This window comes from Ostrinia furnacalis, unplaced genomic scaffold, assembly GCF_004193835.3.
Source record: "Ostrinia furnacalis isolate ACB-3 unplaced genomic scaffold, ASM419383v2 OfSCF2306, whole genome shotgun sequence".
Taxonomy (NCBI): Eukaryota; Metazoa; Arthropoda; class Insecta; order Lepidoptera; family Crambidae; genus Ostrinia; species Ostrinia furnacalis.
In genome coordinates this window covers 1-72,089 of record NW_021132545.1, presented here as the reverse complement: position 1 = coordinate 72,089, position 72,089 = coordinate 1, and the positions used below count along the sequence as shown (strand labels likewise).

Sequence of the window (72,089 nt, the reverse complement as noted above, 5' to 3'; positions counted from 1 at the left end):
ATAGACAGATACAGCTGGGAATCTTAGTTCCAGCCAAATGACGTCCTCTGCTGGACAAAGGCCTGAATTTGCACAACGACCGGTCCTGTGACACACGCATCCAGGTACCTCCCGCGACCTTTACCAGATCGTCAGTCCATCAGGTGGGGGCCCTGCCCATATTACATCTTCCGGCCCGTGGTCGCCGCTCGAGAACTTTTCTGCCCCAGCAGCCATCAGCTCTGCAAATTATGTGCCACTTGATTTTAACAATTCTGCGAGCTATGTCGGTCACTTTGGTTCTCCTGTGGATGTCTTTATTTCCGATTCAATCACGCAGGGAAACTCACACGCAACAAAAATGCACGCTCCATAGCCGTTTGGGGTTTGTATCTGCCCGAAAAAAAAGGTCGTTCTAAAACGGTAGTACTATACAGATAGATGCAGCTAGGAATCCTAGCTCCTCTTCATCAGCTATGTCCGTTTTGTATCAGGTCCGGGAGGACTAATTGGTTTAGTAGCTCGCGCTTAATCCCGGCCGGCGTGGACACATCCTAATAGCGTCAGATTAAGCACGAGGGATGGGAAAAATTCCGGGGCTCGCCTCTATAATGGAAATAATCCAATATTCATGATAAGCTTCTTTGTTCGGGGATGTGTCACCTTTGCTTTACTAGTATATTTTTTAACTACACTGGTCATCACAAAAATCGGCCCACCTACGTTTTACAGGAAAACTCGTTTCTACTGACACAATCATGGTGCCCCAACAATATTTGTGTCATTTGAAAACCCAATAAATATCCTTAAAGAAAATCACATTTAATTTCCTAATAAACGATTAACATATAGTTACAATAAATGTGACTTGAAAAACTTGAAAGAAGACCTCACTTTGGGCTCACCTCTGGGATCAATTAGACCAATTATTATGTTTATAATACCAAATAATGATCTCACGTGTCCTCTTTAACAGATGGATAGCGATTAATCCCAACTTAACAGTTTTATAGCCATAAAAGTTGCGTAAGCGTAACTACCTATTTTTTGAAGAAGTGACTCTGGATTCTTCTACAGACACATTTTCGGGGTAAAAACCTTTCCTTTAATGAAATGAAGTTTAGAACTAGGCTTTTAAATGGTAATAATTTCATTCAAGTAGCAATTAAACTTAACATAAGAATTTTATAATGGTTATATTTTACAATTCACTCGTTGACCTGTGAATGTAAAATTAATTTTAAATAGCTTCGGAGAATGAAATACACTGTAAAAATATACAATGTTCTTCCATGTAATTGAATCGCTCTGATAATTTTAATTAACTTTTAGCCAAAATACCACAATTCCGAGAAAACTTAATCATCTTTACACAGATTGAGGTAAAATGAGTTTATTCGCAAAAACGCAATTTGTATCTCGTAACCTAATACTCAGTATAATTTCATCTTATATTTATCTTAAATGTGTGTATACTGTGTATAACAAACACGACACAGACGTCGATAGAAAATAAATTTGAAACTGTGCAGCGCCTTATGAAATGCGTTCACGTGAAATCCATTGCTTTTAAGAAGATTGCAGTGTAAGCTTCCACGACCCGACACTAAACGAATTCGCAAAGACAATAGCGGGACAAACGGGATTGCGGACGGGAGTTTATTATAATGATAATATCTTTAGCTTTTATACTCGCCCATAAAGGTCAGGATTGGGATTAGACTGAAGTTTATAGGGGGTCTCTCAGACCTGCCCGTGATACCTATAGTCGTACATTGTCAGCGTCTTGAGTTAATTTAGTGTGGCGAGAAACGGATGCTACGTTGTAGGTAATAGCGCGGACGTAACGAAGCTTGATTAAAGGTCGGTGTTATTTGGAAGTGGTACTGATATTGATTATATTTATCAATCCAGAGTCAGTTAAAGTGCTTTTCCTCACTATTTTGGTTTCTTACCACAGTTTTTACAAATGAATTCCCTACTTAATAAAAAAAATTATTGGATTATATGCATGAAAATATCATAATTTATAAGGAACTTTTTACGGTTACATCCATTTACGGCTGTTAACAAAATTAATGAATCAGTTTCGTTTTGACTTAGACACAAGTTTATTACGAAAATGTCAGCCTAATTCATAAGCCTTAATTTGTTACTGCCCCATTAATAACATTAAAAAGTTTTTAAATTAACATTTCCAGCTAAAACACCGGTAATCTTACTTCCAGGATGTCGTGATCCGGCGCGTGCGGCGAGTAATCGGCCTGTAAGGCTCCCGCGAGTGTCACTCGACTCGAGCCAGCGGCCGTGACTGCCTTGTCTGTTGAGTAATGGAGCAGCCGTGAATCTTCATATCATTCCCCTGTATAATGTGGATGTAATACAGGATTAGTCATTAAATGAGAACAGATTAGGTAAGACTTTATCTATTGTACCTACTTATCCATAACGACTTTTGGTAGAATAAAAGCAGTGTTAAATAACAAGAACTTGATAAATTGTGATTTAGATACGAGCATTTGCAGTCTTAACTTGGAGTGTTACACTGTCCTATTAAAAGTTAAAACACCGGTAATCTTACTTCCAGGATGTTCAATGTTCATGCTCCACCGCGCGTGTGGCGAGTAATCGGCCTGTAAGGCTCCCGCGAGTGTCGCTCGACTCGAGCCAGCGGCCGTGACTGCTGTCTGTTGAGTTATGGAGCAGCCGTGAATCTTCATTATCATTCCCCTGTATAATGTGGATGTAATACAGGATTAGTCATTAAATGAGAACAGATTAGGTAAGACTTTATCTATTGTACCTACTTATCCATAACGACTTTTGGTAGAATAAAAGCAGTGTTAAATAACAAGAACTTGATAAATTGTGATTTAGATACGAGCATTTGCAGTCTTAACTTGGAGTGTTACACTGTCCTATTAAAAGTTAAAACACCGGTAATCTTACTTCCAGGATGTTCAATGTTCATGCTCCACCGCGCGTGCGGCGAGTAATCGGCCTGTAAGGCTCCCGCGAGTGTCGCTCGACTCGAGCCAGCGGCCGTGACTGCTTCGCCTGTTGAGTTATGGAGCAGCCGTGAATCTTCATTATCATTCCCCTGTTTAATGTGGATGTAATACAGGATTAGACATTAAACGAGAACAGATTAAGAAATCTTAATTTTTAGTACTTAATATAAGATGTTATACAAACCAGTGAATGCTTATCAAATAAACTGAACATTTTATTTTCAAGTTAATGTTTTCTGGCTACAATTGATCAACATGGAAAGCACTGGAGGAGGAATATGTTCAGCAGTGGACATCCTATGGCTGAAATGATGATGATGATGAATGTTTTCTGGCCAGTCAAATATAAGACTCGGAATGAGAGATAATAAGTTGTCGGAGTATTCTTTGGAAAGATGAACGCGTATATTTCTAAAAGATGTCACAAAAGGTATGTGACCGCATCTATGATAAATTATCTTTATCTCTATCTCATCTAATACGAGTATATTCAAAGTCGAAGTTCACAAAAAATGTCCTTTGAAAATATGTCAAAGGAAGTGCCTTTGATTTTATGCTATCTACATCCATGATCCAACTATTATAAAATATCTGGAGCATAAAATTCTACAAATGCTGTCTAAAAACGTTTTTTTTGTGCTATAAGCTGTAGACAGCGCAGAGAGCGCGCATCAAGTAGAATCAGTCAAAGCTATCCGAGATTCGGCTTCAAGACGTTTTATCTTCATTAAACCGTTTTTACAAGGACNTATTTTAAAGTTAAGTTATACATAGATCGAAATGTATTTATTAGGTGATCAATATTAAAAGGCAAACTTGATATAAAAATCATCAAATTAACAAAATTAAAGATCAATAACTAAAAAAGAGGATCAAATATTATTTTTGTTTACCAAATATTAAAAGAGTATGTTAAACATAAATATTATGTTACCTTAAATGAAGATCATTCATAATTTATCCGTAGATCAACTAATATAGACCCAATAATTAATATAAAGATAAAATATAATAAAATACATCATTTATATTTAAAAGCGCACATACAAAAAAGATCAATTAGTTTTTAGAGGATCGAATAATATTGTCCCTTAATATAAGATGTTATACAAACCAGTGAATGCTTATCAAATAAACTAAACATTTTATTTTCAAGTTAATGTGTTGCATTGTTTTTTGGCCAGTCAAATATAAGACTCGGAGTGAAAGATAATAAGTTGTCGGAGTATTCTTTGGAAATTGGAGGTATGTATCCGCATCTATGATAATAATAATTATCTTTATCTCTATCCCATCTAATACGAGTATATTTAAAGTCGAAGTTCACAAAAAATGTCCTTTGAAAATATGTCAAAGGAAGTGCCTTTGATTTTATGCTATTTACATCCATGATCCAACTAGGTATTATAAAAAATCTGGAGCATAAAATTCTACAAATGCTGTCTAAAACCTTTTTTTGTGCTATTAACTCTGGAGAGCGCAGAGAGCGCGCATCAAGTAGAATCAGTCAAAGCTATCCGAGATTCGGCTTCGAGACGTTTTATCTTCATTAAACCGTTTTTACAAGGGTGAAACGTTCTGGGCTAGTAACCGTAAGTAAACCGTAGTTTTTTGTGCTTCGTGCCATGATCATCTCCATTTAACTTACTATCTCTAGCGCTAAGACAGCTTCGTTAGTGCAAATTAAAACAGATTTTTCCGTAGAAACTTTTAATTCTTTCATTTAATTCCATCAAAAAAACTCGAACGAGTCCCCACATTTTGTCCCGGGAATTTCGACTCTACATAAAGCTTGTAGTTCTATCAAAGATATGCTATAACCACAGAATAAGTAATAGTACCAAGGCTATAACTTAATAGCGAACGTCTATTATTATTAGTACGCGTATCTGTCTAACTAAAGTGTGAAACATAGTAGGACCCAGAGCTGAGTAGATGATGACTAGTACATACCTACACAAAGTGACATCACATTTAGTCTGCTACATTTCCCAACTTGATATAAAATTCAGGATGTTATTTTTATACTTGATCAAAATTGATTGTACTGCTGAAATGCAAAGAATCTTTCCATACAAATTATCATCAGCAATCAGTCAGTTAGTATGGGGACGTATTTTTTTTTTAGAATTTGACATTGGTCCTGTAGGAAAAGTAGTTGTATTTGAGTAGTAGAACCCTTTTTGTTTGATCAACTATAAACATATTTTGTAGATAGCTTTGCATCACTTACCTCTCGCACACCGGACCGGCAGCTTTATCGTCGCCTTCCGACGGAGCTTTACCCGCTTCAAACTGCCGTCATGAAGCGGATATTATAACTGAACTTCCAAACTGACTGCGACCCAAAACGAAATTTAATTTATGCATTGTGCTGTAGGGCTTCGGGAAATCTATTTCCGGTTTACTATTTCGCTATGATTCAATGAAATGCTGGTTTACCTTCGCTCTGCGTTTAATCGGCTTTGAAAAATGATTTTATATCCAGTTTGTAGTTCAATATTCTAAGCTTTATTGGTGAAGCCACTCTCATAATAAAAACAAGATTGTTTTATGAACTGAATGACCTGCATGGCGTGTTGGTTGAATACTTACCTACCTTACCTACTGTAAACGTTTTTCTTTGGGGTGGCAAAGATAAAAAGGATAATCAAATTTTACCGCGCGTTAATTTGTTCAGCTGCCCCGTTGTAAATAAACAGCATCCTCATTCCGTCGGACTTGTTAACTGTCAGGGTTCCCTTAATTAGAAGGTTTTTGCTGCATCCAGTGCAGAGCGAATTACAAGCGGCTGCGCGCGTGAGATAAGGCGAGTGATCACGTGTTGTAATTGAAACCGGCCTAGAAGGTCGGCGGCACAGATTTTTTGTGTTGATGGCTCAACTTCAGCCGTAATTCCGAATGAAACCTCATTCCTTTAAGCTTCTTGGGAATGTGTTTCTGTTGCCAGAAAACTTTGTTTGTTTGACTGTGGATGAATTAACAACTAAAATACGGTAGTTTTCTTTAAGAAATTAAGCTTCGTAAACTTGATTGTTGAAAAATATTTTTTCTATTTTCATTTGTCGGTTTACATGGTCAACAATATTATTATAGTCTATACTAATATTATAAATGCGAAAGTAACTCTGTCTGTCTGTCTCTCTTTCACGCCTAAACCACTGAACCGATTTTGATGAAAGGCATAGAGATAGTTTGAATCCCGGGAAAGGATAGGATAGTTTTTATCCCGGTTTTTGAAACAGGAACGCGCGTGTTACAGTTTTTCTGTGACAGACAAAATTCCGCGGGCGGAAAGCTAGTAAGTTCATAAATGCTTATAAACTAACTTTACTGACATTGTTTAGCTTGAGACTATACCGACACGTGCGTGAATTGTGCCATTTGATAACTTTTAGTGGAGGCCGAGAACATTTGATTAACGAGCATACAGTTGGCTGTATTTAAAGGATCAAGACCGTAAGCGTTACTACGTATCATATTCGTACGTCATGACTGGAATATCTTAGCTGGAATAGTATTAATAAAGGAGGGTTTAGCTTCACCAGTGAAAAGCCAATTACAGGCGTCTGCGGGCTTGAGATATGGTTGTCGGCTGTAATATCAACTGCCCCACCCACACACAAGGTATGTTTTCCTGGAACGTCTTAATTATGGACAATAATAGGTCACTTGGTACAAAAGTAATGGGAAAATCATTTGTGCGTTGTGCCTTAAAGCCTCAGGGTATTTTCATTAGAATAAACTACGAGTAATTTTGATTGTAACGTACAATCTGAATCTTAAGGTTGTAAAAAGATACAATTACTCGCAGATGTAGATTGTTTTAAATATTTTTATCGCTAAAGAACGCTGGTTCTAAAAATTATAAGCATAACGTAAGTTTGGTTAACAAAAAAAATATCATGTATATTAAGGCTGGATTGCACCATCATACTTTAACTTTAGCAAACGTCAAAAATCTGTCAAACTCCATATAAAAACACCGGTTATCGTTATAGTTACCGTCAAAGTTAGGTGGTACAACTCAGCCTAAGTAAATAAAGTCGATTATGACCGACTGTCTGAATAAGGGTATAAAATAAATAATTTTGTTTACATACTTCACAAAGTAAACAGCTGCACAAAAAACAGGTTGCGATTACTAAGAATAATACTATTGTGTACTTTATCTTGCAAACACAGAGCATTGTTTAAGTTGCCTGAAAATTACGACTCTATTTATTTCTCTACTTTTATTTGTGATTGTGCCACTCTGTTACGCAACACGTAATGTTCAACAGTGTAGGCACGCTAACTATACCGGGTGACTTTAATGAATTCAATATTACTAAGTTGATGGAAGGTAAGTAATAACTCGTGTACCTACACTGTGTTATTACATTTAGTGTGATGTTTCTTAAGAGTGTTTACCTACATTAAAACACGATTAAAGTTAATATAACTCCTAACACGTGTCTAACGTATTTGCAAAGAACAGGAACAAGTGATTTACTAAATATTATTTTCTGATTGAATGCGTTGCCAAAATTTTTTTCTTCAACTTATTTTTGTAGTTACAGTTGAATGGTCATATTGGTCATATTAGGCTCATAATTATGCTGATAAAATTTTAAGTAGGTACTTGTATGAACCTCGAAATAAAATAAAAAATATGCTGACTTGCGCAGGTCACCCTGTATTTCTAGTTGAAAACTGCAGCAGACAAGGTATCAAAACTGGGGGTAATTGGCGAACAATGCAAATGAGGCGACGTTGCATGGCCCGCCGCACACGAGCGCACTAAATTGTGGCATTATGTGCACTTTGCATGGACACGACCTTTTAGCTGGGTCACCGAAACTGTTTAGATCAGTGGTTCCCAAAGTTGTCTGGGCTACGACTCATCTAATACAAGTTCCCAAACTCGGGACCCACCTATAGGAAATTTCGCCCGCTGCCCCCCAGCGGTTAGATCGGTAGAGTGGTGTGTCGTTCTACAGGCAGGGCCCACTCAATGTTCGCTCGCGACCCACCACTGGGTCGCGACCCATAGTTTGGGAAACTCTGGTTTAGACAATAAACTTCAGAACTTTAAATCCTTATGATAATCATTCCAAGTAGGTATACTTTTGTATTTTATACATTTGGTATCTTTTGAGCTTTGGAGACGGGTAAAAGTAGTATTACAATAAAATATTATAAAGAACTTACAGTTTGATGTAAAACATTGAAGCTAAAATTACAATTTAACAAGTTATTAATTTAGGAACATTTTAGTTAATTATTTCGTTGCTAATTATTGAGGAATCTTGTATTAATCTAGGATGCTTTTATGAAGATCTAAATATTTAGTTATTAATTTTAATGAGTTACATTACGAGTATGTACTCACGGCTTAAGTCGCGTCAAGACCCGTGTCTTACTATTTTAATTAAAAAAAAAATGGATTCATTTGTAATGTCCTGAAAAAGAGAAGGGACTTTCTAATCATAGGTAGTAATCATACATGAAAATTATTAAGGCGCTGGTTTTTATTTGCACAATGTAATTAAACACACATTCATATTAACGCTATCTTGATAGAACAGATACAATAGAGAGGGTTGCTAAGAATATAGACTAGTATTATGTGTGGTATAGGTAATATGTATAACATTTTACAAATATTACAGTATATTCTCGTATGGAAGAGTAACTTTAAAATCTTACAATATTTTGGCTTCATACCATTTTACATAAGCGTAGTTACAAAAACAGGATATAGATTGTTCTTGTTTACCAGAAAGTTCTGAAACAAATAGGTTCAATTTCAGGAAAATGATGCCTGAAAACCAATAGACATCAAAAAGAAAAGTTGCGCATTGGCAAGGGTGTCGTTTATCAAGACGGTGAAGCGCGAGGTGGCTTCACATCCAAATAAATTACTTCCAAACTCTTCAGAGAAGTATTGCTTAAGTCATGCCACTCAAATTCAGCTTTACTCCAAGTAATTAAAAGTAAGTTGATGACAAACACAGATTGGAGATGGTTCAACTCAGTGAAAGCATGATACGAAATTTTTCGACTTGATGTTTCGGTACTTTAGTACTTAAACGAAACTCTCAATGTCTCCTCTGTGTAGGGTATCTCAAAGATTTTAAATTCGAAGCAAACAAAAGTTAATTAAAGCTTTGGGGAAGTTAAGCTGATTTTTATCAAATAATTAAATACAACCAGTGATATCATAGATAAATGTAGTTACGTGTAATAGGTTCCTTAGCGAATCGGAGCTTGATTGATTTGGAGCGAATCGATGGGTAGACGCATTTATTGCGTTAAGCTACGAGTAAATTACAAAAGTAAATTTTTAGTAGGAAATTCCAGTAGTTACGAAGTCTCACTCTGTTTGAACGAACGTCTGAATTCACTGTTGCCAATAACGCACGCTAACGAAATGGGCCTCACTCAATCGGCTAATCCCCAAACATCACATGACAAGACAATACAAATCGAGGATCTAAACAAAAGGACATCAATCGGCCGATCACAAGATCTCGTCGATTGCCATCTATCCCCGACAATACAATTTGGAGCTGCGACTACCGCTATCGCACGAAATCAACCGGTCGTAAAAGGCGATACAGGACAAACGGATTTGCACGGTCAAATTGATAACAACGACAAAGGCTGTATTAAGGAGCAGTAATAGCCCAGGGCTGCCCGCCCTTCGGGGCTTACGCCCTTGATTTACGAACTAGCGCCCGCCCTACAAGGGATGTCAACTTGTGTAAGCATTCCAAATGAATAAGTGGCTTACCACAGAACCTACCTTACTGTTTAATATAACACTATTGGCGAAACTTGCATAGGATCAAAAAACGCTTTGTTATTGCAGTATTTATAAGTAGTAGGTATGTAGAGGAGACCGGGGCTGAAAGTGCCGGGGGTAAATTGTTCCGATGCAAAATATCTCGACAACAGAAAGAATTAGATATGTGATCGTATTTTGTCGCATGTGGCCAACTGTTAGGCATAATATGAAATAATACGATCACATATCTAATTATTTCTGTTGTCGAGATTGATCATTTTGCATCGGAACAATAATTTACCCCCGGCACTTTTAGCCCCGGTCTCCCCTACATAATTTAATAATTAATGACTTTGATGAAACGTGCTTCGAATAGTGAGCAATTTTTGCAGTATCTAATAGAAGAATCTATGTATCTCCTTGCCTCGGCAGAATGTTATGATCTTTCGGTCATGTAACATGTCGGAGAAAGGTGACATTGCTATCAATGGACTAAGTCATATAAGAGCCACTGGCAGCCCTAGTTGTGCCCTTACTTGGATTTCATCCGATTTTGTGAACAACGGTTTCTTTTGGATGTCAATGTACTTAAGTGAAACCTCGTCACGTGAGCCTTTGTGAGGTCGGATAGTACAGTCAGGAGAAAAAGTCCCGGCAAAATCATTTTTCAAAATATCTGATTGTTGGAGAAGAATGAGTCTTAATGCCTTCAGCATTAAGCATTATCAGCTTGTTTTAGACGTTTGGTCGTGTCTCTACTATACTTACTGGCTGAACAATTGGACAGCCTGTTGTAGATTGTCCTTAAAGAAATATACCCTATGTTTTTGCTTGAAGGGATACAGGAAATCTTTAGAATCGATAGCCTTTTTGAGTTTCCTTCGGATGATTGGTCTTTTATCCAATATTCAGGGAGCGATTTTCTTTTTGTAGCTTTCGATAGAGCCTCTAAATTAAAGAATATTTATAAGTCTGCAGACATAAGGGAGAGTCAGCTAATTTGGACCAGTTTTTTTCAATCCCATTTTACACATAGTTTTCTTTTGTTTTTGCTAATGTCCATGGTATATGATAAAAGATACATTATTCAACTTACTATTTCATAAGTATTAATTAACATGATTGTTGTATATTTAGCACAAATCAACAAAGTACGAGTTCAGAGCTTCGGTCCAATTTAGCCAACCGGTTCGATAATTTGTACCACAGGGTTACTAAATTGGATTTCAATAAATTTCAAGCCTTTAAAAAAACTATGGCAAAATATTATACGATACTTTCTTAACAAATTAGGAAACGAAGAGGAACAGTAGTTAATAACATCGACAATCGATATTGTTTTACACGTTATCACGATTTTGAGTACAAGTTTTGTAATTCCAATTATCGTAACGAACACTTGTACCTAATCTACTTTGCCAGTCTTTTGCTTTCATTTATTGTTAGTCAAACATAACTACGCTATTATAACTTCAAAATATGATTTACTAAAAAAAATTTGAAATCCTTTGGTAAAGTTCCATACAACTTGATGTGGTACAATTTAGCCGACTAGGTGATAGTGCTTTTAAAAAATCGGTAAAAAATATAGCTTATAAATATCGAAAAATGTTCCAAATAATTGTAATCCACACTAATTTACGCTTCTAAATAATATATTAGAAACACCCTGTGATTAAATTTAACAAAATTACAATCCAAACATGTATTGTCAAAAGCTACTTGAAAACAATGAAAAAATACTTTTCAAAATAAAACACACGTGTTTGTTGTCACGGCAAAAACCACATGGCCGTTATTAATTGATTTTAGTTGTGTATCGCTGAGTGTTGCATTTACAGACATTCAATAAATACTTTACGAAATATGAGGGTGGTACAATTTACCCGGCGGTACAATATACCGAATTCTCCCCTAAGACTCAAGGGTAGTATCCATTTCTTGTTGTTGTCTTTCATGTTGTAGCAATGTATGGGAAGTCGCCGCCAAATAACACATGACACTTTAAGGTCACTAATGTTGTTGCAAAGTAGCATCTATTGCAATTACATAAGACTACAGAGTTTAAGGTTGATGTTTCGTCGCTCCTGTTAGCTTAATCAATGCCACTTGTCATATGTTGACACACCAAATTATTTGCGTTGGCGCTTTCAAACTTGTGATTACGAGTTGGCGTTTAAACACGAAGTTAATTGGAAAATTAATAGGTAGACATCAGTTAACTTACAATTAAGCATGTTTATCATATTCTTAATTGACAACATTATCACAATGAGTCAATATTTTATGTGAAACTAAATAAAAACTAAATTAATTTACCTACTATAGAATTTAAAGACAANTTATGTGTAGAATGTAGAGATATATTGCCCCATTTGGGGTACGATCCTTTATGAATCTATTTCGAGTGACGGCTCCAAACATTGAAAACTAATATACATAATATTGGTTAGTTACATGTAATAAAATAAACATTAACGTACTAAAATAGGGCGAATGGCGAAACCTACCTAAGCCAGTATCAGGGTGATGTCTACTTTGCGAAAATTAGTCTGAACTTCGCTTGAAGATGGACTACATACGTCTGATTAAATGAAATATTCATGAGCTAAGTAATACTGACTTACGCGGGTCTAAAAGATGTAGCTATACTTTTTTGTATAGACACCTTAACCCAAGAGTACATGAGTGATTTTTTGTTAGACCTGCAGCTGTCTTATTTATATCGTGACCTGTCTTTTGCGCATGGGAATGATGTAAGGTTAGTATTGGGTTATCCGCTGAAAGTCAGTAACTGTAGTCATTATTTAATCATATACTGATTGTACGAGTAAATTCTTGCGTTACAATATAGGCTTAACAAAAGTAAAAAAAAATTTGCATACCACAATGCCTTCTACTCTTTATTATATTCTATTCATAAGCTTATGATTGAGTCTTTCATGTCCAAATAAAAACAGTGTAACTCTTTATGTGTTACACTTACATTAAGAGTAACAATATTAAGCTCAAATTTTGATGAATGTTTCATATTTTTCTTGGCAAGTTTCTCTTGCAGTGAAATTCATAAAAAACGAGAACAAACCCCACAATGTACGCAACTTTAAAATAAGACAGTTAGGAAGAAACTTCGTAGAAAACCTCATAATTATGTTAGCTTTTATTACTTCCACGCGCCGAGGATAAAAAGTTAAAGCAATGAAAAGTGTGTTACGTCCCAGTTTGTTTGTTTGACAAGGTAACTTTGTAACCCGTGTTTTCACATTCATCCATCTAAGCCTTGCGGCTTCGAATCCACGATATGTTGCTTTGAAGTTCCAATTAGCACCTACTAACTTATTTTATTTCGACAACTGTAAGGCTTACGCAAACATTAGAGCGCGACCCGACAAGCTCTTCATATAAATTGAGTAGGTAATGCAATAAATTGATTAGTTTCATAGATACATATTTTATTTTACTCTTTTTAGAGCGTTAATTAAATAAAATATAATTATTTTAATTTTATTCAATACTTATTAATAAGGCTAAGAAAATAAAAAAGTTAAAATTCAGCAAAACTCGGATTTTACACGTCACATGTTTCAATAATACTGTTCTTCTTTTTTCATCTCTTTTTTATAGTCCTATACTTACTAGTAGATTGTTATCAAATAAGAAAATGATTTGATGATCAATCTGTCTAATATACTTAACTGACTAACTGTGAAATACTAACTTATTTTTCATAGCACACGTTCATGAAACAGTTTATAATTTCTTCACACGTTCTTTATCCGTATAAAAGAAGTTGTATTTCATCACAACTGTGTAATAAGGACTACGAGGCTGAGACATGCTCACGAGGACTTTGAATGTTTCAAAGGTAATTTCGGCTTATCAAAGATTTTTGGCCAAATTCTTCGGAAAAGCTCGTTTTACAAATGAACACGCCCCTGGCAACGCTGAACCGAGTCTATTGATCAGCGCATAAAATTATTGGAATTGAATCACACGTTTTCATGTTCACAAAGTCAATTGGTTCTTTAACTTCAGATGTGAAATCAAAACTAAGAATACTGTTCTTTATGGTAGAAGACATCAAAAAGGATTAGTCACACGCAAATTCGAGGTATTTTTTGATATAAATTGTAAAGGAAAGTTGGAAACTTTCAAATTGAGATTCATGACAGTTAATACAAAGTTTTGTATCAAGTCACCGTTTAAAGAAACAAAACTTTGAGTTAGACAAGTGAGGATATGAAATCCATTAACGATATCATAGCTTTAAAAAGTTGCACTGACGTTGATATTTTCGCAGAAGCGATAAAGTTATTGATCACAGTTAAGTTGCTTTCGTTAAAAACTGATAACCGATTTTATGATACCGTAAAACATAAGTGCGTACTCACCTTTACGATTATAGCTACTTAGCAATATGGATTTTTATTTTATAGCCACATTTGCACGCTTTTTATGGATATGAATGGGATTATGCTTTGATGGGACAGCTAAGTAAGTGGCCTGTGAACGATGGAATGAACCGCACTCAGGAAAAGTCAAAATAGTGGGTTATTAGATAACACTTTATTAAGCTAAAATATAGGTACGTGTCTTTATAGTACATATTTATGCTACTTTATTTTTGGGTAAAAATATCCTCTGAAATTCTGGAATTTCCATGGATTGCTAAATTCAGTGTGGGTCTTAAATCTAAATGTCGGGGTTATTGAACTACTATTACTATTAGTTAGTAGATATCGCCCAGAAAATTTAATTTTGAATATTGTAGAAGTTAGTTTATAGATTTGGGTTCGAATTCGCTCGGAGCAATCGAACAAAATTTAACTAGAAACATGGTTCGAGCTGTAATTTGTTGTTTATGACATGATGCTGATGATGTAACTAAGTCCTTTGGTAATCTAATCGAAACGACTACCTTGCCCGGTTCGGAAACCCATATTTTTCAATACGGCCTAATGCCCGTATTCACAAACGATGCTTGCTTAAGTGAAGCAGCAAATTGAACGCACAGCGTTGAATAGATATCTGTGATTGGTCAGTATGTCACCCTGTGCGTTCACGCGCAATGTGAAACCTCATAGTAATGTTTGTGAATACGGGCGTAAGTGGGATGGGATCAAGTTAATAAGGTGTATCTCAATGGTTTCCAAACTAATTTACAAATTATTAGGTCCCCATTGCTAGAGCTAAAATACTTTTCCTTTTGGGATCAATAGTAATTTAGCTGATGAAAATTAACGTAACGTGCAGATATAAAATTAAGAAAACATGAAAGTACTAAGTCCTAGTCAAAATTATTATTACTATTCAGTTTAGCACTCACTATTCTTATATTACACATTTCATGCAAAGACCTAATAGTCTTCAGCCAAGCTAAACTCCTTCACGACTTAAGCTTCAAGGTATCATACAAAACGCTCAAGTTCTAAATCGTGGAGTTATTCGCGAGCACGGATACAAGATAGGCACTTTAAGTTAGTTTAATGTAGTCTCGTTGGCAGTAAAATAACTTAGTTGCAGTTCGCGACGTTGCATTCACATTGGAACTTATCGTCAATAGCTTTAGTTATACAGAAGTTTGAACTTGACTAATAAGTGGAATATTTTAAAGTTTATTTAAAGTCGGGTCTCCAGTGCGTGTTTTGCTCTACATAATCAACAAGAAACTGTCAACATTAAACATTTTTTGTACGCAATTTTGTAGAGTGTTGAGATGATTTTGTTGATTGTGAAGAACAAAACATGCGCTTGAGACCTGGCTTACGTAGGTATAATACATAATCTGATATTATACATAAGGGCCTAGTAAAATTATGATTGATGTCAGAAAATTGTTGATTGCTTAATGGGTTTTGTAATTATTAATATGGATCATGATATGTGGCTAGTTACCATTGTCACCGTTAAAAGGAAAGTTTCGTTTTGTTAATCATATTACCAATAGAGACGCACGCCCATGATATTTGTTCACGCACGCAATATGGTACGTAATGCTATGGGATTGTGGCCTTCACTCGCGCGCCCCATAATAGAACTTAGGTGAATTAATGGGGTAAAGCTTTTATCGAATAGCATTTTTAGACTTATCTTTGTGTATTGATAAGAATAGCGGCTACTCTGAATACTAGAACACTATTTATTTATCAATAAGAGTAGTTCCAAAATACTGAACTGTCAACCGTCAATACCGGATCGCTAGTTCCGATTTTTGCCATGTTGGAAACCATATAGTTGAACGATGGTAGCGCCCCCTGTCATTGAGTTTGGTGGGACAGTTCAGCGTGGGTCATCTATATCTGTGTTTTTGAAGGTATGTTTTAAAAGTTGTTCTTCTTAACAAAACGAATTGGTTGCTGATTCTTCTTCTCTTGTAAAACATAAGATACGATAACTGTCATCACATACCTACCTTACTACGCAACGCACGTAATGTATGAACCAAAACTCTATCATCATTTTTAGTTAAGCTCAAGCTTACTTTACAGAATGTATAAAAACGCCTTTTTTCAACGGCACAAAGAGCGCGTTTTAAATGTTCCAGACGTCAATCAAAGCAGCTATTTTGTGACGTATTCAACGCTCACATAAATTACTAGCCATTCGACAGCTGAATGGAAAAGTAGACAAACCGCATCTAATATGCAAGGACATGTGGCAGTTTGCAATGGGGGATTCTTAAAACGATCGAATCGATTTCCGTTGATTTCTTTCCGAATGATGAAAAATGTTTCTGATTCTTTGTAACTTGTATAATCTATCGAAATGCCATTCACTGATTAATAATGAAATCTCAGAAACACCTCCGCTGTGAATGGATTTTACGAAACTTCACGCGTGGACTTCGTTTTACTCCCTTGGGGGTCCAAGGGAGTAAAACGAAGTCCACGCGTACCATAGTCGCGGGCAGCCGCTAGTAGGTAATAATACATTAATTTGTATTTGCTATAAATTAAAGTGATATTTTCAAACCTTTGATTCATCCGATTTACTTAGTAACCATCACCCATTGCCGTTCAATAGATACCAATAATGTACCCGTATGTCCCTTCCCAAAACCTCTCATAAAAACCCGGGACACCCCTCAATCATGTTCTATCATTTCGAAAGTACTCGTAACATTTTTATATCCTTACTTAGGTACAGTCGACAGCATATCAGACAATAACAAAGAGTTTTTTGTATGAAAATGGTGCCTCCCTGAACTAACTATAGCATGAATTTTCAGAATAAAACTTAAGTACGCCGTATGCCGTTTTTATATTGGCTTCTACTTAGGTTAAGCTTCGTCCAGCAGCGCAGGTAGTCGCATCAAAGTTTAAATTGCATTTGAAATGATAATAACCGTCCGAGCCAAGGCGACTTGCCGAGATTGTAAATGGTTCTTGCGACGATCTTGGCGAAGTGTTCCTTCAAGTTCGTTTTACACGTAACGTTTTGCAGTAACTGATAAAGCTTGTTGAAATACCTGAAGTAACAGCAGGGTGAGAAAGTTGAGAAGTATTTACAGAAAACCGTGAATTGGCAAAATATTACATGTAAGGATTGAATGAATTCAGTCAGTAAAGATTATTGTGGTGGTTATCCATTGAACAGAATTAGTCGTAATCTGATTCTGTTCTATTCCCAATAAGTGTAGGTTGTCTTATCTATTACTTGTAACTGTACTTCAGGAAAGACAGAGTTTAGCTGCTATAGTAGAATAACTTCCATCACCGAGGAACCAGACACAGGTTAGCGTTACCATCCCAACATCGTCGACATTCTACAAGCTCGCACTAAGCGTTTCATAACTCTTTTATAATGCGAACAGCTAGGGACTGGAATTCGCTGTCTGTTGCTGTCTTTCCTGAACACTATAATTCATTTTTTTTCAAGGTGAGAGTGAATAGACACTTTCAAGGCAGATATGTACCATCCTAGACTGCATCTCACTAACACCAGATGCGATTGTGGTCAATGCCTGCCATAAAAAAATGTAGATATTAAAAGCCATAAAGCCTACTTCACTCTATATTCTAAAATTAGTGAAATTGTTCACAAGTCAGTCTTTTATCTCACATTTGAAGTCGCTTCCAAGGGCTCTTCAGTGGTCAAACTAATCGCGCCGTATAATAGCGGCGACTGCAAGTTTGGAGTGGCCTTAGTGCAAGTGGCAGATAGAGAGCAAAGTTTCGTGCGCCTATATTACGCTGATATGGTAATTTGTGCACCATTTACTTGGCAAGTTCACGCTATTATACTCCTTAAAGCTTTTGTAGATTTAGGTTAAGAGCTGGAAAAGAACATTGGTATTATTTGCGATCAATTAAATATTAATAAACGAGAGAGCAGGCAAGTAACTGACAATCGTTCCAATCAAGCTCACTACTAATTGACACAATTAAAGCGAAAAGGCCCAGTGTAAAATTTATTCTGTTTTATTCGACAGTTTATAAGAGCGCTGTTTTGGACCCTGACCCAAAATCATTGTATTTTAACAAGATTCAGAGTTTACAACTACATAATAATATACTTGTTTAAACAACCTTGCAATTTTTTAATGTTATGTTGTTAGATCCATTCCTGCAACGTAGTAATTTCAGAACTTCGTAACATTACAGTAAAGAGAACTGCTGAACAGTTGAATAGCCTGAATACTATAGCCAGTGGCTATAAGGCTGACCCACGACAGTAAATACAAGGCAAAGTTAGTTAAGCTCACTCTATTACAACGATTTGAACCTCCTTCAAGTTGCAAGTTCTGCGATAGTACGTACTAACTGCACTTTGGAACGCTTTGGGCTTAAACTTGGTCACACGGACTCTTAAGCATTATTAAAATGATCTTGCTAGTTATTTGCGAGCGTATACGTACTTAGTCCAGTTTTTTTTAACGAATTCATTTCAACAGCGTATGTAAGTACATTATAACTCAATGTACGTAATAGGGTTTGGTGTATGTTTAAAATTAACTATTAATTGTATTTATTTGAGTTCCTGTGTTTCTAAACCGTTATGAGACCTCGCATCCTCCATTCTTAAATCCTTATGTCACTTCATATTTTGACTGAATGAATTTTTGAGAAAGCTGTAACAAATTACAGCTCCAAAAATACTCTACAGTTTCTATTTTCACCAGATCCGGTTCTTGTTTGCAAATAACTGAAAAAAACTGCACTGAAAATCAAAGTAGAATGTAAAATCGAATGCAAACATCAAGCTCCGTTCATTTTGCCTTTCTTTCACACAGAGCGGCGTAAAGTGAACGGTTTCCGAAATACAGCGTATGACGCGACAAAGGCCGACCCGTCTGACTGTGCCTGTAGGTTTATTGTAGGTACCTGTGTGCAACTCAGATATAGTTCACTGGATGAACTGGAAGTTGGAGGCTCCTTTTCGCTTTAGGCTGATGTAGAGTCAACTGCACATCTATTTACCTGTTTGGACCTATTTGCGTTGCAAAATGGCTTTTATTACAAGCACAGTAATAATATCGTTTACCTTATACAGTCCTATGTAATACGCGACTCAGAAATGACACATTGTACTTTTTACCTTTTGTCCATAATTTTACACAATAAATACTTACCCTCCTTTGTATCGCATAGTTAGGTTATCCCCATTATAACGACAGGTCCTGCGCTGCCCGCATCTAGCCGCTTCCCGTAACCTTTACCAGATCGTCTGTCCATCGAGTGGGAGATCTGCCACCAATACATCTTCATCCAATCCAGTTAAACCCTCGTGGTAAGCTTAATATGCTTGTGTACAATAGTCGAGCGGCGCGTTTCTTAGATCACGAGTTGGCCAGTCCGACACCTTCATCGTTCGGCTATCGTACCTTAATTTTAAATGTTATTAATTATTAAAAGCTTAGAAATTGTAGCTTAGTAATTATAGATATAGTAGACAATTTGACAACATTCCCCAATAATTCGAAATCACAACTTTTCTAAAAAAACACTTCGTTCTGGTCTTCAAAACTTAATTAATTTGAAATTACCTGTAAATTACGATTTTTGGTCGCATTGTAATTGAAAAAAGTAGTTTATTTGAGTTGACAAAATAGTGACGTCATTTACTTGTAGTGCCATACAAAATCTATGGGAGAGTTTCGTTTCGACAGTTTTAAAAAGTACGTCAATTGATTGGTGGTGTCAACACGTCTATTGTTTAAAAATATTTCAAATAACATTTCTCATCTAGTAACACATAATAATCTTCAGCAAATAATAACTGGAAGAGGCACCGTACGCAGCGCCATATCCTCGATACAAAAGCTTTATAATTAAGCGCACTCTTTGAAGCCGCGGTGATAATTGCCGTGTTCCCCGACATCGAAGGTAGGCCGTTGGCGAACGACGAAAAGTCGGTGATAAACGTTGGCGCTTGCCGCTTCGTTAGTTTACGACTTATTTAGCAAAAGCTGAATTGTTTTATAAATAATATTGTCAAATGGTAGGTAGCTGAGATTATTAATCAGCGTCCGTGTTTAGATGATATTGATGGTGCCATAATTTCAGAATGTACTTGTGTGTCAGAAAATAAACTAGAGACGGTCTATAGAGACTTATGAGTACGGCTTTTGCGTTTATTTTCTTGGGTGAAATAAAACGTTCAATTAACAGCTTATCGTATGCTTGCATGAGCCTAAAACTACTTAAAAATAAGTATTTTTGACATGACATAAAACACTCGGAGTAGGCCCGAAAAAGGTTCAGGAAGTGAAGTCACATATAAAGTTTTTCCACACGCACTACTAGCCAACAAAATAGAGATTAAGAAGGTTTATTTAGAGGGTATAAAAACAAAAGGTTCTGACCAAGCGATTTCGCCGAGTGGCTCTAATGAGACACGCTTGAGCCAGCCCTCCGCGCCATTAGTCACCGCCGCCCCAGTAAATATTTATCGAGATACCGTACACAAACTCAAGTAATAGCTGAAAGGGTGAGACGGATACATTTCTCCCATGTTATTGAGTCGCACTTGAACTCGAGAAGATTTGCTTTCGGTTAAAAGAAAAATCTTGTGTGGAAATCTGCAAATGATGTTGTTATCTTTTATTTATACTTTTATGTTTTTATGGTCTTACTTTAATAATTCAAACCAAAAGCATGCTTTTCGTCTCTTCTATTGAATATAGTAAGTAAGCTTCATCAAGTAGCCTATATCAAGAAAAGAAAAAAAATCATTGAGCAACACTCACAAGAACAACCTAGTGCCAGCTACTATTATTACTAGCATGTAATCACAAATATCACAATCCACTGTCTATATTTACTTAGGCTGAGTTGCGTCACTTAACTTTGACCGTAACTATAACGTTAATCTGTGTTTTTTGTATGGAGTTTGACAGGTTTTTGATATTTGTCAAAGTTAAAGTAAGATGGTGCAACCGAGCCTTAGTGGTAATAAGTTAGGAAACCGGCTGTATAGGCTGCCCCCATATATGGAGTAGAAAGGTTCGTGATTGAAGGATTTATGAGACTACCACGTGACCCTGATTCACTTTACAGCGGGCCATTGTATTCATAAATAAATAAATATAAATAAGGCGATGATGCTATGAATATTTGAAAAGGGGGTGTTTTGGGAAACTATAGTTATAATGATGAAGATTACTCGTACCATAATAAAGGCTTTCAAACGAGATACTGATCATAATCGGTGGTATAATCAACTGTCGTAGGCGGTGTGTTTTATTTTACAACATTATCAAATATTTTATTCTGTAAATTATAATTAATTTGATGTTTGTAATAGAAATCAAAATGGTACCAAGATTCACGACAATGCGGCCAAGGTGTTTAAACTTATACTCCAGACTTGCACTTCTCGTGATAAATTACTATCGTTAATTTTTCAATTTCGTGAAAGTGAGCATTCGTAGCTGATAAACTGCGATATAAAATGCATTTTGCTTTTCCACTGGAAAAATTTAGTCTTGCTGAATAAGCACTCTATTCTTAAATGGAAGACTTCATTTTTCGGACAGACAAGTAACATTCGCAGCAGTTTTTGGACAGTTACTTTATTCGAGTGTGAGCTATCATTACGAGTGTTTCTAGGAATGACATTGTGTGTCGAACGGACAATTAGATGTACTTATAGAACTAATAAATAGTTGTATTCAAGTCAGTGTAGTTTTTGTAGAATTATTCATTATTGTGCTTGTGCGTGTCACTAATTTCGAGACAAAATTTTCATGATAATGATTTAAAAAACATAACTTATTTTATACCTACTTAAGTCCAGTGAATATTTATTTACGTTTCCTAACTTTGAATAATATGATATTTCTCTAAATGATTTAACATGGTAATAACACGCCAAACACACCAATATTTGAGTTAAGATGTTGCAATAAAATACGCAAAGGGATTTTTTTTATCCACTACGAGGAAGCTCTTAGTCTGCTTCTCGACTGATGGAAAGTGATCATCAGGCCGAAAGGTGGAAGCGAGCCTTCACCTTTACCTATAAATACTTTCAATTTGATAAATATCATTCTATTCTTCATTCTTCGGAAGGCACGCTCTGTCCGGTTCTACCAGGTAGTTTGTTATGTTTAAATTTCTTATTCAGGCGATTTAATTTTGTATATTAAGTGTGGGAGAAGCTGGATTTGGCAAGAAAAAAACAACGAAAAGAATTTTACTTACGTAATTAGTTTTGTGTTACTTTATGGAATGAGAAATGAGGAGCACTAACACTAATCACTGCGGTGCTCCAGTAACTAGATTAGCGGTCGTGTAAATAATGTGTTTTTACAGTTATTTCTAATATCCTCGTTTGTGATGATATAGGCACACTACAGATGTAATAATGGCGTCACGTCTAGTGACAAAATGGGGTTGTACACTGGACCGCAAAGAAAAAGTTCGGTTAGTAGTCGGCTTCAATATGTTCAAATTACCTGACCAGTAATAAAAATAATTCATTCAAGCTTTTTATTTTTGCAAAATAAATAAAAATGCGTAGTTTTTCCAGTATCTTTTGTTTTCCCCTTTTTCTTTGCAGTCCAGTGTATTATGATATTAGAAAATACTTAGCTACTTATTTGATAGGCTGTGCAAGAGCGACGTAACAAAAAATACACAAGTTAGTTTCAGTGGTGTTAAAAGTTAGCGACAATTTATAGATCGAGGAATTATTTTTTAAACCAATCAACTAAGACATACAGAAATGCAGTTCATGTAGATTGTAGAGTTCTTCCTTTAGAGAGTACCTACTTACCTACGAGTAGTTATTGACTGATATTACTTCAACGTGGTTCATGGGGTAGTTATGGTGATTAATGAGTGTTCCTGTGTCCATCATAGCCATTGCCGTAATTATGCGACGTCGTATTGCGCAGGTATCCACAGGTTACGCGGCCATTTTGTTGACAAATGTCCGTCATTAATAGACGTAGCCGCTGGCTGACGTAATACGTCAATGTCGAATAACAATTGAACTTGCTATTTTATTAAGACGTATTTTAGTAGTATTTTAGTCACTAACTGATACCTACATGCATGCATTATTCATAGTTTTCATTTGTGTCGATGTTTGGTATAAAGAAAGACAGATTTCAATTTTCAGCTAAACATTTTTTAGTTTATGATGAACCAATTAACTAGGAACAAAAGGGGAAGATTAATAAACAAACCTTGGTTATCAACATTCATTTTATTAGACGTTTATGATAATATTTGCATCACTGTAATTAAATATTTATAACTGGTTTTACTATATTTTGTTGTACATGTTTAATCTATAATATGTATTCATATTGTATTCTATTCAGTAGTATATGGTATCCAATGGAGTTCTTTCAACAGTTTCTATATACAAGCGTTAAAGAAGACTTTTTTCCGCGTTTTAACAATATACATCTATATTACTTTATATACAGTTCTGTCTAAACTATCTCTATATACGGTTAAATTGATATTTACAGTCAGTGTTAGGTTTCCAACAAAGGAGTAGAATAACAGTTTTTGTTCAATTGTAATAAAATATCTTGTGTTTTAAACACAGCAATTTGATTGTAAGAGAATATTTTAAAATAACAATAGCTATTAATTAAAATACTAAGGTTCAAAGAATACAATTGCTCATCTAGTGAAAAAACATCTCGTAACGCGTATTTAGCTTTCGTAAAATACGTAATGTATATCGTATCGAATACGATATAAGCCTAATAAGGCTTCTAAGGTTTTTATTTGCCATAAAAGAGTCCCAAAAAATTTTTTTACTACTTACTGTGTACCTAGATATTTTGCAAAAACCATAACACGTTGTGTAATTTTTTACTGAGTTAGCATTTTTTCTCTGAACCTCAATTAAACATTTAAAATACAATCAATTTATAATAAATAGTGTAATTACTTAAAAATTTACAAACGATTATAGACGAATACACATCGAACTTATTATAAAATAGATCAGTTATAATTTGAAGTTTGTCCAATTTTTTATAGATTTTATTTTTGTGCTTACCAAAATAATTGCTTACCCTACACACGTAATAAACAATTTAATTATTGTACTCATTATTTATAACAGCGTGTCGGCACGTGCGTCGAGATCAAGTTAACTTTGTTCGACGCTGCGTGTGACCGCCGCCTTAGGTGGAAGAATGATTGCCACGATCGACTATGTTTGCGTAGCTTCTGTATTTTACACAATTTCAGTACTTTTATTAAATAAAAAAAACCATTTAATTTTTATGTATTTGCTGACGGTATAATTTTATGTCCTACCTCATTTACCAAGCCATGTGTACATTGTACATACACGTGTAATAGGGGGGCTACCAGTCGTCATAGCGAGTGCACTCGCTCGCGTCGGTGTCTAAGGCCCTTTTCACATGTCCCGGTTGCCGGCTAACCGGCGCCGGGTACCCGGTGGTGAAGTGTATGGGCATGGTACGTAGCTTTCACATGTACCGGCGTAATTAATCCGGCATGCCCATACACTTNTACCCGGTGGTGAAGTGTATGGGCATGGTACGTAGCTTTCACATGTACCGGCGTAATTAATCCGGCATGCCCATACACTTCACCACCGGGTACCCGGCGCCGGTTAGCCGGCAACCGGGACATGTGAAAAGGGCCTAAGTCTTGACATTTAGTAGATTTCAACATTATTGGGAAATAATGTTGAAATCAACATCAGAGCATCATGTTAAAAGTGGTATCTAGCTAACTTAACCGATTCCGCGGACACAGCCGCGGCAGGGGGCTACCAGTCGTCATAGCGAGTGCACGCTCGCGTCGGTGTCTAAGTCTTCCTAACAGTTTTCAAATCAACATCAGAGCATCAAGCATGTTAATAATTTTAAATGTAGTATCTAGCAAACTTAACCGATTCCGCGGACACAGCCGTCGCGGGAGGGGCCTACCAGTCGTCATAGCGAGTGCACGCTGGCGCCGGTGTCAAGTCTTGACTTAGTCCTCCCAATAATGTTGAAACCAACATCAGAGTATCATGTTTATCATGTTTATCATGTTAAATGTGGTAGGGCCGTAACGCTAGTAGGGCCCAAAAGATAAGGAAACATGTAAAGTGCCCTTAAGGGCTACCTTTTTTACTGTATTTTGACGTTCATAAGTAACAGTAGTGGTCAAAATTGAATGATATATTTTTGATTTTGATTTTGGTATCTAACAAACTTAACCGATTCCGCGGACACAGCCGTCGCGGGAGGGGCTACCAGTCGTCATAGCGAGTGCACGCTCGCGTCGGTGTCGCTCTCGGCGCCGCCCAGCAGCAGCGTCGACTCGCAGGCGCGGCCGGCGGGCGCAGCCGGCATTAGTCACAGCTCGATGGGCGCCGCGCCCTTCCAGCTTACTCCCGCGCGCAGCAGGTGGTATAGTCGGAGGACGCACCATATGCATAGGCACTGAGAGCAAGAGAAGATAATGTCAGCACGCCAATTAACACAAGTCAGGGAACTTACAGCTTAAAGACATATTTTTTTAATCAAATTATCCAGATCTCAGAGATATGATGCTTCGCGGTATCATCACGAGGTCATTAAGTATCCACTTCAGGAGCACGACATGATACTATCTAATTTTCCGGTGGCCAAAGGATTTGGATTTGAAGTATGATCAGAAGAGTTACAAGCTAGCGTCTACTCTATTCTTTTCAACCTAAAGATGTCCACATATCCATCTAACAGTTATTATCTACCATGTATCATTTATTTTACTTACATTCAGTAGTATCCTTGGTATTAAAAATGAAATTTCCGCTTTGCACATAGCGTCGAATTGCTGGAACAATAGCAAAAACACTGTTAATTAAAGTATGAATACGCTATTATCTTCGGAACAATTCATCTCAAGAACAGCCTATAAAATGAGCCCTTACAGCTCCGGAGATCCCCTTTTAGTAAATTTTCAAGTTCGATTTTACGAAAGCTCCGAGTATGACGATAAATTAGTTGATTGATTAATGGAGAGTTGCCACTTGTAACATGAGACGAGTTTATTTCGCAAGCTTTTAGCAAGAAAATTTGAGATAAAATTAATTTTCGTTTTCATTTTCAACAATACGTAAGTAAATTGTCACATGTTCATTATTTCACTTCCGCTGTACCAATTTAGGACGAATTAAAGCTTCCGATGTATAAATGTAGGGATACAGTCGCTATACAAGTGTGATACAGAGAAAATTTTCATTACAGTCCTGCGAAATGATATACGTAGGATACCTTAACTTGAAGTAAACATGGTTGAGCATAAGATTTGAAAACGAAAATGTAAAGCAACTTTTTAGGAGCAAAATATTAATGTTGGATCGCTGAGTGAAGATTTTTAAAATCAACGACAGGCAACTAATTAGGTTTAAGTGGTTGTATAGGACGACAGCACATCAGGATTTTAGATTTTAAGTAGGTACACCAGCCGGACTAGGATGCGCACCGTGATAAAATCTTATCGCGTAAAATCGATAAAATCTTAGGCCTACAGGTATCACGGTCTTTAAACATGACGTGACGTCGCGTCATCTGATTTTACTACATTTTTATGAAACAACGTTTATTTCAGGTGTTGTTTTTGTTATGATTCAGCCCATCAGACGCTGCTCTACAGGATTCTGTAGAGCAGCGACGGATGGTCTAGAAATAAGGATTTGAGATTTCAAATCCTTATTTTTTAGATGTGAACTCATATCGCTAATTGAATATTTTCGTATCCTGTATCGTACGAGTAATTTGAGAATTTTATATACATAATGATTCTTCGTTATTATCTTGTATGTCACTGTACGCGGTGAATAGAGCTACGAATGGTGACATTTGAATTTCTATTTTCAATCCCATTTTCGCAGAACGGAGGAAGAAGACATTTCGATTGGCTGCAATTTTAATTACAGCACATTGTTTGAAGGGAATATTAATGAATGGTTCCGAAGGCTGAAATTATCAGGAACTTGATTGTCTTCATACGGTTTCTTCTTTAAGTACTTAAGTAAGCGTTGAAGGACAAATACTGTAATCAATACGGCGGCGAACTGTTAATGTGGGAACGAGCTGTGTTAGATGTTTACGACTGTTGTTACCGAATAAAATGAACCATAAACGCTAGGTGGATTTTTAAAGGCGATGTGTTGAAGTGCCCAATAATAAATAATTCAAACACACATTTGTGAAATTGTTTACCTATGATATTGTTTTCAGTGACTGAAAATTTGATTTTAGGATAAGTTGGTTTTAAAGTTTTGCTTGTGTTTTGATTGTCTTTTTATCTGATTGCGCCAGGAGTAGGGTTATTTCCTTATTACCTGTTATTTGTTTGGTGTAATCAATTTTTCGATAAATATTTTCTGTGTCATTTAAATAATACTACATCAAAATTAGCTTCATTCAAGATGATTACCATAAACTCATCCAAGTGGATTATAAAGTGACTAAATGAGAGGTATTAAAACGAGATCACCATAAACTCTGCGTAATAAACCGAATCCAATAGCAATGCCAATTTGAATTTGATTGAAACGTCGAGATTTATTAGTCGGATTTGAATAATCGAGAGACGGTACATCGTTATTCGAATTACAAACGATATATCAGAATAATCGATGGAAAGTCCAGCGATTGCCGCTGGATACTTTTAGTACAAACAATTCATCGAATACTAATGCGACAGTCAATATTGTTTCACAAAATATTTACTAGTACTATCGGGGCGTGCGCTTTGTACACAGGTATCAAACCAATGTTGGCTCACGTTGCGGTTTGTTTTTATTTCAATGGTTACAAACAAAACAATAAAAGACACCGATAACTCTCTGTTACATAAATTGAAATATTTAATAACCTCAGTAAAAGTTACATGTCAATTAATTAATTCAAGGGGTTAAACTTTTTTTCTTGTTTTTTTTAATTTAACAGGAGGCAAACGAGCAGACGGATCACCTGATGGTAAGTGATTACCGTCGCCCATAGACACCCGCAGTCCCAGGGGCGTTACAGGTGCGTCGCCGGCCTTTAAGATGAAGATAAGTACGCTCTCTTCTTGAAAGCTTGCAGATCGTGAATAAACCACGGATACTCTCGGCGCACTTAAGGGACTCTTATCTAGGTATAAATAAGACGTCAATATTTAGGTGACAATTTATTGCTTGACACAGGTTGTCAATGGTTCACCAAGGTGTCAAAGGTTCTCAAAGGTTAACAGATGTCAAAATACTCCAGGTATATAAAGCCAGGGAAAAAAATCTGGACACCGCGGTACAGCTTTTCGTCCCTCAAAATACAGTGACATCTATTGGCAACAAACATAAACAAGTTTCATGGAAGGTTTATACAGATCGTATCCGTCCGGAAAAACCACAGACGACAGTCAATTCCACAGTTTGGTTGTACGGGGCAGGAAGTTTGAAGGGATTATCTGTACAACTTAATTAGAGGCGTTAGGTCCGGTTTTCACTAAATCAGAGCGGAGCAGAGAAGTATTTTGATTATTCAATCAGATTTCGTTGTTCAGGAAATCTGATTGGTTACTCAAAACACTTCTCTCCGCTCCGCTTCGTCTTGGTGGAAACCAGGCCTTTACACAGACCGTAGGTATAGCTTCTAGATTTGTGTTAGCCAAATCTAATCAAAGCAGTAAAACGTTAGTAAGTAGTAACGTACTCGTAAGTGGGTACAGTCAGCGTCCAATAGTTCGTGACACTCAAAGTAGCCAAAAAGTTGACTACACAACTTAATTGCAATTATACAAAGCCGTATTGTGAACTTTTTGGCTACTTTGGGTGTCACGAACTATTTGAGACTGACTGTACTTAATGTTATGAAGTATTTATTTTCGAATAAAATCAGTGAACGTTTGTTCAATAAAATTATTAGCCCACGCCAAAACAGAACTTTAAGCCTGAGGGAGATAAGGCAGCTAAGATTAGACCTTTTGTTGAATAACTTGGAGTCACCTTCAATTTCAATTAAGGGACTTCTCATTTCTGCAAAGTACTCAATTTTCATAACTTTTTCAAGGTAAAGTAACTAATATTATAAATACAGCACCAAGTTTTATTAGCTTTGAATAATATGACTTGAATTATGAGATTACCGTTTAAAGGAAAGTAACTTTCTAGTAAGTATAAACTACATAATGCTTAATTTAATTTCCGTGTCACATATTAAACGACGATATATTCCTTAGTGTTTGGTAAATTCCAAACCCACATCTTTTTCATTTAAGCATTATATTTATCAAAAATACTGAACTTACAGAAAACTCAAAGCGCTTACGGGATTCGTTACGAACATTATAATAGAATTATCAAATAAAACTTAACCAAATTCAAATTCAATAATTTAGTAAGCACAAGCATTCAATAATTTACGAAGCAAAGTAACTACCTAGATTGATACACTTCTGATTTTTTTTAAAATTATGATAATACTACATCTCTGTTGATATCCAATAGAGAGCATGTTAATACTCTCAAATTTTTTAATTTTGTTGAATTTAAACAAGCTATACACAACTTTGTTCATTCCCGTAATAATTGTGATCGAGATTTCCAAGTAATATTGTACTGTTTAGAAACAACTTGAAATTAAACCTTTTTCCTACAATTAACAGTGTAAATTGTTTAGAATCCAATTCCGTTGTTGTTTTCCTCAAATTAGCAGCCTGATTCTATCAATCAGGAACAGAATAAATAAATGGAGTGTTGTTTTTTATCAGCTAAAACAACGGTTGCGTGTTTGAATCTTTGCGAAATAGACTCATAAAGTTAAATAGAATAGGAACCAAAACCGAATATTGGTATCAAACATTACATTAAAAAAAAAGCTAGTGTTTAGTCAGCTGAAAACAGCTAAAGGCCGCGCCCGCATTATCGGTCAACGATTTGTTTTAAGCCTTGTCTTTACTACCACTATACAATCGGTTTTTATTTTGCATGTTTTCTTCTCCTGTGTACTAGTTTACGTTAGGTGAGCTCGCTAGCGAATACGTCAAAAAATTCTATGAAGATTTTATTTCTTGAAAGTAGCCGCTAGGGGCGCTGCACAATATGTCATACATTTAAATGTCATTTTTTTTACGCAGTCGCTAGCGAGCACACCTAACGTAAACTCATGGTAAGCACACTGGTCGTTTGGGGTCAAAAGAGAAGTTATACTTTCTGACCATTAAAGCTCATAGCAAACTTATCAATTCGGAAAGAGATCAACATCGTATCGCCTTTCGCGAGCTGTCATCTTCGTTCGCGAGCTGTCATCTTCTTTCGCGCACTGTAAATAGCAAGGCGAGGCGTTTACGTTACGGTGCGGATAACTGTACGTTGCAGTAAGTATGGAGTTTCATACAAAGAATACTGACCGCCTCGAGTTGATACGGTTACGATCCTTTTCTGGGTTGATAAATGTGCGACGTCTTTAAATCACATACTCGTACTTCACTACTAATATGATACTGAAACCTTAAATTTAATATGATACCAAAACCAGATCGTACGGGGCGACTCTATCGCGCCGTTCATCAAATAAACCACTCCACTTCTGACTCCGCCCTATTTTGCAGTATAATTATGACAATAGCTCCTGTTTACATGCTGTAATCGATAAAGCAAAGATTTATGACTCTTTGAAAGATATTTCATTACTATTGATTTCCATTTGCATGTTTGGACATCGTCGACATGATTCCTTTTAAATATAGCCGCCGACACCACGCCCCTAACCTGTCGGTGGACTTGGTGTGTAGAGTCCTATAAGCTTAGCTTTGTAATTGTTCATGTTTCTTTACACATTGTCTTTATTTAAACAATCAAACTGGTTAAATGTTTATTTGTAATTATAAAATAACGAAAATAAACGTTTACGTGGGTATAAGTTTAAAGATTGTTTTATTAAGTTTAGATTGAATTCTAGAAGCTTGGAAAAGTCATAATTATTTTTACGTTCATATACTCACTCGCGATAATAATAAAGGTGATATTAGCTTGTCAGAAAGCGTTGATTTGTTGCGGCTTCTGAGCTTTAGTAGGGCTTCTTGGCGTCACGGTCAGTCGTTGGCCTTGAGCTTGGACTTTCAGTTCATTGTCTTTCATCGACAATGTTTAATTTGTTATTTCAATAAAATGTGCCACGTTGAAGATACTTTGCATTTATGAAGATGTTGATGTTACTGATTAATCAGGACTAACTTAACAAGAGTGTTGAGTTCACTACACATTTTCTTTAAATCTAATGATACCGTGAAATCTGCTAAGCATCACAAAACTACGAATTTTTGTAGTACCTGTGGTAGTACTAGCTAGGACAACTACTTTATCTCAAATTTCATTGGTAGTTATAGTACCTAATGATTAACCTCAATAAATCAAGCAACGAGCTACTTTCTACAATAGCTTGATAAATAAGTTATACGCAATATAAGATACGCTTGTTCTATACCAGGCAGGGGGCGCTATGCAAATGAGCCTGTTAATGTAAATAAGGTCGAATCGTCCTTTGTGTACCGGGGCCTTAAATTATGTATCTGTCTCGTAGTGCTACGAACTACGAGCCTCCGATGTTAGGGAGCGTACACACGGAAAACTTTCGTTAAACAGGCATTAATAAACTAGGCTGTGTAGATAAGGTTTTAATGTCACGATATTCCACAGAACATTATATTGACTTGGCACCATATGAAGTAGGTACAAGTGACTAGAAATTCAGTACAGGTAATAATTACCCTTAAATGTATACTACCTCTAAGGTCGTCCCCCAACGTATATTATATTGAAACTATATTACAACAAAATATGTGTGTTGGAACTAGGTTACCTACGATGTGACAAATTAGTTACGAGTAATTTTCAAACACCGTATCGCGTTCCCAACATGTCAAAAGGCAATTTCATTCCTTCCTTGCTGTTTTGAAATTATATTACGTTCCTTTCATCAGCTACGTTACGTGAATATCAGGTCTTAATTGTGTTGAAAATTCCCGTTACTGGATACATTCCCGGCAAAATTGATTCAATTTCGTTTTTGTTTTCGTTGGATGTTTTGCCGTAGACACCGAAAACGGATCACGCAACAGAGAAAATAGGACCCAGAATATTTCGTGCCGTGTTTAATCTTTTATTCTTTAAGACCTTCATTAGGGATACCTATAATTCAATATCTTTTGTTATTCTTTACCTATATTTCAATAATTTTATTGAAATATAGGTTATCGTTGGTCTTTATTTTCAGTAGGTATTAGGTTACTTTACTTATTGATTCACACATATACAGTAGTATTTTTTTATACCTAAGCGCTACAGTTGTGAAGCTACTACGGATCCTTACTTTAATAATCGAAAACATCTTACACCATTGAATAATACCAGGATGAGAGGAAAAAGTATTCCGTTCTAAGGACATTTTCATTCCATCCTTCAATTTCATATCTGCGAAAAGAATAATAAAATCTTCAGTCCTTGATACGAGTATAAATCTCTCCTGAATCTTATTTTAATTCATCCACTCACTCTTGGGATCGGATATTTATTACTTTCTATTTCGGATACAGTAATAAAATACGAACGTGATTGTTTGAAAAGATTTTCCGAGACGCTTACTTACGAAGTCACAAAGCCTTTGGAGGATCGTATAATACTTATTCTAGGGCCATAAAATGTAGTGCAGCCATATATCCCTGGTGCAATAGTTCTCACGTTCCAAAGCAACCGCGAGAATATCTTTTAAGAAGTTTGAAATATGTTAGGTAACATTTGGTACCATTTGGAATCTTGGAGAAGACCAACGTTCGCATGCCAGCTGTGAGCCGCAAGCGGGTTTGGGTCTTGGACGGTTGTGTTAGAGTTTACGTTTGGTCGTTGTTGGTTGTGTTAACCAAACATAGGGCTATTTGGAGCAAACAATGGGTGACTGTAATCGGCAATTTGCCTCAGCCGCAAGCAAGGGCCTTTGTTCGTTGTTCTCGGATATGTGCAAGTTCATTGTTGCTTTGACGGTCGCGCGTCATTGTCTGACGCTGATGACATCGGGCCTCGGATGCAGATGGGTAGATATGCCACATTGCTAATTATCATGCCGATGGGCTTCTTATCTGACTGGTTACAATGAAATTGGCAATCATTATGATCTTACTACGTTATCTCGACACAGTACTTACTAAATAATGTTAATTTAGATCATAATGAAATCACACACGTCTGAACATTTACGTGTTGTTACAAAATAGCAACATAAGACGCTACAATGTTTCCTTAATTTGCTGTCGTCCGTACTACGCTACATTAACTTTGCTAGCCTTTCTATCACTAAAGTTTTTAATGGAACTTTTAAACTTACCTTGTTAACATGATCTCTAAGTATATTGGAGTACACCATGGCCATTGCTTCTAGCGCCATGAACGTCATACAGCCCACTACCCACGGAACTAGGAAGGCAATATTTTCCTGAAAGATAACACAATATGTAAAAACAATACACGGATAATGCTCATATATTTCCCTAAATCTGAAAACGAAATATTTTTCAATATCTGAAGGGTCAAATCTCACCTAACGCCATACAGCTTTTACAGTATGAAAATATTAGCATTTTCTGACTGCAACAGACTCTAGAATTCTTATCGGTAAGGGTCAAAATTGAATGGATGTCAATCTTTATGAGTGCCCACATAGTAAAAACGAAGCAGCTAGCACATTATCATTGGAAGGTTCAATCTTCACTAGTATGTATAAAGCAGGTTAAACTTATCAAGTGTGTCTTTTACATTGCTAGATCGTAGAATCGTACGAGTATTCATTGAATTTTGTAATTAATTATTATTTAATTCACGTTCACACGTGATAATCACTACCTTTACTTTTGTGGCTGACTATAGAGAAACTAAACATAATAGAATAGAAATCATATTTTGTTCAAGGGTCAGCACTGGGCCTCGTGGCTTCGGCGTGCATCCTATTTATTGCATCATAATAAAGATGTCACATCTATCATTATGTATTCTGTGCCTCTATGTCCTGGCTGTTCTTTTCGACAATAGTGGTCTTCCATCTCCCAAGTACTATCCCTTTTTCGATGCCAATACTTTGGGACAGGAATTCAAGGAGCGGATGAGCGAAGTGGGTGAAGGTCGGGCTCTTATCGGAGCCAGGATTGCGGCATCCGACTCAACGCATTATTAGTGCGATCGAATGACACATACAGATCTTCAGTCAATAACATAAAGTCTATATTTGAATGTCATTTCTAATCCAATATTTGAGAATTTGCGTACAGGTATTGCGGATTCTTCAATGATTGTCGCTGGCTTTCTATAATAGTTTTCTGTCGAATTTTAAGTGTTATTAAAGTATCAAAAATGTATATTTGACGAAGTATAAAATATTATTATTATGTCAGTGGCAGAAAAAATATTTGAGAATGTATTTAGCACTCATTGGCAAGTGTATCTTGAATAGCCCGATGAACGCCTTATAGATGCAATGTATCTTTTAGAAGAAAACGAGAATGAAAGAGATCAGTGAACCGTATTTTCGGTAAATACATCGAATAATTGTCTAGTGAACTAACATGTAGAGACTAGAGAGTATGTATGATGTTCTTAAAGCCATAATTAAGCTGCTCGTTAAGGACAACGCGTTGTGTATCAGGCTGTTGCTATAATACCAACTTGTACCACGCTATATTACAATTATGCTACTCCGCAGTCATGGCACATAACAATTTTATAGCTTGAGTAGGGACTTGTGCTGTGCTGATGTATGTAATTGGATATTGGCTTACATAGTAAAGTACGAGTTTCTGTAGCAGAGCAGAAGGATCTGCTTACAATTTTCATTCTCAAAAGACACAACTTTTGCTGTTTGCGGACTGTGTGGACAGATGAAAAGTAAATTAAATTGTAGAGAGATGGTATTGATATTGCGATGCGGGGTTGTGGGCAAACTTTCCTTTCACAATAAGTGTCGGGGACGCCAACAATTTGGGTAAGAGGGTTTATTTGGGTCGGCAATAAAATCAACATTACAATATAGAGCAGATGCCAGATATTTTTGGTACGTAAATACGAGTTAAATCCGTAATTAAAATATAAATCGCGGGCTTAAAAACATATTGCTTTCAAGCTCTCGACAGAAGCAGCTACATTTTTATGCTCAAATAAAGTCTTATTCTGTTTTGATCATGACGTGAATATATTTTTGGTTCCTATAGCCATTATGGCTATACTTTGTTTGTGATATCCAGAGTCGCCATTTTTTTACGGTTGCGGACCTAAAGAATTCAGTGTCAAATGTTTACATGATGAATCGATACATACCTAACTGATAACTTCTATCCGGTCAAAGGGATTTTTCGAGGTTAAAATATCCCTCCCAAATACCCGTAAAAAGAAATTCCTGCCTTTGTACCTACTGGGTATTTTCCTTACTTTTTTTACACTAAAACTTTTATAACATACAGAAAAGTATATAAAAATACATACTCACTTTATAAATCCCGTAGAGCAGGAATATACTTAAAATAATCATGAACATCTGTGTTCCTATTATTGCAAAATAAGCTATCTGTACACCTGAAACAAAGAAAGAGATGTGTTAGATAATTACGCGAGGATGATACAAATATTGGATGATGTAAGATTATGCACATAAAACGAAATAGTTAGTCTACGGAATAACAAATGTAGGCCATTGCCCAACCAACATTTTGCTGATAAGATAAGAATATTTTAAGAACATGAGGGACAAAATTTGATGGTTTGATTTGGTCACACGATTTTAGAGCTTTAAAGCTTAAGAAAAAGCGGTGAGATGAATTGATGACATTTTTTTTTCCTGAAAATCTAAAAGATACACAATTATGGGTTTTGTATTAACTGTTATTTTACGAATGGCCTGTCCTTTTACATCATAGATTTCTATTAGTCTTTTAGGTAAAGTATAGTAAAACCGTTCGTTGTGGTCTTGCGCTACGTATCTTTATTTTCATTAAGCGTACCTGAAAAGCAATTTCGGTTGGTTCTAAAGAGTGATTAATTTAAACCCTTATTAATGGTAGTTGGCGGTACGAGTACGTTACACGTGGCCTCAGGCGGACAGACGTGTGCCTCCACTTTGGGATTACACGCGTTACACGTAAACTCCTTGATACTGGATTTCCAAAATAAAAGTTTCAGGTCTCTAAAAAGGGATCCCTGCTTCAAGTAAAAAGAGTTTTAAATAATTTACGTGTGCTCAGTTAAAAGTAAAAGATTTTATTTCATTTTTTTTGCTTTTGAATTGTGTGATATGACAACAAATAAGAGGAAAAATGTCAATTTAAACAAGCGTTTAACGCCCAATTAACTGTTTGTAACAAGCTTCTGAATGTTTTATCTCTATACTTTTATTTGTGTTTTATGTTATCTTTTAAAGCTGAAATTAACACTCGCTAGCACTTTGTAGAACTAAGGTCATCACAAAGTTATTTTAAAATTTTCAGCGGATACAATTTCTATCAGCAGCCAGTGAGCTGTATGCGCATGCTAGCAATCAAAACCACTTCAGGAATAATACCCGTTAAGGCATCGACGCAGAAAACCGACTACAGCATAGCATCGGCACGTAATCGATTCTCGGCAGAACAAACGAATCGGGCCAAAATCGATCTCTCGCCGATTACTCGCGTATTTTGCTTCCCGCAATTGCGCTAGACTCAAGTAAACTATACGCGCGTTTTTTAATTGAATTTGATTTACAGCAAGTTGTACAAGACTACATTTTCGCGTTGCTTTTGTCCCTATATTTTAATTGTTTTATACGTTATTGTAAATTGTACTCTGTCCCTGTGTATTTATTTTTTGTTCTTGTTCTGTGTGTGGTGTACAAGTGTTTTTATTATTATTGTTTTAAGTAATGTATGGTTTCTTAATTGGATTGCATTCCCAAGTGTAGAATAAGGTGCAGGCTAAAAGCAATGTTCAAAAATCGATCCCATCTCAGTCATAACGTAGAGATTTCTCTAGAATCTATATCTCCAACTAGTTTAAAGCTTCTTTCTGAAATACGGACTAATACGGACACGGAAAAATATTCTCTCTCGTTTGAACATTGAAGAAAGAGAATTAAAAATACATTTCACACATTATCGAAAACGGTTTTGCTTTGGATCAGAAGAAGCCGTGGAATAAGTAGGTACCTAGTCTCCGGGGAAATCTGTCAGATTTAATGGGTCTATCTTGAAACAGTCGTAAAGATGGTATGGCTTTGCGGCTGAAATTTTTAAGCCCCTTTATAGTGATATAGTTTATGAGTTATGCCCACACAACGTTTGATTCATACGCATGATTTGAGCACATGAGTAAAGAAACGGAATTTGAGGTAATATCATTATTTGACTTTCTTTGAAAATGACAGGAGTGCATGGACTTTACCTGACTAGCTAGACATATGAATAGTGTAATTGGTACTACCGTTCTATTAATAAATAAAATAAATAAATATTACATATTGTAACTGCAGGCAGGTATTCCATGTGATAAATAAGAGGCTGACAATGGTGACTGACTTTTTTCGCCAATTCTTTTCAGCACAGTCGATATTCTGTATGGCAAGCCATATTGGGAAAAAGGTCTACTAATAATGAATTTAAATTCTGAATTATTACAGTACATCACGCTAAATACTGTGGCATCTTTGCAACAAAAATCTATAGTATAATCTGACGTTCTATGTACTCTCTCACCTGTACTTGACTTTGGTAATTATAATAATTTCGAACGGCTGGGAGGAGGTGTAACACACCACAACAATATGAATCGATACCTTATTAACTATTCCATGTAACACGTGTATGGTGACAAGTCTACTTTCCCGCGAAGTACAAAACTTAATAACAAACTATTATGAATAGGCATTTACTGGGTCGTTATGTGTAAGTTCTACATTTCATCAAATACGAGTATTAATGAGCTTTCCGGTATGTGTCAATTCTTTTTTTCAGACACATTTGCATCGATTATGACTGTTATTGACCTTTCACTCGTAAATTAATTTGATGAAATTTAAAAAAAAATCACTTACATTATTCAAAAAAGCTTTTCTACTCGCTTGTTAAAATTATTATTTGTTAAATTTTTTGAATGAAGAAATGGAATGGTATTGTACGTGCTCAATTAATACAAAGGAAAATTCTGATGCCGGTCTCGTCGGTAATGAGAATTCTTCAACTCGGCCCGCGATGTGTGCGGTTACACAATTTATACAGGGTGTTTTTTATACTTGATCAAACCAAAGGGGATTCTACTGCTCATATGCTTTTCCTGCAGGACCAATCAAAGTTTCAAAAAAATTTACCTCCCCATACTAAATGACTGATTGCTGATGATAATTTGTATGGAAAGGTATTTTTTAACCCTTCAATTATTACCAGCGAATCGAGACACAATAGAAATCATTTGTTACCGCGGTCTCATGCGACCACTTAGTCTTAAGGGTTCCACGAGTTAAATATTGAAAGTTCAGTCTCTTGACAAAATCAGATGCATCAGAGCAGTAGAATCAACCCTTTTGTTTGATCAAGTGTAAAAATAGCACACTGTATATTAAATTTCCATTTCGTTTTAATGAAACGTACACAGAACTGTCATGAATGAGAATTCCAACGGATCTTTCCCGGTATTAAATGTTAGCGTTTAGAAATCAAGTGTGACATGTTTTAAGTAAATAGCTTCTATTTACGCGATACACGTGATTCTTGGAACATGTTTAGCTTTCGTAATGAGATACGTAGACAATGTTGTGTTAATGGAGAAATCAAGTCGTGTGGGGATGACGGCACAAGAAGTTTAGTTGTTGCAATTCACGAAGGCGAGTGAGCTTTACATGTGTGGTGGCTCGCTACTGTTCGTTTTTCAAACGTTTTGATAGACATTACACTATCGTTATGTGCATGTACACGTACACACACAAGTAAAGCTCACTCGCCTTCGTGAGTTGGCTACTACTATAATACACTGCAGCGCTCCAAGCGTGTTGTAACAAGTATACATAAATGTATGTATGTATAGAGATGCTTTGTCTACTGCACAAATAAACATACTTTTCTCTAAGGTAAAGTAGTTACCCATAAGGAAAGTTATTCAATTTCTGTACCCGTTTCCTCCTGTTACAAGGTAAACGGTTGAAGATGGGCGCCAAAGTAACAATTTGTCTTGTGTTTTTTATGTAAGTATGTAGTACCTAGTAAATTCATGTGTTTGATAAACTGTTCACGCGAGAATTTCTTGGCTAGCTTTGGTACTTTGTAAATGACAAAACTCATGTTATTATAAGTACCTATCATCTTTGTCGACTTCATAATAAAATAATCATAAAAAAAACTATAGAAATCGAAATGAAACTTACTTGTTGTGGTGCGGTGTTTAGGTACACACTTAGGCTGAGTTGCACCACCTAACTTTAACGGTAACTATGACGATAACCGGTGCTTTTTGTCCATACAAAAAGCACCGGTTGACAGATTTTGACAGATTTTTAACGTTTGTCAAAGTTAAAGTAAGATGGTGCAACCCAGCCTTAGACTTTCAGTCGTAGGCAAAAAGTTTCTGCCAAATAAATACAATATTTTTTCCATTTTATCCCACGCCTCACCCGTCAGCCCTTTATTTTGCAGCTCATCTTTTAGTTATTTAGTTTTTCCAGTCTATTAACGGTCTCCCCTTTAGAAATACTTTAGCCTCAGCTTTTTCAATAGTTAGACAACTTATCGTTAGAGTTTCAGTGATCGTGTTACAGCAGATCAAGTGTCTAGGGGACTGTATAATAGTTAATACCTACCTAGGTATTTGAAATAAAAGTAAGCAGACAGCAATATAAAAGATAAAAACTGGCCAAGCGTGAATATGACTCGCACATAAAAGTTTCTGTATCAACATATAAGACTATACTATTTTGTACAACCGAAAGCTCGTTTCTTGTAAAACTTCCCATAATCTTAATTAATGTTTTAAAATTGAAATTTTGTAAGAAGAAACAACTTTCTACCGATTATGTGACACAGTCGCGGAGGCATATTATCCCTTTGTTTGGCACCTTTTGGGTACGGAATTTTATGAGTTTTTTAGAATAGTGACAGCACAAAAAACTATCACAGAACGCATCTCTTCAATTAGAACTTTATATCTTTCCTAGGATCTTTTCTACTATTCAAAAAGCCTTAAAATTTGTCACTGGATATTCGGCTGATAGTTCCGACTGTTCAAATCATATTCTCAGTAACAGAACAGAAGCATGATATCCTAATTCCCTTTTATCGTAGCATCTGAAGCATTATCAATAAATAGGCTTTATTTTCTATTTCTCTTCGAGTGGGAGCTATCACCTGAACTCATGTCATTCAAATTGAGTTACTCATTCATTCGGGAAGACAGGAGCTTAGCAGGTAGATTAGATGTGTACCTCTTTCTCGTTAAACTCGAACGTTTAGCTCTTTATATTATCAGGCGCAGGAGGATTACTGCAGGGAGTAGGCCTAGGGCTGGCAAAGCTGTGAATTATGAAATCAAAACATTTCGTGACTAACGCCCCCATTCACAAACGATGCTTGCTTTAAGTGACGCAGCAAATCGAACGCTCAGCGTTGAATATAGCTCTGTGATTGGTTCGTGTGTCACCCTGTGCGTCCACGCGCACTGTGAGACCTCATAGTAATGTTTGTGAATACGGGCTTTAAAGTTATAAGTGCCCGTTATCTCCCACTTAGAGAAAATATAATTCAATCTAGTTTAGTATGATTGTGTCTGANGTGTCTGATTATAGACACATATATTTTGTGGTTAATTTTAATAAACACCGGAAAATAGACGTATTTGGACGCGCTGTGTAATAACAACATAGACTGCAAATTTGTAACTCAAATGCCGTTATTAAGAGCAATACAATGGAACATGAATCAGAATCGAACTTTTAAACGGCCGTTTTTGCAGAAATTCAATCTCGATGCAGCATCGATACAGTCGCAAATTGCCACAATCGTGACTAAAAGCAGCGATAAAATCGTCATGCGGTGGTGCGGCCGTGAAACGTGAGTTTGTATTCCCTGCAAAAAATTGTATCAGTGCCAAATTCAATATCATTACTGAAATGTAACCATACGTAATGATAACAACTTTTTGTCTAATTTACAGAATACTTGCTACTTACTTCATGTGACCCTTTAGCATAGGCTAATAAATACAGACCTTTTTGTCAAAAAAAAGGTATAATAAAATGGGGACGGAAAACGCACTTACAAACGTCCATTTCGACAACCCTGAAGAAAGGAATAGCGGGTGTTAAGGGAAGAGGCGTCGCTCACTGACTGATTGTTTCACTCACATGTCCACTGTATTTTATTGTGCGCAATTTAAAACGCCCCTCGCTTACCCTCTTAAGAGGGCTTACCGTGTAATGGAGGTGGAATGAAGGGATCTTCTAAATTTGTAAATCGTCATTCTTTGCTCATCAATAATTCAGTGGGATCATTAGCGATTCAATTTTCATTTGTAAGTGATAAAGCTGCATTAGACTGTGAGGTTGCACTGGCAAAGTGCGAAAACCTCAAGAAATCCAATGAACGTGTAATGTAATCCTCTGTTTGATTTCATTTGTTTGTTTTACTATACTATCATTAGTATGGATTACATTTAATGACATTACTTGGCTATTACTTACTGTAAGTTTTGGCATATGTAGCCAGACGATATGTACCTATTAGTGCGAGATGCATTAAATTATACACATTTTTATAGTAATTAGCTAAGTATACGAGTATTATTCCATAATTAGATAGTGACATAAATCACGGAGACAGCTAAAACCAGTTTATACTATGGCTATACACAGACCCTAGGTAAGGTAAGGTAATTCACGCAGAGCTTAACCTCTTTTTAAAATCAGCTAAAACTTTATCTGACATTATTTTGAATCACATCATTACAGTTTCGTAGTTCAAGTGTTCAACTGATTGCAATAATTGTAGCCATTTAAACTCCCAGGTTTAAATCCAGTCGTAACACTCACACTAAAATGTTTCACTAAACTATTTTACGTTAGTTCAAAATAACTGGCGCACTAAAAGTAAGAGGTGTTATTAACAAGTTCAGAACACGAACCATTTTCACTAATGGATGAAATATGTATGAGCACTGAAAATATTATTACCTACAGGTAGATAATAACGGATCACGTGCCACTTATCAGGTAGATTGTGTGATAAAACAACATGGATAACATTTTTGCTAAACAACTTTATTAGAACTTTTGAGACTTTTTACCCAAAAACAATTCACAAGATATTTTATGTACGCTGAGCGTGACGTTTTTCGACTGGAAAGTTTTTACTATCAAAAGCTTTTTTTGCGTAAAGTATTCTGAGCTGAAACAAAACACATTATTTTACAGAGTTTTATTGCCTACTAGTGCCACCAAAGGCCTTTGTGATATGAATAAAACTGCTGATGGTTTATACAATGAATTCAGCACTGAAATGCTGAATTGTATAAACTTTTCATAATTAGTTCGAGCTCCAGCTATTCGATAGATTGACGGGAAAAACTGATATATTAAACAAACTAAGGCTGGGTTGCACCCAGTGGCGGCGTAAGGCGTGGGCGACGTGGGCAAAAATTTTGAAACATTGACTATTAAATATAAATTATTGATAGCTAAACAATGTAGTTAAAAAAATTTTTTTTCCAAACAAATTCAGCCATAATCAGACACAAAATTAAGCAACAACACGGTTTAAAGTGACAAACATTATTCTTTGGCGCAAAATTCCTTTAAAAATAATCACTGAATCTAGAAATCAGGAACTGTCAATGGATAGACCATTGACCCGTTTTTTATTATTATTTCATAAAATCCGTCTTCAGGTCGCCACAGAACAAGGCCTCGCGAAATCTGTCTTGCCCACATCAAATTTAGGTCTTGCCCCGCCACTGGTTGCACCATCTTACTTTAACGCCTAAAATCTGTCAAACTCCATACAAAAAACACCGGTTATCCTTATAGTTACGGTCAAAGATCGGTGCCGCGGTGGTGCAACTCAGCCTAAGCCTTTATGTATCTTCTATTCATGTCGAATGAACTGTGTAACATATACTCGTAAATTACTAACATATTAATGTGCATTTTAACATTCAAATTCGATTTCTAAGACTTGATTACTCAGCCAAAAAATTTATTTATCCATATGATGGACTTAAATGATTTTTTACCAGTTTCTAGTGAAGAATTAAGCTACCTACCCAATTAACTTTCAGATTTTGGGATGGCTAGAAATATTCCATTCTCATTATTTTTTCAACACCCCTCGTAAGTAACACGCCACACATAAGTGCTAATTGGTGTTCAGTTTCATTTCGAATGATCGGAGAATTTTTATTTTGCTGCCCCGACAGTTCTCACTGCAGAATAAAAGAACCTCAATCAGAATTTTGGACATAGTCTTTCAATTAGTACATAAAGTTAAGCAAAAAGTGTACCTATTTAGCTGGGCGGTTTTAAAATTAATACTTATCCCTAATTATCATTATTAGTACGCCCATTGCTCTACAATTTTGGACTGTGATTTTGAAGAAAACATGTAGGTACAACAATTGAATAAAAACTATAAAAATTTAATTCCACTCCACAAACTAAAGTACGGACGACTCTACGTGCGTAGTACATAGATCAAAGAGCCGTTAATTCCCACTTGCCGAATTTTTTCACCTTTCAGCATTTTAGTTCCTCCACTTCCAGATGTTAAATGAACTAGTTCAACTAATGCCCCCCTCGGGAGAGCTCGTATCAGCCCACTCGGAGGGAAGTTGGAGCTGATGTTTGCCAAGAGTCCTAATGGACATCGGTTTATCGAACACACCCGTCGCTAGGTAGTACCTACGCGAGTACTATTAGAGCGTTTGTAGGTACGCTGGTTCCTTGCGTACTTTTTGTTTTCAGGTGGATTGAATGTAAATGAGATCGAGTTGTTTCGAGATGCTGTGTTGGAATGGGAGGCAACTAATGGAGAAGTTTCAAATTTTTTTCCATTAATAAAACTTGAAAATATAAGTAAAGCGTAAATATTTTAATCCCATTTAGTGAAATATAATGTATTCAACATCACGAAACTTCTTCATTGGATAATAGCCAATTAGATACGTAATGATTGCACTCGAGTTTCAACCGTTTCAAAATACGAGTTTATCTGTTTCACGGAATAATCCTCAATACTTAATGCAAATAATTCTGATATTGTGTTAAACTGTGTTTGAACCAAATAAATTATTTTTCATTCTTTCTTTCAAATCTCTAGCCATACACCTGGGATAATAAATCATTGCATTTTTGGTCCGTATCGCTTTAATGTCGTATCCGTACAAACGACAGCAAATCATGCTAAAACACGTTGCATATTTAAGGGCTACTTTGCAAGGAATTTTTACAGTCTTGTGTTGTCGACTATACAATTTTGCTGTTGTAACTACAACATATTTCGTAGGCACTCAAGACGTTTCAAACCAGTCCTCAAAGACGCGGAGCTGAGAGGAACTCCAAGCAAATATTTGAAGGTAGTCCAATTGGATATCGGTTTATTGAGTACGCCCCAGGACTTACTTTTAGTGCGTTTGGTGCGAAATTGAACACTTTATTCTGCGGTACATGTTGAGTTCTATAATTTCTGTCCTACCTAGTTATTACATGCAGCTAATAATACAGTAATCACTTTGCATAAAAAGAAAAATATATTCCTTAAATGCCACTTTCAGGGTTAGTTTCAAAACGATGGTTGTCCATCCCTATTACGTCCCTGCGTCATAAATGTCACCTCATATAAAATGTAACTTTTTTGATTATTTCATTTCATTATGATATTTATCTTAAACTTTCCTAAACTAGAAAATTGGTATTCAATTGTGTCTTGCTTACAGACTGATAAACTTTTCCAAGACTTTAAGCTAAAACCTTTTATACGAAATCATCCTTTATGGTTAAGCATGGAAATAGTCCCTCTCAGACGGTTTAATAAAGCGCATTGTGGAGTTGAACTGCAATGCACTTCATGTGGGGGGATCTTAATATGCCTGCATTTCAATTTAAACGGGAAAATAAAGAATTCCCAAGAGCACTGCTGTGACGTCAACGTGTGTGTAATATGCATTTTAGGTGCAGACGACAGCACATACATTATAATGAATGTTTTTGTTACAAAATAGCCACTATCACAATGACCTAAGGTGCCATGCCACCAGGTGTTTGACTTGACTTGCCGTTGCCGTACGACATACGAGTAAAACATGTCACAGTATACAGGCACAGAGTAATTTTAAGAAATAATATTTTGATTATTGAACCAAGTATTTAGCATTTTATATTTGTATTTAGTATTTTGTATAAATAGAGTAAGTTTCTGTAATATATTTTTGCAAAGTAAAGCTTTGAAAATGACAGATGTTTTTAAAATACACACTTTAACCAAGGTTAGCCAGAAAAAAGTATTTTTTTCTGACTGAACTACCATGTCACTAAAGCTTGCAGTGGCGACTAGAACCGAATGCATTAATTGAGCACAATTTGAAAATCTACGCCTGAGCAATAACTGCATATTAGTATATGTATACTATAGTATAACTAAATTGAATACTGTAATATTAATTAAACAATAACGTCACTGGCGCAGGTTGCACCGTACAATACCGCGAGCACATGCTGTTATACAACTCCGGAACCGGAAAGGGGTGATAGATTCACGTTGCCTTAATATGTGTCGCTGAATTCTGCTGCGCTGCTATTTAATCTTCGCAATTAACTACAGTTTCTAACGGAACAATAATACTGGGTGTAGGTATAACACCTGTAGACAAGCTTTGTTAATGAGCTCAGTATTACACCCAGTATGTTATTGTTATGTATATTGTCGGCGATACTGACTGAACAAACATTTTTTCTATCTTTGTTTTACAATAATGTAATCGTTCAAATGTAGCTGCATCAAATAAATGAAATAATGAACAGGAAAATCATGTTTATCAGAGTTTAATTGTAGGTAATTAATGCTCTTTGTAAAAAAATTTTAGGTAGGTATCGCTATTAACTCCTACAAACTACGGTGTGCTTTAATAATGGTTAAATTAGTATTTTCATTCATAAAAATATGTATTTATGCAAATTAAATGAGCAGAAATATTAATTAATGACCCCGCCACTAATTGACACCGTTAAGCCGTTCACTTCTGCCATCTCATCTACACTGAGCATTCTTTGAATGACATTTCTGTGGTGGTTCACTAATTTATAAATGAAATTACACGGTAGGTAATATCTGAATATGAAATGTTTTTAACTAATTTTAATGATCTTTTACAGGTTTTATATAAATTCAAATTCAAATTGTTTATTTGCCTACTAAGTGTACAGTAAAGGTCTTATCATTAACCCGGCGAGGATGTGGTACAAAAGGTATAAGTCGAGGATGTGGAGGGTCTTTACGACCCTGTATTTGATTTGTAGATTTTTTCCTACTAAGCGGTAATTAAAGCAATATTTATCAAGAAACTTAAGTAACAGTTAGTAAATAATGGATTTAAATTGAAAAATTCACCAATAGCCATATACATGTTTAAATAATAGAGATATTCTAAAAGTCTAAAATATAGTGAAATTTGCGTTATCTTGTAACAAAAAAGCAATTTCATCATATTTCATAATATTAATTAGTATTTTCTGGTAATCAATATCTTATATCATTAGTTATTCATAATTAGTCTTCTAAGGTACAAATTAGCTCATTCTTAACAAAATAGAGCAATGTGATTTTGGCAAAATTTCGTCATTTTTACTGGTGTGGCGTGTAAATAGCCACACCAGGAAATAAAAAATTGCGGGGAAGTAAGANATTTATAATAAATGAAATTACACGGTAGGTAATATCTGAATATGAAATGTTTTTAACTAATTTTAATGATCTTTTACAGGTTTTATATAGGGTCACAGTAATTTACAATAGACGTTGCGTCGTGAATTTTGACGTATAATTATGAAAATTAACTACAACACACATCGTTACAACTTCTGCGCAAGCACCGTTGATGATGTTATCTGTTAGTGTTGTATGTAAATAGAAAATTATAGAATAATGTTTAAAAGAAAACCTGTACTGTGCTCAGCTATTAAATTGGTTCTCAGGAATAACTTACTAAAGTTTTAATATTTTAAAACACAACAACTGAAAACGAAATCAATAAACGAACTGTTATAAATGCAAAGTCTCCCAAGTACACAAAATAACGACGGGACGGGGCAATATCGTGAATAATGTTGAGCGTAAGTTACGAAACCCCGGCTGCACTTCTGGGAGTTTGCTTAGAGCGGATCTAATACACTGACAATATTTTAACCAAGTCAAGTTTTCAGGTGTGCTGTTGGCCAAAAGGGAATATGCAAGGTTTTTTTATTTCTCGCATTTCAGTAGCCTTGGCATTAATTATCAAATCAATCAGTGCTTTTCTTTAACAAAAAATCAAAAGACGTTAGAGATCTCATGACGTCATTGGTCGTGTTAGAACGACACGCAGAGTCCCATACAAGTTACTATGGGCGGGTGACATTTGACGTTAGGCTCAGCTATTTCCATGATTTATTTATACATAACTAGTGTTTATTTATACATAGGTAATTTGATTAACTTGTAAAATCGATGCATATTCTCTATTGGAAAAGTTCGTGTTTTTATGACAGAGAGTGTAAACTTGACGTCTACAGGTTTAAAATGGTGCAGTATTAAAAAAATATATGATGATCTTTTAAAAGCATTTTAGCTATTTCTTATTCCTACCTACTCCCAATTTGGCCAACAAATGATCCTGTTTAGAATAAAATATGCTACAATGTTGCTTAACTGCCAGAGTTGTAGAAAGTTGTAGTTGGCATACATTTATGTAACAGTGTAGGTCGGTTTAATGTTCTCATCTTAGCTACAACGGGTTGCCTACGTTTTACCTACTTATTTTAATGTTTTGATATTTGGTTTAAGTGTTCTTGTATTGTGGTTTTAAATGTCAGTAGCTTAAAAAATTTGCAACTCTACTCTATAACGCCGACTGCAAATCATTTTTACCACGCACCTACAAAGTTGCGGGCGCAGAATTTACTTAGATAATTTACATTTGATATCTTTCCCTAGCAAAATAATTAATCCGTGATCATGACTCTAGCAACAGTGCCGAAATAGCGGAGGCTTGTAAATAAAGGACATGGTAGCAATCCCGTGCAGAACTATTCTAATGTCATCAGTGTGCCTACCATGAGTTTACGTTAGGTGAGCTCGCTAGCGAATACGTCAAAAAATTCTATGAAGATTTTATTTCTTGAAAGTAGCCGCTAGGGGCGCTGCACTATATGTCATACATTTAAATGTCATTTTTTTACGCAGTCGCTAGCGAGCACACCTAACGTAAACTCATGGTAGGCACACAGTTACAAAAATATCGCCTCCAAGGATTATCGGAGTATAAGTATAACCCGCAAACAAACTCGCAAGCCACCGTCTCATAAATACTTTACGAGCCGGACCACACGTCGTGAAATTCAAAACAGTTTCCGCAGGGTCTGAATAAATAAGGCTTTATTTATCTCGGGAGCGCGAATCGGGTAGTGTCGCGACGTTGATGTATGGTCCTGAGTTTGTTTTTGAATAGTTTTTCCAACGATATGCGCAGTTTTGAATCGTATTTTGATTGAATCGGTACTGTTTTGTTTCACAGCCCTAAAGCCGGATTTATATTTGTCTGACGTATTGTGACGTGACGCATCAGAAAGCAACCGTTTTCATGCACTAGTGTTGTGTCGTGATTGCTTCTGAATGACGTATCGCATAATAATATGTGAAATCGATTCCGTTCTGATGCGTCACGACACAACACATTGAACAAATAATAAATCGGGCTTAATACATATCATAAAATTAATATTCCTCATGGACTGTATTTATCTCTCTCATCTAAAGTAAAACTGGAACGAGCAACAGACAAATCCAAAGATCCGAATATACGGAAACGACGACGGAGCAGGCCCGCTTGGACTCTTGATATATTAAGATTGATATTGACTTGAATAACGTAAATGTTACTTAAAGATGACGTAATAATGCATTACAAGGGTGACTAAACTATTGGAGATGCTAATGAATAAGGTAAAGATTACTTAACATTTTTAGTTCCAATACGTGATGTAAAAGAAAATAAATAAATTATTGAGATCATATTAGTCCCTGTAGGGCACGGCAATTAGGAGAGTGTATTTTAATTACGTTAACAAGTTCAGATACACTTACTAAAACCTATAATTTATTAATATTTACAACCTTATGTCAACAGCCATTTCATCAATAGCTTTGTCTGTTACTAGGATTTTATATTTTCTTCATCTAAAACACAAATCGCTGTTTGTAATCATGATCCATTAACTTTTAACGGAGGGCCAGAGGAGGAAAACAAGTAGACGTAGCTACCTATAGGTATAGTAGGTACCTATCTTAAGCCGTGCCTTACAGACAGAATTAATGGAGTGGTTTGCCCTTGCCTTCTCCATTTCACGCGCCAATCAATCATTAACAACGGTCCAGGTTACTTAATGTTTTTCTCCGGTGTTATCTGCGCAAAGCGAAGAAACTACCCGTTCTTTTGGGATTCTATGAATCCTTTATGATTGTACGTTAGGGTGTTTGTTACTTAATTACACATCAAAGGGATTTCTAGAAGTCTTCGTAGCTGGTGCTTGAACGTAGACTCTGTCTCAGGGAATAAACAAACACCTCTTCTGTGGAGTAAACAGAGCTGTAAGTTCACTGCTAAATTATTATAGCAGCTATGCTATACTAATATCTAATCCTATGACGGATTTACAGTAAACTTTAGTGAATTAGTGGGTAGCTTAAGTTATTAGAACTTTGCAAGTGCAAGTAAATATTAGGTAGGTTACCTATAGGTAAAAAGACACAACCGATTTTCTTTTCTACTTATTTATTAATTTACAGAGTATGTCAGTCCCATCATAACCTAAATCTTAAATTACCTCAATAACCAATTTCTCTTCGACCAATCACTGTCTCTATGTAAACTCTTTAAACTCTACCAAGTACATTCCACATAACTTAAGATCCTTTAACTCTATGATGGTGGAATAACAACTGCAAAATATTTTATTTTAATATCCATTGCTACTAACTTCCGTGAGAAAATACCTACATTTTGTATGTAAAATAGTGGCCGTTTGTTCTAATATTCGTGTGGTAATTATAGGATCACCTCTACGAGTAATAATGCGATACGATATCCTAGTACCTCATTCGTAGTTTGATGTTGTTTGAACCCTCAGTAATGAGGTCGAGGGTGAATTTCACGTAACCACAATTTATTTTGCGCGATCTTAGCCAAGGTTACATAGGGTGTAAGGGCCAGGTTGAATAGAATTTTAGCAGTGAACTCAAAGGAAATCACTGTCTTGAATTCAGTGTATTTTTACATTAAATAACGATTTTTTTCATTTATTTTTTCACTCTTTAATCTGTGAATACCAGTGACGTGGATGTGACAGAGTGATTTGCAGGGCTTTTAATAATAAATTATTTCAACGTTGGTCATAAATAGGGGTCTGTTCTCATTGACTAAATCTGATAAACTTAAACCAAGTAGTAATTCAGTGAAAAAATCTACTTGCCAATCCAGAATCTCAAAAGTCTGACTTCAGTAGAGTATGTTTCTTAAATCACCGTCTGAATTCAATTAGGTTAATGTTCCTTACAACCTGTGTAGTCGGATAAGTCGGAAAATTGTCTTTGTCATGGATTTACGTATCAAGTTACATAATGTTACCTGCGTTTGACTAACGAGTACACGCCAAGGCTTGCGGTTGACATCTAATAACTTGTAACGACATCTTGCCTGGATTATTATTCTTCAATATCATAACTAAAGTGAGTATTAATATTTATGAAGTTCGCTACGCTAAACTAAGATTAAAATGTACCTAGTTGGTTATTGTTCAGAATGCTATTTAGTGATAAATAATATTGCACCTTTTATAAACCGGACGGAATCATAATGATTTTTGTTTAGCCCATATGCAAAGTGTAATAAATTGTTATTTTTAATTTACTCTAAATCTTTACATTGCATGTGTACACAAGAATAGGTAGTAATGTACTTGTAATTACTTTTAATTATAAGTAATTCTCTCTCTTTCTTTCGATGTAAAGTAGTGAGTTTAAAGATTACTAGCGGCAGCCCGCGACTTCGTACGCGTGGATCCCGTTTCACCCCCTTCATCTATCTTACGCGGTTTAGATTTTTTCATACAAATGTTTTTTCCCGCTAACTCCCGTTCCCGTGGGAATTTCGGGAATTCCTTTCTTAGTGCACCTCTACGGTACCTAAGCTACGTTCCTTCCAAATTTCAAGTGCCTACGTTTAGCCGTTTAGGCTGTGCGTTGATCTGTCAGTCAGTCAGTCAGTTTCTCCTTTTATATATTTAGATTATTAAAAATAATAATAAAATCAACACAGTGTACATGTTCAACCTGAAAAATAGAAATACCGACACACACACACGACACAGTTCTTCAGAACCTTTCAAGCTTTGCAGGTAGACCTTACAAGGGTGAAAGGTTGAATACCGTTATAATATAGCGTTAAAATACCGCCGCCAGCTTTTCGCACAGGTGACGGAAATTACTGCCATCCGTATCGTAATAAGATAGATAAATAACGGCCCAAATACAATAGATCACGTCGTGACACGCGGGTGATACGGAGTCTGGGGCGGGAGACAAATGTGGCCTATAAACGTCATTGTGTTGTGAGGTAATACTTTTTAACAAGACGCGCACATTTACTTAGTATCTTTCAGATTAAGACGATATTGACGAAATTTACCGCCGTTTTTAGCACACCTGGGCCACCATACAGTTCATTGACTGATAAATGAGTAGAGCTTAAGTGAGTTACATTTAAGATTAAGCATGATTAATTAATGTTTTTTTATTAAAGTCATTACGATGTAAGATTAAAAAGAGACGGAAGACTTGGCAATTCTGCCGGTAAGTTATTAGTGCTCAGAACGCGTCATGGTTTTTCTCATTGCCACAACGCATCATGGTTGTTCTCATAAGCGGCTATAGCACGTATTTCAAGATGTGGATGTTTTACAATGAACACGATGCGTTGTAGGCTATTTCTTCGTTCATGGGCGTTTTCGGGCTGTGAGCGTAATTTCCATACTTAGTTTTCATGCTCTAGGTACCGGTTTGAGAGGGACACTAGTTCAATTTTCTCTTCACTGGATTGTGGTGGTGACCCATATTTTATATTTAGGTAATCTGGTTTGTAGAACACGGGAATATTAGTATTATATTAGGAAGGAGAAGGAACACGTGACTTATACAACCAATCAGAGCGCACATGGCGTTTATGTTATTGTTTACTTATTATTTTACGCGTGAGTTTGGTAAGTTTATAAATTTGCCAAAATGTGGGCGTAAAAATATAATACAATTTATCTAGCGTTTTCTCCTACGAAAGTTTATGAATTTCCAAGGAAATTAATAAATTTGCGGTTCTTGTTATTTTCCGGTGACATCTACACTACACTGCAAATTAAACATAAATCGGTGCAACACAATAATATGTAGGTACATCGTGTCATGTTGTATTTTCACTCAAGCACGGCAGGCAGGAAAATTGCAGCTTTTCCTGTACGAAAGGTGACTTATTTCACTGCAGCGAGTTTCGGAAGCTGTTTTGAATTTAAGATGGGTGGCCGGCTTCTCGTCCTCTTTTATAAAATAACGTTCGTGGTGGGTTTTGACTCTTAAGTAGAATTTCAAGCTGCTAAAACGTACAATTGGTGTCTGCTCTTAAAACGGTATTCCTGTTCTCGCACAAAAACAAAACAAAAATCTATTGAGAATGTTCATAAAATGTTTCTCTGAAGATTTTAACTTTGAAGTAAGTACCTATCTTCTGTTGTTTCGAGACATTTTTTGATGGATCTATGGTTCCGTAATTTGTTCATAAGAACTCCGTGAAAACAGATGAGCAAGATTTTCATTGAGTTAAAATGTATAAATAAATACTCTTCGTAATGATCTCGTTACAAAAGAATGGACTTTTCATGCGAATCATTACTTGGTAATTGCCTGTTCCGGGTACCTTTTGGGTGCGTTTTTATCTTACAAATTGTTTTTTTTTTGTGTCCGTGAAATGGGGCGATTATAGCCCAAGTAATAGTGCAGCCAGAACATCTGAGAAAGAAAAAGAAAAAATTAACTGACTGGCTGAGTTGCACCAGCTCACTTTCACCGTAACTTTAACAATAACCGATAATTTTAGTATGGAGTTTGACAGATTTTTGATGTTTATCAAAGTTAAAGTAAGATGGTGCAACCCAGCCTTAGTAGTTAGGTGACTTGTTTGTTTATTTACTAAAATGTAAAATTACTTAATTCCTACTAAGCACATAGGTCCCTACTAGAAACTACACATGTGTCTGCTAACAAAGTTTATAAAACAGCTTTTATTTTGAAAAAGAAAATGACGTTTATTATGACTTGTGCTTTCCGTTCTAATTGAGATATGTAACATATTTTGCTGCCTCGCTTGGTAGCATGATAAATTTTGGCCTTTTGAATTTTTTTCATAAGCGGCTCTACAATTACGTCCTTTAGCATCCCGGTCAAAATATGTGTATGAAACAATACTTTGGAAATTGTTGTAAGAGGCTTTTGTTGAAAAACCCAGCCGTATACAGCTTGAGGGATTCTTGATGGCAAGTTTTTATACTCGTATTTTGTCATTAGTATTAATAACGTTGTTTTTCAGTCTGTGTCTGTTTTTCGCTCTAAATAACAGCTTTTTTCTTTACGAAAGACGACAACTAAGCTGCGAGGTAGAAATCTAACCCTTGAAATTGTGATCCATCCGGGACACATCGAAATTCACATGGGTGAAGCCGTGCGTTGAAGCTAGTTGGAAATATAAAGGAACGTTCTTCGTCCCACGTAACATAGAATTATGTTGACGTAATTTTAAGCAAAGAAAAAACACGTGACATTCGAGGAAGCTCCAACTCCCTAATTGCATATTATTATCTCATTTGCTTCAACCGCCGGCTCCTTTCAGCGGGCAACAATGGCGCTTACATTTTTATAACGCCAGCCTCCAATTATTGCGGATTGCGTGTGATGGATGGCAGCAAAGAACTAAATTTGCCGGCTGCGAAAAATGTTGCGGCACTTCAATTAGAAGCGAATTTGATTTACGCCACTTTTGTTTGGAAATGTTGGAAAATTCTCATTCACTGTTGAACGGAGCGGTCGTTTATCAAACTTTTAAATCAACAAGTCTTATTGATAAATGTAAGTCTACTAGGGATTGAAGTAAAATGTGGTAAGTGCCAGTCTTAATATTTTCTGAATAATAGGTAGGTATCTGATTTATTAAAAATGATATTAGTGCGTTATGTAAATCATAAAGCAAATGCGAGGCACGCGAAGGTTTCCGTGCTATCATCGTACAAGTTTTAACCCATTGTTACAATTTATCAAAAATCACGGCTTACAAACGTTCTGAGAAATGTTAGCAAAAATGTATTTTTATTTGAAATTCAGAACGAGTACCGAAATACTTACTTCTTGTAGTAGAACAATATTAGTGTTGCAGATTAGTATACATCACTGCTAGGTACTATAAAAATAGTTATTCCCTTACCAACGAAAAGTTACACACTTGTTCAACATTGTTTTAAAATGCTCAACGTCACTTTAAACACTGTTCGAAGAGCGTGTAAGTTTTATTAGTAAGGGGGTTAAAGTATACTGGCAGATCCTGTGTAAGTAGGTAATTGTAAGCACATACCAATTTAATTGATACCAATTAACGTGCCCTGCTGTGACTTCGGCACCAATTAAGTTTCGTTAGATCCCCTAAAGTTCCGAAACACTCGGGTTGCATAAGTAAGCAGCTTACTTGGTGGAGAAGCAAAAGTTGGTGTTTCTACCAACGAAAACTCCCGATTTGGCGACGCATCGAACTCATGCGCGAAATAATTTGGGGAGTTTGGCAACACTAATAGGGGTGCCGAATTGAGGATTCAAAACAGTAAAAAACAAAAAATACTCTTTGTATTAGAGGGTAAAAGGAAATTACGATTAAAACAAGGTTCTTTGAGAAAATATGACGTAATATGCGATTATCTACCATTTTGAATTGATTTGTAAAAAGTTTTATTAAACTTAGAAGAGGCTATTTGTTCGATATATTGAATTATTATTATTAGAATTATTTGAGCCACAGAGAAATTTAGTTTAATTTCAACCTTATCAAAAGCAGTTGGCTCTCGAAGTAAACAACACATCCAAACAAACAGTGTAAACACACTCAACGCTCATAACCCCTGTATGTTTGCATGCCCAAATAAATTTTAAAATATTGCTTAATTCTTCTAGAAAATATGTAAATATTTAAAGTACGGACAACAGTATAAGACTATTTATTTTCGTTGCAAAATAACACTTATGACAACTTCATAAGAACTCACAGTGTTTAGCTAGACGTGCTCTCTCTCTACATTTTCTATGGTACAAATAGATGTGCAACTCACCATAGTAAACATCATCCAACTCCTTAAACCTCTTTGCGTTGACGCCGATCCTCCAACTATACAACAGGACCACCAGTATTGATATATTCTGAAACAAAATATTGTAATATGAATTTCCGTACACATTGTGTCCTCTCAAAAACTGTAAAATAGTAAGTTGTCCTAGTCATTAGCCTTCTTTATTTCAAGCTACCCAATATACATTAGTATGACTGAGTGTCAATGCGCAAGACTACATAACATGCAAATGAATCGGCAAATCACCAATGATAAAAACCTTATTTTAGTTTCTTCAGTTTAGTTGGGCACTTTCAGCGATAAGTATTCAATCAATATCATCCTCAATCCTACCAGCCTACGAGTATGTTGTCTGTGTCGATATGTCTAAAAAGTATGTTGTTAACAATGCACAATGAAATGATATAAAATATTAGCTTTGTCCAAAATACTGCACACCCACTTAGTAGGAAGTAGGATATGATAGAAAGGATTCGCTCGCTTTTGGCCTGACTATGTGACGCAAAGGAAGTTACTCGAACTTTTGATATAAGATAGAATTTGCGATATTTCAGTACCACCATATAATATTATTCTAATCCCTTTTGGTAAGTTAGATTTATTATAATGGCAAGAGAACGTTCCTTAGCGTATAATGTGAAAACCACTCGCGCTAACTTGCTCCTTATTTAAAACGATTAGTGGGAAGATATGCTACTTATTACGTCGTCTTAATTACCAACTCTTGTAATTTCACGCTGTGTTTAAGTAAGGAATTTAACACTTAATGGCAATAATAATAGAAATTATTACAGTGGGTTTGCTTTACACAAAAACAGTGAATTTCAGTGAATTAAAATGAAAGTAATATCAGGCCTGTTCATCTCCGCGAGTTTACATCGAAAACAAAACACGCGCGATGGCCCACCTACAGGATACTATTCGACAAGGCCTCACATACGAGCGAACATTGACTCACGCACGCGTATTCTTGTGTATGATGGAAGAAAATAAAGAAAATGGTGTACTAAATACTGTGCAGTACCTATTTAACTGCCTAAATAATAATAGAAACACAGAATGTACTTTTTTAAGTTGCCTCAAGACACTGAGAGGTAAATAAGTAGTTAATATAATTCATGCTAAATCATGTATTTCCTCCGCCATTTTCCGCAGTTTGGCACCTCACGTCACATCATTTTACCGAAGTCAGCCCTATAGCTTCGGCGCAGTGCCGATCACTGATGTTTGTCAACAAAATGGTGCTTGACTCTTGAGACAGGCTAAATTACACCATATTGTTAATGACATTGAGCATACATATTTTTAAATACCTTCGCGAAATAAAACTTCTGTACGTAGTACTTATTATTATTCTGTGGTAATATTAAGAACATAATGTCTCTTTCTTGTATTTCCATTTATTTTAAGTTTTAAGTAAGTCCAAAATTACTATTTATTCTAATACACAGCATACCTATGTATTTAGTTAAAATTAATACCTATCGTATGTTTAAACAATTGTTAACCTACTTTGGTGACAGATGGCATAATTATTGGTTTTCAAATGAAATCACTGAATATTACAAGAAAAGAATCGTACAGTTTTTTGGGTTGGATTTAGATTTCAAATTAATTGCATGTTAAAATGTACACTGCTACGAAGTTGGGAATAAAATTAATGTGCATAACTTTATAACGTCTTGTCATACTTTGTCCTACTTATTTGCAAATAATCATAAAACATAACTCAAACCAGTGTCCGTTCTTAGAAGTTGGGATTAATAAATCATTTAGTCCCAAATTAGCTTAAACTCCGGAGAGCCGGGCTATATTTTGTCAAAACTTTAAGCTGTCCAACTACTAATGAAAAACTGTTGTACGGTCTATGGATTACGAAGTTTTGTAATTATATTTTGGTACTTTGGAATTGAAACATTGTAACAAGTCGACTTTTCGTGTTTAAAAATTGGAGATCTAGATGTCTAGATTGATATTGTAAAAAGACAAAAGTAAGAAGATGACAAAATTTTTATTATTTGTCCGTCAGACAGATAATAAAAAAATATTGGATACTTATTTTTTCTTTTTTTTTCTTACTCAAATAATAACAGTGCTACATCCAATTGAAATGGCGCGTGACGTCACGCTTATGTAGATTTTTTACTTAGAAGTGACGGCACGAGATATTTCACCTCAATATACTAGTGTAGTCTATAGTGCTTACTGTAGACTTTAGGCAGTTAGCAATTGGCACGAATCTCCGAATGACATTACAGAGGTAAACTGTTTTAATTCCCGCATTCTTCGAATAGTTGGCGATATTAATGGCAGTTGCCGGAACGAAGTTCGCTGCACTTTGGGCGCATGTGCATACTTCCAGCAAGGCCAAAGTGCTTTGAGCGAACATTGCATTGCTCAGTTACATAAGTAGTTTGGGAATCTTCGAAAACTAATGCATTCAATTTTACGTATGCTAAGCGTTTCTTGATGTATGTTCGATGCAGGAAAATAACGAGAAGCAGTTACTTAAACTTTGTGAGCTTTCGGAGTTGATCTGAGTACTAGCTGTGATTTTGAAAAAGCATTGCATGAGCTTGCCATAAAATAGCTGAGTGGAAAAGTTTTTGCTCTGGGATTTAGTCCTGGATATTTTGCTAATAGGCATTTTGTAACCTTAGCCTTGGGAAAGGTGGAAGATTGTATTTTTTTTAACCCACTTGTTACGGAATTCACTTTTTCTATCACTTACCTTAAAATCAGTCAGAAAGAAAGAAAAAATATTATTGTGTTACCAGCTACCAAGAAATTTTCCAGCAGTTAGCAGGTGAAGCCATATTTTTATTCAACAGACTCAATTGGATGAAATGATGACGACAAAGAAGTACACCTAATGTCTCTGGTACATCGCTTATGTATATTAATTTTTAACTTTTAATTAAAGTTAGCATAAAGCTTCTTAGTTCTTACAATCCTAAACTGTAGGTATACATTGAAAGAAAGAAAGAAAGAAAAATGGTTTATTTGGTTCAAACAGACGTTTTACACAATTTAAATTACATACATAATTTATTGAACCAAAATGGCTCCTACTCAGCTTGTATCATGTTCCATTCAGAACATGAATGCTGGTATTCTGTAGGAACCATCTTGAAAAGAGCGTCAACCAGGGACGCAATAAACATTGGCATTTTACATAAACATTATATAAACCCTTACACTATAACACTTATAATTTATAACTTGTAACTTATAAAATATAAAATAAAATAAAATCTATTCTTTATTGCTTAAATACCTAGATTTTTCTGGCATATTGTACTCTCTTCGATGAGGCGAGGTGTGTGTGATGAGTGTACTTATTTATGGGAGTGTGTGTGAGGCAAATAGACAAAAACAAAAAAAAAAGAATAATAATACTTACATTAGTTTAAAGAAAGCTACTCAAACACCGGATATTTGCTCAGTGAAAATAAACTTCTTTAAATTACATTTGAAGACTGCAATTGATTGCGCAACTTACTGCTCTGAATATTGTCCATAGTAACCTACTTATGGGACTGTTACTTTCCAAGTGAAGATTGATCGACGGGTCCAGGGTTGGATGAAAAATAGCGGCAGTCGCGAGGGTCAGTGGTGACCGGCGTCATTCACTGTGATTGCACGAATCACTCACTTCAAATGTTTATTTTTCACCACATTCGAATATTAAATGGTTTTCATTACAACTGACAGCCTGTTTAAAATACTGAGAAACTCTTTGAAACCTTATTGATTTAACGATAAATTCCTAATAACGTCTAAATTTCTTGACTTTGCTGATTTAATTTGTTTTCTACCATGTCGCTATTAAACGTTCACTCTCTATAACGTAGAAAAATACTGACCCGTAAGTGTGAATAGGTATTTTTACGTGTATAATATTTGTCATGCCAAATAATGTAAATTGTATTAAATGTGTAAACTAGAATAGAAGCAATGTAGGTACAAAATATTGAGTAGCTAGGTATTTTAAGTGGGTTACTTTTAGAAATGATCAATGATTAAGTATACAGGGTGGAAACGATAAGTGATCTCATTCGATTATTTCTAAACTATACAAGATATCGAAAAACTGATTACTAATCCTGAAAGTACTTCACAAGCTCTATCCAATGGTACCAATATTAGGTTACAGAATTAACTGGATCTATCCGAAAATTTAATGTTTTTAGCCTCCATACTAAATGTATGCCAGCCAAACAATAATAGAAGTAGGGTAAACCAGAGAGTGATTGCCCACTGGTAGTGATTGCCCGCTTTAAGAATAATATTGTCAGGTGCTGACTTTGAATCACTCTAGTTAGATTTGAAATTACTAAGTAGATGGCTCCGAGATCAATGTACAGTAGATTTAAAATTTACAATAGGAACACTAAAAAAAAACAGTTATGGCGGATTTTGTCAAGACGGGTGAAAATGTTACTCAAACAGGTAAAGACTTTAACAATTTTACTAAGGAATTACTTGCGAGGTTAAATTTTTTTTGCAAGTTATATAATATTCAACTAATGGTGTATAGTCATGATGAAATTATAAGTGTTATCTCCATTATCAATGAAAATAACTGACAAAATTTGATTTCTAACGGTCATTTTAACGGTGGGTAATCACTGCACGTAAATCTGTATATTTTTAGTTATTGCCCACCATCATTTCAGTTATTGCCTTATGTTAATGTATAGTTATTGCCCATAGCAATTTATGATTAGAGTGTTGCCACTATGCAGTAGCAGTGTTTAAGTTGCTCATTGCTATACTTGTTTTGCAATTTACAGGCATAAATATTGAAATGGCTTTTAATGTTTCATTTTCAGTATGCCAAAGACTCTAAAAGTTCAATATAGCATAGAAAATTTGCAAAAAGCGATCCAAGCTGTACAAGATGTATGCAACAATTTATCTTGTAGATAAATTGTTGCATACATAGATAAATGCTCTGAAAAATATGGTTTGGCTTGGAAAAAATGATAAAAATTCCAAACGCAAATACAAAAAATGAAAATGCTACGTTAAATCTACTAGTGAAAATGTTAATAGTAAGGTAAATAGATACAACTTTAGGGAAGAATAACCAACAGCTAATTGAACATTCTGAGCAACCACTTGAACTGATATCAAAGAACATAAAAAAATAAATAACTACNCTTGGTAAAAAACATTCCTAAATATTTTTTAGAAAATAAGAAATGAATCGTATAGTTTTTTGGGTTGGATTTAGTTTTCAAATTTATTGGATGTTAAAATTTACACTGCTACGAAGTTGAGGATTAACCGCTTGAGTCCCAGACGGCATTCATTAATGTCATAACAATTGATTATCTATTGTGTCTAGATTCGCGGGCCTTGAAGGATTAAATGAATGTACATAGCTTTATAACGTCTTGTCATACTTCGTCTTACTTATTTGCAAATAATCATAAAACATAACTCAAACCAGTGTCCGTCCTTAGAAGTTGGGATTAATAAATCATTTAGTCCCAAATTAGCTTAAACTCCGGAGAGCCGGGCTATATTTTGTCAAAACTTTAAGCTGTCCAACTACTAATGAAAAACTGTTGTACGGTCTATGGATTACGAAGTTTTGTAATTGTATTTTGGTACTTTGGAATTGAAACATTGTAACAAGTCGACTTTTCGTGTTTAAAAATTGGAAGACTAAGTAGATGTCTAAATTGATATTGTAAAAAAGACAAAACAAAAACAACAAGATGACAAAATTTTAATTATTTGTCCGTGAGACAGATAATAAGAAAATATTGGATACGTATTTTTTCTTTTTTTTCTTACTCAAATAATAACAGTGCTACATCGAATTGAAATGGCGCGTGACGTCACGCTTATGTAGATTTTTTACTTAGAAGTGACGTCACGAGATATTAGACCTCATTAGACTAGTATAGTCTATAGTGCTTACTGTAGACTTTAGGCAGTTAGCAATTTGCACGAATCTCCGAATGACATACCTACAGAAGTAAACTGTTTTAATTCCCGCATTATTCGAATAGTTGGCGATATTAATGGCAGTTCTGGAACGAAGTTCGCTGCACTTTGGGCGCATGTGCATACTTCCAGCAAGGCCAAAGTGCTTTGAGCGAACATTGCATTGCTCAGTTACATAAGTAGTTTGGGAATCTTCGAAAACTAATGCATTCAATTTTACGTACCTAAGCGTTTCTTGATGTACCTATGTTCGATGCAGGAAAATAACGAGAAGCAGTTACCTAAACTTTGTGAGCCTTCGGAGTTGATCTGAGTACTAGCTGTGATTTTGCAAAAGCATTGCATGAGCTTGCCATCAAATAGCTGAGTGGAAAAGTTTTTGCTCTGGGATTTAGTCCTGGATATTTTGCTAATAGGCATTTTGTAACCTTAGCCTTGGGAAAGGATGAAAGATATGACAAGTGGAAGATTGTGTTTTTTTTAAAGAAAGGAAGAAAATATATTTATTTTGTGAAGCCATTTATTCAACAGACTCAATTGGTTCAAATGATGACGACAAAGAAGTACACCTAAAGTTTCTAGTACATCGCTTATGTATATTAATTTTTTACTTTAATTAGAGTTAGGTAGCCCAAAGCTACGCACAATCCTACTGTATACATTGCGCAAGTACTACCATGAATATTGTCCATAGTAACCTACTTATGGGACTGTTACTTTCCAAGTGAAGATTGATCGACGGGTCCAGGTTTGGGTGAAAAATAGCGGCAGTCGCGAGGGTCAGTGGTGACCGGCGTCATTCACTGTGATTGCACGAATCAGTCACTTCAAATGTTTATTTTTCACCACATTCGAATATTAAATGGTGTTCATTACTACTGACAGCCTGTTTAAAATACTGAGAAACTCTTTGAAACCTCACTCGATTTAACGATAAATTCCTAATAACGTCTAAATTTCTTGACTTTGCTGATTTAATTTGTTTTCTACCATGTCGCTATTCAACGTTCACTCTCTACAGCATAGAAAAATACTGACCCGTAAGTCACAAGTGTGAATAGGTATTTTTACGTGTAAATTTGTCATGCCAAATAATGTGAATTGTATTAAATGTGTAAACTAGAATAGAAGCAATGTAGATACAAAATATTGATCAAACTCAAAATTAATATCATTATGTAACCAAACTCAAAACCACAGTGTGCATCAGCATTGCGTTGTGGTGTGGTAGAACAATATCTGTTCGTGTATTATGTGTACTCGTTATTATAACTATGGTCGTATTTAACATAAATCACAAGTATTTGTATTCGTATTGAAGAATCCATTAGAATAGGTATAATGTGTTTAGCACACAATAGAAGATGAATACATAAATGAACAAAAATAAGAAACCTTCGCTTTGAGTGTCCTGTGCCAAAAAGGTCTTTGGTTCAGCATTAGTTCTGACATTAAAGGTAGCAGGAATTTGATATTATTTTTAAATAAACTGATATAAGATGCCAACTACTATAGCCTTCTGTCGAGATGCTCTCGGTTCACAATAACTACGATGGAACAAGAACCTAATTAGGGACAGAGCAAAAATGTAGCATTAATGACAAAGCTCTAACGAGCATTTGATGGCAGCCCGCGTGCTGTAAATGGGTTGTGCGATCAACATGGAAAATGTACAGAAATACTTACAAGTTTAACACCGGTATTCACAAATGATGCTTGCTCTAGTGAAGCAGCAACGCTCTGTGATTGGTTCGTGTTTCACTCTGCCACTCAAGTATTGTCTATGAATAGGTTTTGGGACCCTGTGCGTCCACGCGCGTAATGTTTGTGAATACGGGTGTAATCGTATTGTAAGACACGTCGTTAACATTAATAGAATGTCATGTTCGGACTGAATATGTGTAACATTTCCCTTAAAAAGCGGGAACTCTTGGGCTACTCCGAAACATACTTTCGGGTCTTCTGTCAACCTTGCTCATGCTGCGTCTCGCATTGCGGGAGACGGATGGCAACATTCAAAACTGAACTTTCGACTTTTTGGTTGCCGGGTGATGGTTTCTCTACTGAGTGAGACACGTTGATAATCTTACTCATACGCGAAATAGGTATTATACCTATGTACTTCACGGTACACATTTTTAGCTCTAGGAGTTAATATATGCAGATTAAATGTGGTGTGAAAGCAAAGTGATTAAGCTTTTATCTTGAAAGTGATTAATTACGAGGTGTTCTCGAAGAACGGCTATCAGGAATCAGAATTAATTGTGCTCGCACTAAATGTGTTCAGATACTCTCATGATACTATTGAGGATGAAAATCTTTAAAATATTCCGATTAAATCATATCTAACAGAAAGTGAGCTCTACGAGGATTATAATAATGTTCAAATTAATAACAAAGGTAGGTAATTGAGTTTTTCCGCCACTTCTTCTGAGCATGTTATCCCGAAGCGGTGGTAGGGCAAGCTATAATTGGGACGTGTTTAGCGCCCTGGAAAGGGCCTAAGTACTGAATAAAAGATTTGATTTGATTTGAAATAAGGTTAACATCAGTCGAACTGTGTCTGTTGCCAGAATAATGTCCTTTTGAAACATGTTTGTCCCGTCGCGACGCGCCGCCGAGTCCCGCTAGTCAAATTCTGCCGCGTTGTTAACTACAATCGTTCACGGGACATGGACTTTCGGAACTCTGTAAGGGTATATCCACATCCAAGGGTGGTTTGACATTGATGTATACTTGCCACGTATAAATAAATAAGTACTAGTCGCTTTTATATGCGTGAATTTACAGCATATGAAAAAATACCGTCGGGCTCTTCGCGGAGATTTCCAACGAAGTTCACGTATGAACGCACGTTTAAAGATTTGGCATCTTACGTAGTTGTAATTGGTGCTATTTTGCATAAACAAGTATAATTTGATGTGCTGTCGACTATCAAATATTTCGTGACACTCAAAGTGGCCAAAAAGTTGACAACATAACCTAATTCCAATTGTAACAAAGACGTGTTGCTTTAAAACTTAACTTTTTGGCTAAGTACTTCAGGTGTCACTATAATCGCACCAAGCAATGTAAAGACACCTTTATTCGCCAACATGTTAATGATCAGCACGCTCTATCGGCGTGAAACACGCCTGTTAAGCGTATGGAATTGACAATTACGAGGATATTCCAGAGTGGCAGACGCAGCCGTGATAAATGAGCGGCGTTGTCATAGAGTTCGGGGCTAGTTTTACATGACAGAATGTTAGGCACAGTATTGGACAGTGAGTGATGGGGCTTTATGGTATTAACGTGATTGTGTCGGGTTTTGAGTATTTAGGTTTTTGGAAAAGACTATCTAAATATATAAAAGGAGAAACTGACTGACTGACTGACAGATCAACGCACAGCCTAAACGGCTAAACGTAGGCACTTGAAATTTGGAAGGGACGTAGCTTAGGTACCGTAGAGGTGCACTAAGAAAGGAATTCCCGAAATTCCCACGGGAACGGGCCCCTAAGGGGGTAAAACGGGATCCACGCGTACGAAGTCGCGGGCGGCCGCTAGTCCATATATGTTCAACAAATTCTTCAAATGACTACCCATCAATTTTGTGTTTCTTAACACTTTATGTAGAAAATCTTTTTCTGCAGTCGAATACAAAATCGGTGATTTAAATGTCTTAAATTTAGCATTTCAATATAATAATTTTCCTAGGCTACCTACTTCATTTTTGTCTTTACTTAGCTTAATTACTTTAAGGAAGATTCAAGTTGAATACGCAATAAATTCTATGTTAATTTTTGTAAATGATTCAGTACAGAATATTAAAATAACAAAGTTGTGATGAGATGCTACATCACTACCAGATTCAGTAACCAAGTTCCACGAGTAGCAATTTAGATCGGAATCAAAACTCGTGCGCGTTAACACGTTAATATAGTGATGGGTTATTCCGCGCACGTTTCATATCGCACGGCTTGTGAATATCAACCCTAACAAACAAAATTGATATTTGGAGCTGGATGGAATGCTCGTCCATTTTGAGTGATTAAAGTTTTTAGTTGCGCATTTTGAGTGATTAAAGTTTTTAGTCGGACAGAACCTATGATTGGTTTTGACAGATATTTTTTGTAGTTATTTCATTTTTAGCGTTAATAGTTTTTTGTTTGGAAACTGAAATAATTTGATACCTTGTATTTATTTCAGCTCAAGAAGCAAAATGTAGAGATGATCGTATTTGTTAATTCTGAAGTGGAAAATGATCTAAGATTCAAGCAGTTTTAATACAAAATTGAATTTAACTGACTCATCACTCTGTGAGTTTCATTTAGGAATCNTCGGAATTGAAACGGGACCAAAAGATTGCAAATATCTAATATACCAAAAGATGGGATCAGAGCTAAATTCATCATAAAAATCTTTCTAAGGCCTCACTAAAAGATACACTATTTACATAAATGAATAAACGTGAAAGTAACTGCACAGAGCACGGAAGCGAAGACAAGGCTGCCTTGTTTAGAAAACTTTAAAGTGCGTTTAAGCAAATCGCTTTGTGCTCTATTCAATTGTCAAAGACCGATCTTGAGCACAGCGGCAATTTCCTCCGCTCGATCCAATTTGCCGTCGGTCCAGCATTAAACAAGTAGAAAAATAGGCTAAAGACGTGACGCGAGCGCGCTCGAGTGGATACGACGTGGGCAAATAAGACTAAGTCACATTTGAAACAGTTTTATTGTGTCGAATGTGGCAGCGTTAATACTTTAACGGCCACTTGCAGATGCTTTCTATTCGTCTATGACTGCCACAGAATTCCAGCGTTATGCTCTAGGTCCTAACCTAAATAAAAAAAAATCTTTCTTTCTTAAATTCTAATGCGCTTCGTAAACGTAGACACTTGTGTGTTTTATTAGATACTAGCTGACCCGGCGAACTTTGTTCCGCCTTAATGGCAATTGGCAATAAATAAGCAGACTTTTTTTTTTAATTTCGAACGGGATAAAAAGTATCCTATGTCCTTCTCCTGGCTCTAAACTACCTCCCTGACAATTTTGAGCTAAATCGGTTCAGCCGTTTTTGAGTTATAAGTGGAGTAACTAACACGACTTTCTTTTATATAATAGATAGATAATTGGCATCAGTGAACGTTTACCTAACCGATATGAAAGTGTTGAAAACACAATCTATTACACAGTAGCTTAAATAATTTACATCTGTAAAACTAAGTAGGTAAATTCGATCTGGATATATCCGGACACGATACCTAATTGTCTGATTTTTTAAAGTAGATATTTATGTGTGTGTCAAGCCAAATTTCTGTGTCACATGATTTCTTTTAAGTAGGTATATTGATTTGAGTAAACTCAAACCCTAGATATTGTAAGTATTACTTTATTATTTTAAGTCTTAGGCCGAGTTGCACCACCTATAACTTTAACAGTAACTATAACGATAACCGATGCTTTTTGTATGGAGTTTGACATATTTTTGACATTTGTCACAGTTAAAATAAGATGGTGCAACCCACCCTTAATGTCACAATGGAATATTCACAACAAGTTCATTAATACATGTGTGTTAGAAATAAATTGTAGGTAAATAAATATATTTTATTTAACCAAGTAAAACAATACACAGATCACGGATATTATTAAAAGCCTGAATGCTTCTTTTTGAAACGACACGGATTATCCGCGTGCTAAAGTAAGGATCAAGTCTTTTTTCTTCGGATACGTCAACCAATGCCAGCTTTACCCGAAAGCCGTTGGGAACAGATAAGTATTTGATGGGGAACGAAAGGCACGTTTAAAGGAAACAATTTAATTTAACAAATTAGCTACTGATGTTTTAGTTAATGGTTACTTTGATAATATTCGTCGTTATGTATGTAGGGGTTTCTTTACAGATCATAAATAGCTTTTAGTTATTTCATCTTCGTTAAGTCATCAAGTCTCCACCTACACGAGGTAGAAGGTCGTCTTCGTGCAGTGGAGACTTCATTTACCATAGGTAACAGAGAGGATTTGACCAACACTCCCCACGACGGGTTAGGGAGACCTAATGTTCTCATAGTCGTCTCTTACGACATCCACGGGAAGAGGTAGTGGGGATGGGTTTATTCTACTCGGCCGGAACCACACATCCATGGGAAGAGTGGGGGTGGACGTTAGTTTTACCCATTTATTTGAACTTCATTGCATACGGGAAGCAAGTACGCGCATGTTTTCGAAAGGTCTATTAATCAGTGCACTCACCAATGTGTAGAGGGCGCTCGCGTAGGCGGCGTGTTTGACGTGCAGCGTGCGACAACACGATAGCGTCGTGTCTTGCTCGTGCGCCGTCCATGCTTTCATCTGGGGACAAATCAACAAGCGTAAGTTACTATTCAATAAATCAACCATGAATTAAAACAAATAATTTACGAGTAGGTATTAAATTAAAGTAGAGTACGAGTAATGCAATGCACCCTTTTGCTCTACTGGCATCCGCAGAATACCAGGGACCCAATTATTGCTCTTATTTGTAATGTCTGCAAATCATTCGCGTTTCAACTAAAGTCGCGCGCGACTATCGCTCCATTTTTATTCCAGCTGATGTGCAATTCAGTATCACGGTAAATTTCACACTATGACAAAGACGAAACAACAGATTTATGCACTTTCCATTAAAAGTCCGAACTCCATATTTTTGAAACTAAAATTACTAAAACACACCATGTTCGTGAAGCTTTTGACTCGCGTTTGAGAAAAGTAGCTTTCTGTCAGGTTTTACGTAAAGGCGTAGTTGCATTCCGTTCACATTTCATCTTCGTTTGAACTAGCTGTCAAAACATTACTGCGATACAGATTTGTCATAACTTTTTNCTCTAGGTCCTAACCTAGACATAGCATTTGCTGAGTGGCTGCAATTTTGGTTCAAATTAAATAAACTATGGATATTAATGTTGTAGTCTTTATAAGAATTTTGGACTAAGTAAACATTTTTTCTTTCTTTCTTTCTTAAATCTTATTTAAGATATATCAATTTTTATTAATTTAATCACTTGTGTGTTGTTTTAGATATACGACATCAGTGAATGTAATATTTATTTAAATCGATATTGAAGTGTTGAAAACCCAATATATTAGGTACACAGCAGGTACTTACTTAATTTACATACAACACCTAATTGTCTGATTTTTTAAAGTAGATATTTTTGTGTGTTTAAGCCAAGTTTCTGTGTCACTGATTTCTTCTAAGTATTTTGAGTGAAGTCTGAATAAATGTGAGAATAAATGTGTGTTACAAATAAATTGTAGGTAAATACCTATATTTTATTTCACCAAGTAAAACAATACACAGATCACGGAGATTATTAAAAGCCTGAATGCTTCTTTTCGAAACGACACGAATTATCCGCGTGCTAAAGTAAGGATCAAGTCTTTTTCTTTCGGGTCGATACGTCAACCAATGCCAGCTTTACCCGAAAGCCGTTGGGAATAGATAAGTATTTGATGGGAAACGAAAGGCACGTTTAAAGGAAACAATTTAATTTAACAAATTATGCTACTGATGTTTTTGTTAGAATAGAATAGAATAGAAAGTATTTATTTGTCTCAAAACAGGTTTCATTTAATGGTTATTTTGTGAATATTTGTCGTTTTGTTTGTAGGGGTTTCTTTACAGATCATAAATAGCTTTTACTTATTTTATCATCGTTAAGTCATCAAGTCTCCACTGCACGAAGACGACCTCTTCATTTACCAAAGGTAAAAGGGAGGATTTGGTCAACACTCCCCAAGACGGGTTAGGGAAACCTAATGTTCTCATAGTCGTCTCTTACTCACTTACACCACACATCCATGTGAAGAATGGGGTTGGACGTTAGTTTTACCCATTTATTTGAACTTCATTGCATACGGGAAGCAAGTACGCGCATGTTTTCTAAGATCTATTAATTAGTGCACTCACCAATGTGTAGAGGGCGCTCGCGTAGGCGGCGTGTTTGACGTGCAGCGTGCGACAACACGATAGCGTCGTGTCTTGCTCGTGCGCCGTCCATGCTTTCATCTGGGGACAAATCAACAAGCGTACGTTACTATTCAATAAATCAACCATGAATTAAAACAAATAATTTACGAGTAGGTATTAAATTAAAGTAGAGTACGAGTAATGAAATGCACCCTTTTGCTCAACTGGCATCCGCAGAATACCAGGGACCCAATTATTGATCTTATTTGTAATGTCTCCAAATCATTCGCGTTTCAACTAAAGTCGCGCGCGACTATCGCTCCATTTTTATTCCAGCTGATGTGCAATTCAGTATCACGGTAAATATCACACGCTGACAAAGACGAAACAACAGATTTATGCACTTTCCATTAAAAGTCCGAACTCCATATTTTTGAAACTAAAATTACTAAAACACACCATGTTCGTGAAGCTTTTGACTCGCGTTTGAGAAAAGTAGCTTTCTGTCAGGTTTTACGTAAAGGCGTAGTTGCATTCCGTTCACATTTCATCTTCGTTTGAACTAGCTGTCAAAACATTACTGCGATATAGATTTGTCAAAAGGTGATTTAACCCACTTGTTACTAGCGTTTGATATACGGATCAACATAAAAATTAAATTATTATAAACAATGAGGGTGGTTTCTGATAACATTGTTTATATTAAACGATTCCTATGGGGTCCCTTTGTCCATCAGAAGTGTTTTGTTCTACATTGGGTGTCACATTTCAATCGTAAGCGTTTTGTTGTTTTCGTAAATTTTATGATGACTTTTTCAAGGTGAATACAAACATGATAAGTATTTATTCTAAAGTATTTCTTGACGAAATATGAAAGTTTGTAGCCCACTTTTTGTAAATCGATAACATAATTATAAACATTTTTATAGTAACTGTTACTAATTCAACGTTAAACTTAGTGATCCGTATAAGGAACGCTAGTAATATGAGCTGCGGTATTTTGTTGTTTTAGCGCATGCCTTCGAGGCCTTTTCCTTTAAATGAAATCATTGAAGAATTGGAGAAATATGAAGATGAGTGTATCCCTAACTTAATCACAATTTTCCCGCCGGAAAATCCGGAAAATTGTAATGGTGACTTAACCAAAGAGAACTCTGGTGATGAAAATAAAGTACCAATAAATTTGCCTGGATTACAAATGAGAGCCCACATAGAAATCACTAGAGAATTCTTCATCTAGTGATGATGAAGAAGACTGCATCCCGTTAGCTTAGATAGCCAATTATGCCCTAGACAGGGTCAGTCATGTTTGAATTATACAAATTTTTATTGAAAGGGTTCGCCAGAAGAGATTGTAGAAAACTCAGAGAGTCTGATAATATCAGAGAATTACTTATTTTCTGCTCTAAAATGTACTTAATACATTCCAAGATGGCCAAACCTTCGCCGCTATAATTGGAAGCCAAACTTGGATACTTAAAAAGTTGGAAATAACCTGTAGACTGTCTTAAAAAGGCAGATCCGACAAAGTTATCAGAGTTCAAGTCAAAATCTTGATCTGGTAATACGGTTTTAGATGCATCAGTAAAAAATATTTCATAATCTGGGGCCTTCTGCTGAATGTGGCGTTGTATTTCTTGATTTGGGTTAATAGTGTCTTTACCAATGCCTATAGAGAGAGATACATCTGGTTCAAATAGAATATCAATGAGTTGATAATGAAATAACGGATGACACGGGAACTTAAGTATGTCACCATCAAGTTGAATAAGTTTACGGTAGCTAGAAACTAAATGTGGCACACGCTTGTTACGCCAGAAACTATTGTTACCGTTGATGAATTCGTTTAGAGTTTGAAGTTTGCCGAAGAGAGGATGGTCTGTGAATTGGGCAGTTTTAAAGATGAACCTGTCTGAAAGGTATTGTCGACGCATGTTCAATGGAGGATCTGCACCCTCTACCTGCAAGGCGTTGACTGGTGTACTTCTCATAGCACCAAGTATAATTCTGAGGCTACGGGATTGTACCAAGTCAAATTTCCTAAGGGCAGTGTTACAGGCCAAGCTGTTCGTGAAGGAGCCGTAATCTAAAAGACTTCGTACTAATGCGTTGTAAACAAGCTTAAGAGTCGTAGGATGAGCACCCCACCACACCCCTGAAAGAGCTCTCATGACATTTAAACCTTTCTCACATTTGTCCACAGTGTAGTTGATATGAGATTGGCCATTACATTTACTATCAAACTTCCTTCCCAAGAAAGAAATTTCATTAGCGATGGGAAGCTGATTGCCATTGACTTTAATAATTATATCCGGAA

At 35.9% G+C, this 72,089-nt stretch overlaps 1 protein-coding gene across 1 annotated transcript; it reads right to left on the bottom strand.

Moving 5' to 3' along the window:
• Positions 1-25,341: 25,341 nt before the first annotated feature.
• LOC114355009 (uncharacterized) lies at positions 25,342-68,175 on the bottom strand. Its single transcript, XM_028307656.1, has 6 exons — positions 68,077-68,175; positions 55,862-55,949; positions 35,690-35,775; positions 33,542-33,649; positions 25,950-26,009; positions 25,342-25,633 (listed from the first exon to the last, which is right to left on the bottom strand). Exons 1-6 carry the CDS (start codon positions 68,173-68,175, stop codon positions 25,547-25,549), a joined length of 528 nt encoding a protein of 175 aa, XP_028163457.1. The 3' UTR covers positions 25,342-25,546.
• Positions 68,176-72,089: the final 3,914 nt, after the last annotated feature.

Bases quoted from the DNA above. Each gene is read 5' to 3' on its own strand.
- LOC114355009 (XM_028307656.1), bottom strand. From the start codon at position 68,175: ATGAAAGCATGGACGGCGCACGAGCAAGACACGACGCTATCGTGTTGT. The intron at 33,650-35,689 runs GTGAGTATGTAT...GTTATCTTTCAG, and splicing joins TGCTCTACGGGATTTATAAA to GAAAATATTGCCTTCCTAGT. The intron at 26,010-33,541 runs GTAAGTTTAAAA...CTATTGTTCCAG, and splicing joins TTAGAGATCATGTTAACAAG to CAATTCGACGCTATGTGCAA.